Genomic DNA, 60948 nt, shown 5'->3' on the forward strand with positions numbered 1-60948 from the left:
GTCTTGATATATGTTAGGATGCTACATCCATTTAAGGCTACTTTCCTGCTCCTTCCCTTCACATGCATACCCCTGACCCTCCCCCACCACAGCCAGGCTGCATTTTGCACACACTGACCTCAGAGGGAGGCCAACGCAGCCTGGAACAAAGAAGCCGATTGAATCTCTGAAGGGAGTATTTTAGAGGCATGGTAGAGACAACAGCCTTGGACACTAGGCTTTCTATCACAAGGATCAGCCCTTGAGAGAGAAGAGGGTTTTTTTTGAAATGCCAAAACTTCTTTGTAAATACCGAGTCCAGGCACGGAGGACCAGGGCAGAGTTCGGCTCATAAGTGACAATGGTGGGGAAGATTCCAGAGGAGAGAGAGGTGGAGGAGGGTGACAAGATGGGGTGATGCGGGGGTCCCTGAAGGGGAGTTAGCACCCTCCCCCAGTCCTTACCCCCTCAGAGGGGGCCTGGTGCTCAGGTTTACAGGGAAGACAAGAAGAGTAGGGAGGCCTGTGCTTCTCGCAAGGAGTGACAGGTGAGGCTGCAAGCTCGGCTCAACTCGAGAGCAGTACAAACAGTTGGAGGAGGAGCTACAGCAATGGGTCTGAGGGCTGAAGAATATGCTGCCCTCTGCAGGGTCAGGGAAGGCCCTTGGAGTTCTTAAGTCCAAGGAGGCCCTGGGATTTGCAAAGATGGAGATTGGGATGAGGAACTCAAAGTGCAAATGCCCTTCTGGCCCAAAGGAGGTCACAGAAGGGCTGAGGACACGAGCCACAGATGCGTGCAGGAGGGCCTGGCCAGAGAGAGGTCCTCGTGGAGCCCAGGCATTCTCCATGTTCTCATCAGGCTTCCCAAGCATCCATCACCCCTCATGGGAAGGGGGAGAACCCCGAATTGACCCTGGTTCAATATGGACATAACTGAATGATTCTGAACTGGGAATACTAAATATTTCATCACTAATATACCTGGGCTCATGAGCTGAGTTCAATTCTGTAGAAATGGATAAAATTACAGATTGTACCCTTGTATGCTGTTGAGTATAGTCTTACACCTAAACATCCATGCATGCACACATACACACTCACAGTGAACAAATACTTGTGTGTATACAGGGACACATATATACGCAGGGTCTGCACACATGTGCCTGGCGTCGGGTACAGGTGACTGACCGATCCTGACTGGTAGGTGAAGGTGCGTCTGCGATGCAGGCAGCTTTTGCGGATGCACGCCAAGGTGAGGAGGGCAGCCAGGATGGTGAGGCAGGTGGCAGACACAGAGCCCACCACAGCCAGGACCAGCTGTTGATCCAGGCCCTCTTCAGCTGCATGGATCTCTTGGACTGGGCCCTCAATCTGCAGCCCTGGACACCAGAAGAGGGGCAGATCACAGAGATGCCTAGGTCAGGGAACCTGGAGGCCACCACGGGGTCACACAGAGGTGGAGGTCAGAGATCCCAGGACCAGGGAGGGAGCGGGGATGTCAGGCCTAGGACCAGCAGGTTGCTGGAATGTCATGAGTTTCCCAGCACTCGGACAATGGGTCATAAGAAGGGAAGGGTCGGACTCCCCTGGTGATCCAGTGGTTAAGAATCCGCCTGCCAATGCAGGAGACAGGGCTTCGATCCCTGATTCTGGAAGATTCCACATACCTCGGGGCAACTAAGCCTGTGTGCTACAACTACTGAGCCTGCACATCAGAGCCCTCGAACCACAACTACTAAAGCCTGTGCTCCGCAACAAGAGAGAAGCCACGGCAGTAAGAAGCCTGAGCACGGCAACTAGAGTCATCCCCCTCACCACAACTAGAGGAAGCCTGAACACAGCAAAGACGACCCAGTGCAGCCAAAATTAAACAAATTAATTAAAAAAAAAAGAAAGAAGAAGAGCCACATCAAAGAAAAAATGAAAGAAGGGAAGGGTCAGGGCCCTCACTGCCAGGTGTCATATCACTTGCTGGGAGGGGCCTAGGAGGCCCTGGATCCAAGGCAGAGTATCACGTGCCAGGGAGAGCACCTGAGACCAACCCCACCGCCCGGGCAGCCCCTCATCTCACCGTTGCCCAAGGTGGACTGTTCTACCACGTTGCTCCAGTCACCAGGGCCCTGGACACTGGCCCGCACGCGGAAGAGGTAGCGCGTGCTGGCGTTAAGGCCACGGACGATGGTGCTCGTCTCCTCAGGCTTGTCCACGTCCATCCACAGCGGGTCTCCGGAGCCCCCTGCCACCTGCACCTCCACGATGTACTTGGATATAGGCCCGGCTGGAGCCTCGGGGCTCTGCCACATCAGCTGGATCTCAGAGTCTGAAAGGGCCTGAGCATGGAGGTGTCGGGGGGCTGGGGGCCCTGGGGAGATTGGGGTGGGAAGGTGGGGCTCAGATGGGACCAGGCTGTGTGACCGTGGGGTCAGACAGATCTGCTCTAGCTGTGTCCCCAGCTCTACCGACCCCAAAGTGGGAGATCCGCTGCCGACTTCTGTTTCTTCCTGGGCTGTATATTCCTCTCACTGTGGCCTCCTTCACCAACAAGCTTCTGCTTCCCCTGACAACCCAAGTCTTCCTCGGAGTGTCCCCATGTCCCCCAGGCCCTATGTCCTCCTCACGCCCCACCCCCTCCCGTGACCTCCCTGGGCTCTCCTCTGTCCTAGTCACTCCTGGAGGCCCACATCCTCCTGGCATCCTGGATCCTCCCGTGTCCTGTCCTCCCTGCACTCCTGTCTACCTGACATCCAGATCGTCCCTGCGCCCATTTCCATGTCCTGTGGTCTCTGCCTGTCCATCCAGGCTCCTGTAACCTCCCATGTCCTTTTGGGCCCCGTGTGTTCCCTGCATGCTCTGCCCTCCCTCGTCACGAGCCCACCACCCCCTCCGGAGCGTACCACTGGGGGGCAGAAGCACACGCGCTGCAGGTGAGGCCGGGCCCAGGAGGGTGCAGTGGTAGAGCCGCACGTCCAGCTGGTAGTAGGTGCCAGGCGTGAGTCCCGTCAGGAGGGCGGTGCGGGCCTGGGGGGACGAGACGTTCTCCCGCCGCTCCTGTCCCCGGGCCCCGTCCCACAGGCGCAGCAGGAAGCCGTCGCCCACCAGCGGCCCCGGCACGGGGGGTAAGGACCAGCTCACTCGCAACCGGTCGGGGCCCTCCACATGCCAGCCCTCCAGCCACGGCTTCAACAAGGGCTCTGGGGCCAGAGGTAGAGGTCAGAACTGTCTGGTAGGTCCTGGGGACCGGACGGGATGGTGAACCCCCAGGGACAACCTCCAGTGGCAAAGGCAGGGACCCCCGGGGCCGACAAGCTGAGACAACCCCGGAGTGCACGGGACAGTGACCCCTGGGGAACAGAAAGGGGTGACTCTGGGCCTCTCACCAGGACAGTCTGTGGTCATGAGGGTGGGAGGCCCCCAGGCCCCCTCCCCCCCTTCCCCTGGCCGGCTCAGCTGCACACGGACACTGTATCCCGTCTTTGGCCTCAGGTTCATTAACGTCACGTTCTCACTGGGGTCCACTGGGGGCAGGGTGCACAGCACACAGCATTCAGTCCCAACTCCGTCCAAAAGCCTCCGCTCTCCCTCAACCCCTCTCTTCTCCGCACACTCCCCACTCCCTTCCATCCCTCCGACCCCCTCATTGTCTGGCACCCCATCCTGCCCCTAGCTCTTGCCCCCTCACCCACGATGGTAGACCAGGCCATGGTGCTGTCCTGGGGCCTGTAGTGCAGGCGAACGGAGGCGATGGGTCCGTCCCCAGAGAAGGAGACCAGCGGGGAGACCACAAGCTGGCGGCTCTGCTTGGCCAGAAGCCTCGGGGCGGTCAGGGGCACTGGCGGCACTGCCAGGAGACTCAGGGTAAGCGTGGCCCACACGGCCCACCCAGCCCTCGGACACAGAGGCAGACTCTGCGCTCTGGGCATTAAAGAAAACTCTGGGTCTCAGGTTGGACCTGGGGACCCCCCTGGGCTGGGGGGAGACCAGGTGCAACAGATGATCAAAGTGGTCAGGGCCTAGGGAGGACAACTCGGGGCATAGGGACTCGGAAACAAGGAGATGAGGGTGTCCCAGCAGATGTTAAGTGAGGAAGTGACATGGCCAGACAGGGGTTTGGGGGAGGGCACTCCGCCATACAATGTGGGGGAGGGCAAAGAAGGCTAAAGCCCAAGGCAGTGTCACCCCGCTCTCTGCCCCTCCCCCATCATTCATCACTCTCTTAATTAAAAAAAAGTAGCAGGTGATGAAGCACCTGCTCGACCCAGATACTTCATGTTCATGGCCTCTAATTCTGACAACTACCTTCAGGCAGGGCTCATCATCCCTATCTTAAGAATGAAGAAACTGAGGCTCAGAGACATGGAACGACCTGCTTAAGGACATGCAGCCAGGGTTTAAACAAAGTCTGTCTGACCAGGCCATCTAAAATCAGCCCATCTTATCCCAAACAGCTTTTGTGCTCCTGCTTAGCTTCCTCACCCCATGGTCACTGTCTTTCCTGCCTTAGCTCTTCTGTCCAGATTATTGCATTAATGTCTCAACTGGTTCCCTGGCCTCGTCCAAACATTTCCCAGATGCATTTTCTAAGGAAAATGGATATATGTATAGATGACTGCATGCACGGATAAATGGAGGGATGGGGGAAGGGAGGAGGGTCAAGGAGGATTCAGGGGTATGGTAGAAGGGGTGGGAAAGAACAATGTTGTCAGGCAGGAACACATATGTATGGAAGAAGTGCTGGCCTGGAGGGAGAGGAAGGTCCAGTTTGGATCCTATGGAGCCCCTGGGCCTGCGGCTCACGCAGAGGATTAGGTGACCTGGACTAGGGCCCCTGAGTCGTGCACCAGGTGACTTCCCCACTGACTTCAGAACCAGACCCCCATTACACAGAGGTCTGGAACCCAGGAGAGGGGTCCAGGCTGCAGATGGTTATCTGGGAGTTGCCAGGGAACGGTTGAAATCTTAGGAATAGGTGACATTATAACTACTAATAGCAATAAATGTCAACATACATTGACCACATACCCTGCGTCAGGCACTGTGCCAAATGCTTAAACGCATCATCTAATTTAATCTTCACAGCAATCCTATCAAGGGAGTGCTGAAATCCTCATTTTACAGAGAGAGAAACAAGCTATGAGGGGCAAGGTAACTCGCTTAGACGATGGAGCTAGAATTTGTAGTGAAGATTCAAAGCCAAGTGAAGAGTGAGAAGAGGAAGGCTGGAGGTGGGACCCTGGGGTGGTAGAGGGGGCGACAGAGAAGTAGAGAGAGAATGGGAAGCAGAGTCCGACAGTGAGAAAGAGGGAGAGGGACAAGAGGTCTGGGCTCATGTCAGGGGAGGTGGTGGCAGGGTCAGGAGCACAGGGAAAGAGGACCAGGGGGCGGGAGGGGGTGTGAACGTCTGATGCTTATGGTGCTGCAGAAGGTGGGGGACACCTAGACGGGGGTGGGGGTGCTCAGCTCTCAGCAGTCCTGGGCACTGGCAGCTGCCTCCTTATTCACCAGGAAGCACTTCTGGGAAATGAAACAGGTCCACAGCCCCAGGCACTCCCCTGTTGTAGCACTGGGTGCCTGGTGGTGTGACTTGGGGCTGGAGGGAAGACAGCATCGCAGAAGTGGAGAGAAAGGCACCGTGTATCTGCGGGGCAGGGGAGATAGAAAGGAAGCATTGCCCGGGGCAAGGCTGGAGAGTGCCCCATTTCTGGGACATGGGTTCCCTTTCCAGGGGGGACTGAGCTACGCTCCAGCCTGGAGAGTGCCCAGTCCAGGCCTCAGGCTGACCACAAGCCCTCTTCTCTGCCTGGTGCTGGGCTGTGACCTTACATGCTCTTGCCCTTCCTGCTCCTATCTGAGCAGCCTTGGCTAGCGCCCACTCTGTCTGCCATCTATCCTCCATGGACCTGGGACATCACTGACCTTTGACATTGATCCTGAAGCGTCGACTATCCTGGCCACCAGACGTGGACACGCGGCATTCCCAGAGTCCACTGTCCCCAAGAGCCAAGCGGGGCACCTCAAATTCGGCTGTGGTTCTATCTGGCTCCACAATGGCCTTGGTGGACTGAGAGAGGCAGGGGAGAGGGACAGGCCTCAGAGAAAGTGTACCATGCAGCAGAGGTTTGTGTGTTTGTCCAGGTTGACGAGGGGACAGAGACTGGGAAGTGGTCCCTCAACAATCAGCCTGACCCAATTTGAGCTGTGATCAGGCCAGTGGGCAGAGCCTGCAGAAAGCCCCGAGGGGTGGAGGAGCCTGAGGGTGGGCAGAGGCCCTGGACTGCCAGAGGCCCTGGGGTCATGGGGCTCACCAGGAGCACCGTGCCATCCGGCTTGCGGAGCTCCATGCTGCCCCGGACTGGGAAGGGGTTCCCTGCTGCGGCACAGTTGATCCGGGGCATTGTGTCTAAGTTGAACTCCAGTTCTGAGACCATGTCCAAGATCTGGGGGATCCGGTCTGGGGAGAGAGGGGACACTCATCCTGGAGGCCCTGTAAGGGCAGACACACGACTGCCACAGGGCCCCCTCCCTCCACCCCCCTGCCCCCCGAATCTTTCATCTTAGAGGAGGCACCACCAGCATCCCAGTCACGCAGGCCTGCAAGCCAGCAAAGTCCGGGCAACACCTCCAGGCCCTCATGCCCACCTCTACAGGCCCCCGAATCTGCCTCTTGTGCCCCCCGCCTCCTCAGACCCTCCCACACCAAGACCAGACCCCTCGCCGGCCTCACTGCCAGAAACCTGGTTCAGTCCTCTATCATTTCTGGGCCCCGTGACAGATCCTCTGGGCTCTCCTGCTCCCGCTCCCTCCCCAGCAGCTGGGGTCCTCTCTCAAACCCACACCTGAGAGCAGTTCTGATGGACCTCTTCAACCCTTCCCTGCGGGACTATCATATTCAGCGCAAACCCTACAGCCTGTCATTCAAACGCCCCGAGAGCTGACCTCTTCTGAACACTTCCAGAGCCTCTCCTCATGCCACTGTCCTGGTATTAAAGCTTGAGTCCTCAATTCCCCGGCCTTTGCCCTGCTCTCTCCCTAGCCATCTTTCTCCCATCCTTCATACCCCATCTGAGATCACACCTCTTTCCAGAAGCCCTTCCTGACTCTCTTGGCTTTGTCAGGGTCCCCTTGGGGCTCCCACCCACCATGGGCTGCTGCCCGTCCCCAGGGGGAGGAGGGGCTTTGAGCCAGGGGGATGCATCTGGTGAAGCTGACCTGTTCCTCAGAGCCACCCCCCGTGCTCATACCTGACTTCTCACAGTGCATCCCATGCCACCCGGAGGGGCAGACACAGCCGCTGAAGCGGTCACAAGTACCACCATTCTGACACTGGCACTGGAGGTGGCAGTCAGCTCCAAAACGACCTGGGGCGCAGGCTGGGCACAGAGGGGGTATAGTTAGAGGGGCACAGGTCGGGGGGCAACAAGGGCGCAGCTGGGGCCTGGGGAATGCCAGGCTTGGTGGAGAGGGCGCTGGTCAAGTGAGCAGGGGACGGTGGAGGGCTCGGTGTGTGAAGCAGGGCCAGAAGGAAGAGTTGGGGCCAGGCTTGCAGCCGGCTGTCTGGTCAGAGACTACAGAGGGTGGGTTAGTCCGTACCTTCCTGGCACTGGCTTCCTCTCCATCCAGATCCACAAGAACAGCCATAGGGGTCTGGGAGGCAGAAGGTGAGGCCCCGGCAGCCTGATGTGCCTGGGCACTGCTCCTGGCAGCTTTGCCCAAAACGGCCTTCTCTGCAGGCTAGAAAGAGGGCATATGGGTATAGAAGCCTCTGTTGGGTCTCAGCATTCAAGACCTACTGGAACGTCCTCACCCTCCAAGTCCATACTCGTGGTTTGCGAGTCTTCTCCCAGCCAGGCATCCTTCTCCTGCCCAGGTCCTGGTGCCCCCTCCTCCTTACCCTGCTCACAGCGGGTCCCAGTGAATCCAGGGGGGCACACACACTCGCCGTCCTGGTCATGGCAGACACCTCCATGCAGGCAGCCTGGGCATTCCTTGGTACAGTCTTGTCCCCAGCGCCCCGCCTCACAGCCTGCAGGAATGTACTCTCAGCAGCTGACCCTCACCCACTGGACCACTGCCTCTGAGGACTGGGGCGCCCCTGGGGGCTCAGGGGGATCCACAGGAAGTATGCACAGGGGTCCCAACCTCCCATATCACCCACCACCTCTGCCCTCTGCTCCTGACCCCGCACGATGAGTCGAAAGAAGGCACTGCCCAGTGGGCTGGCTTCCAGATATGTGGCACTGTAGATGCCGCTCGACGATGGCTGTACGTTTGGGAGCTGCAGCAAGAACTGCCCGTCCTGGGCCTCGTGCCGGTCCAGGGTGTAGAAATAGGATCCTGGGGGCATACACGGGATAGGGGCCTCAGCATCACACAAGAGCTGGGGTCCCCTCCCTCTGCCCACCTTATCCCGAGTCACATTAGTGTGGGTCAGGCAGAGTGAACAGACCAGGGGAAGGCACCAGCGAGTGTCTGGACCTGAACCAGGAATGTGGGAGGCAGCGTCTTTTCCATGCTCCACCAACCACTCAGTAAATCACCAAGCCCTGTTCAGTCCACGTCCTCCTTGTCTCCTAAAGCTGCCGGCTTCTCTCCACGCTCACTGCCACTACCCTGCTCCCAGCCTCCCACAGCCTCCCAAGCTGTCTCTCTGCCTCCAGTCCCCCTGCTTCCTGTCTGTCCTCCACTCAGGGTGATCAGTGAAATTTTCCTCAAATAGACCCCACCGTAGCTCCCCTGCTTAAGCTCTTTAATAGTTCTTTACTGCCCCAGGGACAGTATCGGACTCCTCAACACATCAGTTTCACCAGTTTGGCTACAGTGCAGCCCTTTAGCCCCACACCTCTCCACATCTTGACTTCTAGCATTCCTGAACTGCTCTATCTCTTCCAGAAACAATGTGGTATCTCACAGCTTTCTGCCTTTGCTCTTATCAATCCTCCTGGAATGCTTCTCCCTTCTTCTTTGTGCAGTTAATACCCAGGAGCCTCTCCCTCCAGGATCTGTGAACCCTAATATTAGGGTTCTCGTCCCTGCACCCCTCTCCACTTCCTCTTTGCTCAGGATGGAAGAGAGATTCTAGAGAACACAGGTCTACCTGACTCCACGTCTCTTATTAGTTCAGGGACCCTGGAGCTCAGGAGGCAAAACCTTTGGCTCAAGAGTCCAGGGACACAAGAGGCAGCCAAAGGGCTGCGGGTGTGAGAGCTGAGGCAGGAATCTTTGGGGCCATACAGAAAACTGGCTTCCTCCTCTGCAGTGGCCAGAGGAGCTGACAGGGCCAGGTGGGGGCAGGCCCGGACTGAGATCCCCAGGCCTGCCCTGGCCCCTGCTCCCGTCTGGACAGATCTCTGGAAGAGGCCAAATGTCCCTTGCCTGTGCTGGGGCTTTGTTACCCCTTCTTTTCAGCAGGGGGGTTTCTGCTCCCTGCCAGACCTGCTATGACAGTACTTGCTAACTTCTGGGAGCCCAACTGGGAGGGGTTAACACAGCTAACTGGGGGGTGACAGGGAAGGAGGCAGCTGCCCATGAGGCCGCTGGTGCTCCAGGCACAGTAGGAGGACATCTCACAGCCAGAGATGAGTTGGATGCAGGTGCGTCCCATGGATCTGGTGCAGGAGAAAGGATGCGCCCGGGGAGGCTGGCCAGAGCGGGCAACAGGTGTATGGAGTCACGGCTGTGTCAGGGGCCAGCACTAGGAGCTTCGAGGGCCATGGAAGTGCCGGGGTGTCAGAACTAAGGGTTTACCTGCCCACCCAGTTCAGACGCCTCCCCCCTTACCGTTGCTCTTCCAGATCACATCTGTCTGTTTCTCCTTGCGCACTCGCGCGGAAAGTACAGCCGTGTCGCCCTTGTTCACTGTGTGTGTGACCTTGTCCGGGAGCAGGTGGGCTGCGAGGCGAATGGAGGGCGGGGTCAGGGGTCAAGGGCAGCCCCTCCTCCCCTCCCCCACCCCCACCCTCACCGGCGGCCGGACTCACCCCCGGGGCTGTTGTGCACGTAGAGGACGCGCGTGCGCCGCGTCCCCGCGCCGCCCACGCAGGAGAAGACGCCCACCAGGTCGGAGGGCTGCGAGAAGCCGCGCACCGTCACTCTGCTCGAGCCGTTGCGGGCGATGTGCGGGGGCTGCCAGGGCCGCGGCGTGCGCACGATGCGGTCGTCCTTCTCCAGCAGCAGTGGGGGGCCCCAGGCGTCCGAGCCCCTGCCCGCCCCCGCCTCCCCGGACACGCAGGTCAGGAAGAAGCGCTGGGGCTCGGTCAGACGCAGGTCGGCCAGCAGCGTCAGGTCCACCGCCGCCCCTGGGCCGGGACACCGGGCTCCGATCTGGCAGGGTCCCGGCCCTCCCCCTGCCCCGCCCTCCACCTCTCGCCCCTCTCCTCGCAGCCTCTCCCCTCTCCTCCCCTCCCCCGCAGGCACTGCAGTTCATCAGGCACGTCCATCCGCCTCCCTTCCTGTCTCTATCCCCTTCCCGGTGCACCGGCCCCTTTCCCTCGAGTCTCTTCATCCTAACAGAACAAAAACAAAAACAAAGCCCCTTCCCTAGCTTCCCCATCCCCTCCTTTCTCCAGCCAGATGGCTTCCCTTTACAGCCCAGCCTTCGGAAAGAAAGAATGATCTATGCGCCCCATCACCGTTTCCTCACTCTATTCCTGGCAGTGCCCTTTCCTGACCTGTCTCTACAGCTGCTCCGCAAAGGGGAGCCGCTCTCCCTGCCCCCCTCCACTCTGTCCCCCGCAACACCAGATTGCCGGCTAGAAGAGCGCTAAAGATCAGAAGTGTCTTGGAGGGACCCCTCCGGTTTCTCTGGTCCCCAGGTCGCTCCGGAATCTGGACCGGTTTGCTGTGCTGGGATTGAAGGCGGGAGAGGCTGCATTCTGCAGCCAGGTGGTTATGGGGCAGAAGGGAAGAGAGCTCTGGTCCCAGCAAAAGGCCAGAAGCAGGGAGGGCAGGCCCTAGGGCCCACTTGGGGCTGAAACATGCACGGACACCAGGTGGGCCTTGACCTTTGCCTTTTACAGAGTTTCCTCTGGACATACCTATCAAATGCATGAAACTGTAGAGAGCACAGAGAAGGGACAGCTAACCCAGCAGGGGGTAGATAGGGGCTGGAGCGGTGCCTCCTGGAAGATACAGCTTGAGGGTCTTAAAGCTGAGCAGGATACAGGGTGGGGATTGAGGATGAGGACAGGGAGAGGTCATTGGTGGGAAGGACCTTCTAGGCAGAGGACACGCCTTGGTGCATGCTGTTGCTTCAGTCGTGTCCGACTCCTTTGAGACCCCATGGACTGTAGCCCGCCAGGCTCCTCTGTCCTTGGAGATTCTCCAGCAAGAACACTGTCCTTGCCAAGTGGTTAGTTGGTTTAGATGCTGCTTTGCTTGTCAATGGATATTCTTTGAAAGCTTGCCACAAGTAAACGGAGCTGACTGTCTGTCCTGTGCTGAGCACCTGTTTTCCTTTGGATCCTCACACTCTGCAGAAGTTGGTGTCTTTCCAGAGGAGGGTCATAAAAATTGTTCTCCAGGCTTCCTCTAGCAAGCTCATCCCCTCTCCAGGCTTTCACCATCACTTCTGAGTCAATAACCCTGGGCAGGCCTCTTGGCTCTCCCCAGACTTGCTCCTCTCTGGATTTCCTGCCTCAGCAGACTGCAAAACCCACCTGAGATACAAACTTCCGAGACATTTCATACTGCTGCTATCATAATGAATGTCTATCGGAGATCAGTTATATGCCACATCCTTTACTTACGTTCTCTTGTTTTATCATCCCAGCTCTCCTGGGAGGTGGGTATTATTACCCCAGTTTTATAGCTGGAAAATTAAGGCTCAGAGAAATAACTTACCCAAGGGCATACAATTAGTAACTGGCAGAGCCTGGTTGTCTGACTCTAAAGTCCACACTTTGAAGCACTATCCTGACTGCCCCAATTAGTCACAAAATAATTCTGTTTCCTCAGAACCTCTATAGACTTCATCCCCACCCTCAAGTCTGCCCTTGCTAACCCTCATCCTTGCTTCTGTGGACCATCCTGATAGCCACACTCTTCCCTCAGCTTGTCCTCCAAACTGACCCATCCAAGTCCTTGTGACTCTCTGGCCTACCACCTTCCATGGCTCCCTATTGCCCCTTCAGGATGCAGAGCTTGCTGTAGAGCTCCCTTGCTGTTCCCATTGCCCCTCCTGCTGTGCGTTCCCTCCCGAATCCCTCACTCCCCTGTACTTCCATGCCTCTGAGACTTGTGTCTATTGTTCTGATTGCCCTGGAATGAAGACTACTCCTCTGAGTGAAGTCTGTCCTGATCCCTTTTCATCTCCTACCCTGAAGTAGATTAGGCTGACTCTTCAGTGCTCCTCTGTGTCTGTTCCGTGCTCACTCAGTGTCCCGGGTCTCCCACTAGACTGCAAGCCTCTCAAGGTGGCCTTTGTGTTCTAATCCTCTTTGGGCAGCACGCTGAAGGAATTGGCTACCACATATTCAGAAGCTCTTAGCAAGACCTCTTTGTAAATTACCTCATTGAAACCCAGTTACAGCCATAGGAGGTCAGCATCATTCAATCTGTTGTACAGCTCTAGAAGCTCTCTGCCTCTTATAGCTCTTGGAATATTGTTGGTACTCGATAAATGTTTGTCGAATGAATAACTGAATTGAGTCCCACACACTGACTGTATGAGCACCCCTGAAAACTTCAGGGGGCCCAGAGACTCTGCTGCTCCCCACTGATGTTCAAATCCAACACAGTCTGTGGCTGCTTCCCTCCCCCAGTCCCTAGCTTCTGCCTGGGTTTTCCAGGCCCTGATCCCACTTTCTAGTGAATCAGGGTGTGGAGGAAAGAGATAGCAATGATGATAGGGTTTTCGGGGGCAGGGGTAGTCAAGACCCTGGGCAGGGAGGTTCAGGGGAGACTTACCAACATGAGAAGCCAGGAAGAAGATGGGGAGTAGCAAAGGGGGCTCCAGCCAGACCATACTCCGGAGGCTGACCGCGCCAGCCAGCACAAGCGGGGCCCAGGGCCACTCACTGGGTTGGTTGCTCAGCCTGTGCAGTCAGTGTGTTGGTGTTTGGGAGGAAGAGGAAATGAGTTAGCTTGGGTGGGAGGGGTGGCAGGGGAGAGGGGTGGGGAGGACTTATCCTGCTTATGGGCCTCTAGGCCCCCCTAGTCTGGCGATGGGTGTGGCCTGGAAGGTCCTGGAGTGGGGTCACTTAGGGTGGGGGAAGGGTTGTGGTAAGGACAGACCTGGGGACTGTTGGGCTGTTTCCCTTCCCCTCCTCTCCCCGTGGTCCTCAGTCCTGCCAGCAGGCAGGAGGCAGGAGACAGGAAAGGGAGGAAGTCAGTGGCTTCCTCCTATTGAGAAGGGATGGGGAGGATATTGTTCTGGGGTCTCTCCTCCCCCAGCACAAACACACGATTCCTTATGTTTGCACCCCAGGACACAGTTACATGGGTGTCCTAGAGAGCAGTTCATGTATGTAACACAAGGATCCGGAATGTATACAAAGGAACAAAACAACACCCTCAGGATAAAAGCCCTTTGATTCAATCTTGTGTTATTCTCTCAGTTTACATGTAGCAAAACTGAGGCCTGAGCTTGCAGGACCTGAGGGCTCTCTGAGGTTAGGGTGAGGCTGGGACCTGAGCTTCTGATTTAGCCATTCCTCAGGGCTCATGCTAAGCCAACCCACAGAGTGCACAGGGGGTGAATATCCTGCATTTGCAATCCTTGGCTTAAGCCACTAACAGAGGCTTCAGCACACAGTCTGACTGATGTCATTATCCTTGGACACTGGGGCAGCAGAAGCCCCGCCCAGAGAGTGCCTGTAGCCTGACAGCAGCCTGGAGGCAGTCCTAGCCCTTGACAAAGGCTCTGAAGTCCCATGGATCTGCTGTGCCCCTCATCTCTTCCTGCCCTGGTGCCAGCTCTCCACTGGCAGTTGCCAGAGCAGAACATCATCCACGGGCATAGAATGCCCGCCAGGCTGGGGGTGGGGTCTGTCCTTGCAGGGAACAGAGGGAAGTGTGTTGGAGCCATTGGATGGCTGGGCACGCTTGTGAAATCTGACTCCTCTGGCCTTGAATGGAGTGGTTGGGGTGGGATGAGACCTGGTGCTAGGTTAGGGGACTGATTTGGAAGTCCATACCCTCCCTCTGGGGCTGGGACATCAACCTTCCCTTTGGGGCTGGGACATCTTCCAGAATCTGTTGCCAGGTGAAAGCTGGACTCTCTTTTGTACTCATCAGGCTCTAATTCACTGTCTGGGGGAAGCTGGGCCTCTGCAGTCTAGCTGAGCTGGTTTAGGCATGGGACTCTTCTGAAAATCCCTGAAAACTTCCAGGAGAGACGTTGACTCCTGGTGTAGTGTGAAAAATGGATCAGGGAAGACCCCCCACCCCACCCCAACCATGTTGGCCCCCAGATTCCTCATTCCTAGATATGAGGCTGGGAAGAGCTTTTTGTGGATAAGACGCTAGTGGGAATGGGGGTGGTTGATGCTTTAGTCTTCAGCTTATCTTGGTGCCAAGACCTTTGACTCTGGCATAAGAAAGGAGATGGGAAATGCTGGGGCAGTTTGTCTGGCAGGGTTGTAGGCAGAACTTTTCCCTTGTTTCTGGGAAGGCCTAATATCGTTTTGTATGTATACAGAGAGCACTTGGGCAGCATCTGTTGTGGAAAATGACAGCTACTGGCACAGGTGTTTGCTCTGAATGAGGTTTAAGGCTCTGTGACTCTATAACATGGCAAAGACTACAGGTCCATCTGGCCGCCCCACTTTCAAATGAGAAACAGAACTCAGTAGTAATGATCTGTAGATGAACACAATGCACATCTTGCAGAGTTTGTATACAGGAATTTGTATTATAAAACAATGTCCTATAAGTGTAAAGTGTATTTTTACATGTGTTGAGATTACGTTGCAAGCAACTTAAATACCATCTGTTTACAAACAGAGTGTCACTAATGAACTATCTGTGCACCAACAAATTTTGAGTGGGTTGTGTGTACATCTGCTCTTGCAATAGGAATACTTAAACCATAATGCATGCCTTAAAGTCTCAGTCACTGGAAAGTCACTGAAAAGTTACAGACCAAGAATAATGTTAATGCAGATATGCAGTTCTACACATTGTGAGGTCAACCTTCCAATCCAGAACAAAGCTGATAGTAATAGAGCTAAAGATAACTTATTTTTTAAAAAAGCAAGAATAGCAGCATGACCAACTCCACACAAGGCTGATTCACTGCTACAAAAGCCACCTTCCTGCAAATAGTGGGAATGTCAGCTCTTGTCACATGGTCACATATAGGGGTTTTGCCAGGTCACCAGGTGTTAAGGGCAACCAGGCCTCCTGTGGAACTCTGAAGCAGAGATTTTTAGCAAACAATCCATGCCAATTTACTTTCCCAATGCCAGATTTTACTTACCTTCAGTTAGAATGTTGCTAGTAAGAAGCCTGCAGTTGGACCTGAAAAGGTAATGAAAGTAATTATCCTTTGCCCATAAGAACTGAAATAGACGTGAAACTGTGGAACTGTCCAAGGCCCATGGGGGCAGCCTCATGTTCCACTGTGGGGCTGTGGAGCTAGAGTTCTGCGTTTGCATGATTGTGTCAACTGTTGGTATCAACTGAGTGCTACTGAAAATGGTCGTGTATTTTTTCATAGCTAATCTGAGCTTTGGGGCTGCTACTTTTGGAGAAGTAGTCTGTTGTGGTCCCTTTGGGATGCCATAACAAAATACCATAGACTGGCTAGCTACTAAACAGTAAACATTTATTTCTCACAGTTCCAGAGGCTAGAAGTCCAAGATCAGGATGCCAGCATGGTCCGGTCCTTTCAGGTCACAGGTCCTCACAGGGTGAAAAGGCAAAGGAGCTCTCTCAGTTCTCTTTTATAAATGTATTACAGGCATCCCTAAGAGATAGTGTGAGCTCTATTCTAACGTCTCCAATAAAGCGAATAATATAATAAAGCAAGTCACATATTTTTGGGTTTCCCAGTGTATATAAAAGTTAGGCTTACTGTACTATATCCATTAAGTGTGCAATACCATCATGTCTAAAAAATATATGTACTTTAGTTAAAAAATACATGGGACTTCCCTGGTGGTCCAGTGACTAAGATTCTTCGCTCCCAGGGCAGGGGGCCCAGGTTCAATCCCTGGTCAGGGAACTAGACCCCACATCAACTAAGACCGGATGCAGCCAAGTAAATAAATATAAATATTACAAATATTTTATTGCTAAAAAGTGCTAACCATTATCTGAACCTTCGGCAAGTTGTAATTTTTTGCTGGTGGAGGGTCTTGCCTTGATGTTGATGGTTGCTACAGGAAGGGGTGGCTGTGGCCGTTTCTTAAAGTAAGACAACAGTTAAGTCCATATCAGTTAACTCTTTCTTTCCTTTGAACACTTAGAGGCCATTGTAGGGTTATTAACTGACCTAATTTCAATATTATTGTGTCTCAGAGAAACCCAAGGAGATGGGGAGTGACGGGGACTGACCAATGGGTGGAGCAGTCAGAACACACATTTATCATTTAATTTCGCTATCTTAGATGGACACCTGCCCCCAAACAATTACAATAACATCAAAGATCACTGATCACAGACCATCATAACAAATGTAATAAGAATAAAGAAGTTTGAAATATGAGAATTACCTAAATGCAACACAGAGGCAGGAAGTGAGAAAATGCTGTTGGAGAAATGGCACTGATAGCTTTGCTCGATGCAGAATTGCCACAGACCTTCAATCTGTGAAAAAAAGCATTGTCTGCAAAGCATAACGCAAACCACCATAAGATGAAGTATGCCCATAATTTCACCTTCATGATCTAATCACCCAAAGGCCTCCACCTCCTAAGACCATCACATTGGGCATTAAGATTTAAATGTATGGATTTTGGAGGGAGACAAACATTCAGACCATACTGTCCTACTTTGCCTAGGAGCAGATTAATGAGACTAAGGTTCTAGCCCTTGTCTCTGTAACAGTTGGCAGACTTCTGGGCCACTGGCCACATTTGAGTAGCATTAGTCTAATGGGTAACAGACAAAGAGGGTCGAGGGATAGATGGCTCAAGTCATAAATGTCTGAATTTGAGAGTTACAGGGATCCCCCACTTTTTCTCTTTAATGAGATACCTGCCTTAGTACCTGTTTTTGCTGACCAAAAGAGATCCGAGGAGCATTTTCAGTTTTATGAAAAAAGGTGAAAAGTGAAAATAGCATTCATCGTTTGTTTTGCAGGGAGTTGTTACAGAGGCAGCTTATACCCTGAGCTGCTAGAGAGGTAGACCGCCAAGCTCCTTCCCAGAAACTATACTCAACATCTCAGCATCAAGCCCCCAAAGCTTTGATCTGTGTCTGTGAGCATCTGTGCTTAATCTTGATTTATTTTGTGCAACCGTTAGTTAATGAGATGTGTCCTAAGGTAATTGCTTCTTTGCTTTATGCCATCTCAGCTTAAAGGTTTCATGGGAACACTCTGATGGTGGGGAGACCCGTAGAGCATTTCTGGCTTATGGTGGAGTCTGTGGTACTGTAGGAGTGGCAAGGAGGTGATGGCCACAGGAGACGAAGAAGTCCAAGCAGGGTTTGGAAAGGTCATCTATAAGGATATGGTCCTTTTCACCCTTGTCATTCAGACACACTGTATTTTTACATAGATGCAGGCACGTAAAAACCCTGCACTGAACATTTCCAGTACAGGCCTTCTTGATTTGTGTACCTTCTACACATTGTAATGCATCATTTCTGTTTTTCCTACAAGTGGTTCTAAACTCTGTGGGTGGAGATGGGAAGGACAGATCTCCTCTAAAACAATGGGACAGGACAGACCAGTCCCAAACTCTGAAATTGAAACCATGGTTAAAAACCTCCCAACAAGCAAAAGTTCAGATCTGACAGCTTCACAGGCGAATTTTATCAAACATTTAGAGAAGAGTTAACACCTGTCCTGAAACTGTTCCCAAAAATTTGCAGAGGAAAGAACATTTCCAAACATTTTATGGGGCTTCCCTGGTGGCTCGGACAGTAAAGAATCTGCCTGCAATGTGAGAGGCCCCAGGTTTGACTCCTGGGTTGGAAAGATACTCTAGAGAAGGGAATGGCAACCCACTCCAGTATTCTTGTCTAAAAAATTCCATGGATAGAGGAACCTGGCAGGCTACAGTCCATGGGGTGGCAAACAAATAAAAGTTCAGGACCCGATGGCTTCACAGGCTAATTTTATCAAATATTTAGAGAAGTTAACACCTATCCTGAAACTGTTCCAAAACATTGCAGAGGAAGGAAAACTTCCAACTGCACTTTATGAGGCAACCATCACCCTGATAACCAAACCAGACAAAGATAGCACAAAAAAAGAAAAATACAATATCAACTGATAAACATAGATGCAAAAATCTTCAAAATACTAGCAATTCATATCCAACAATACATTTAAAAGGTCATACACTGTGACCAAGTGGGATTCATCCCAGGGAAGCAAGGATTTTTCAACATCCACAAATCAATCAATGTGATATACCATATCAACAAGTTGAAGAATAAAATTATGGGACAGAATTAGGGTTGGAGAAGGAAATGGCAACCCAGTCCAGTATTCTTGCCTGGAGAATCCCACGGACTGTAGCCTGCCAGGCTCCTCTGTCCATGGGGTTGCAAGAGTTGGACGCGACTTAGCAACTAAACCACAGAATTAGGGTGGTGTGCTGGCCTCCTCTGACCATGGGTGTCCTACTTGATCCCAGGGTGTTCCGAGGAACCCAGACCGTGGAAGACCTGCTGTATTGCTTATTTGGGTCTGGGGACTGCTTTTCTCCATGTTGAACTATCCCCCATCTTCCATGAGTGAAGGCTCAGGAAGGGGAAGGGGGAGAACTGGGGGACTAGGGAGCAGCGGACCATGTGGGGTAGAGGGCTTGAGGCTAGGTGGGAACTTACTCTTAGGGATGAGCTCTGACTTGCCAAGGCCCCGTTTAGTCTGTGCTTTGGATGGAGGTGGTCTTGGGGGAAACATCCCTTTCTGTCATCTTAGAGACTGCCTGATTTTTCACTTTGAGTCTATAGAAAAGCCCGGAATGGGGCTGGAGGTGCCTGGCTGGCACCTCAGTCCCCGGGCATTGGTGGGGGAGGAGGAGAGGGAGGGAGTGAGCAATAGCTGGTACTGCTTACAGTTCCAGCTCATGGGGACCTGTGAATCTTTTCTCCTGAGCTGGAGCGGGAAAGTGTTTTTTGTTTTTGATTTTCATTTTGGGTTTTTTGTTTGTTTTATTTTTTGTGATTTTATTTCTTAGAACAATTTTAGATTTATAGGAAAATTGAGATTATAGTGCTCAGAGTTCCCATATACCCCATAGTCAGTTTCCCCTCTTATTAACATCTTACATGAATAGGGTATATTAGCTATCATTAATAAACCTTACTTAGTACATTATTATTAACTAAAGACTATGGTTTATTTAAAAATCTTCAGTTTTTACTTTTCTGCTCCAGCATCCCATCCATGATACCATATTACATTTAGTTTTGTGTCTCCTTAGGCTCTTGCCTGGAAAATCCCATGGACGGAGGAGCCTGGTAGGCTGCAGTCCATGGGGTCGCTAAGAGTCGGACACGACTGAGCGACTTCACTTTCACTTTTCACTTTCATGCATTGGAGGAGGAAATGGCAACCCACTCCAGTGTTCTTGCCTAGAGAATCCCAGGGATGGCGGGGCCTGGTGGGCTGCCGTCTATGGGGTCGCACAGAGTCGGACACGACTGAAGCGACTTAGCAGCAGCAGCAGCAGCAGGCTCTTCTTGGTATGATAATGTCTCAGACTTTTCTTCTTTTTGGTGACCTTGACAATTTTGAGGAGTCTACTGGTCAAGTATTTTGTGGGATGTCCCTCTATTGGAATTTGTCTGATGTTTTCTTACTATTAGACTGAGGTGCTAGGTGCTAGGGAGGAAGACCAAAGAGGTCTTAACAAGGATACACACCACCAATATGTTCCGTCACTGTTGACATTGAACTTGATCACCTACTGAGGTGGTATTTGTCACATTTTCCCACTGTAAAGTCACTATTTTTCCCCCTGTTTTATAGCCACACTGCATGGCATGTGGGATCTTAGTTCCTTGACCAGAGATTGAACCTGTGTCCCCTGAAGTGGAAGCATGATGTGTTAACCTCTGGACTGTCAGGGAAGTCCCAAAAGTTACTACTTTTTCCCACTCTTTCCAGACACTCCTCTTTGAAGTCACTATATATAGCTCCCACTTAAGGAGGACTCTTCCCCTCTGGGAGACTTTATTTACATAAATTAATTAGAATTCTTCTGAAATGGAGATATGTCCCTTTTCTCTTCTGCTTCTCTATCTAGTCAATTATTTGTTTACGACAACATGCCCTCATGGGTGTTTACTTCATATTTTGGTTATTATAACCCAATTCTGCTTTATTTATTTTGTTGCTCAGTTGTTCCAGCTTTGACTGTTGGCAGTGCTTCAGTTGGCTCCTATGTCCCTTTGATATATTCCCACCAATGTAAGGCTTTGTATGCTTTTGGTTGTTATTTGTTTGTTCTTTTCCACTTCCTTACTTCCTGGCTCTAACAAGATGCTTCAGGCTCATCTCATATATTTCCTGCTCCAGTTCTAGAATGAGTCCCCTCTCTGAGGAGCCCTGGGTCTTTTTAATTTTTTTAATATTTTATTTGAGAATGGCATTAGAAAACAAAATCTGGGTGCCAGGTGTGCTTATCACTCCTGGCATATCATTGCTTCTGGGCCCTCTCAGCTGGCAGAGCAAGGAAATATATGTGTTTATGCCAGTAAATGCATATATACATATCTACAAATATTTCTATATTTAGCAATTTATATTTATATTAAATTAAGCATCAGGAGAAGACTCTTGAGAGCCCCTTGGACTGCAAGGAGATCCAACTGCAAGGATCCAACTCCATCCTAAAGGAGACAAGTCCTGGGTGTTCATTGGAAGGACTGATGTTGAAGCTGAAACTCCTATACTTTGGCCACCTGATGCAAAGAGCTGACTCATGGGAAAAGACCCTGATGCTGGGAAAGATTGAGGGCAGGAGGAGAAGGGGACGACAGAGGATGAGATGGTTGGATGGCATCACCGACTCAATGGACATGAATTTGGGTAAACTCTGGAAGTTGGTGATGGACAGGGAGGCCTGGCATGCTGCAGTCCATGGGGCCGCAAAGAGTCGGACACGACTGAGCGACTGAACTGAAGCATCAGTTCATAAGGATGTCTCCAATTCTCCATTATTACATGAGTCAAGAGCAGTGCTTTTTATTTTAGACACACCCTCTCTCTGACCAAACACAATATTCACCTCTATTATTTAATTTTTAAAAGCGTATTTTCAGAGAACTTATTTATAGTTAGAACTAAATGTATATTATGAAAATGATAAAACATTAAGACATGATTATCAGTGTATTCACCTCAAGTATCAGATTTCTAAAAACACTCCTTAGGGACTTCCCTGGTGGTCCAGTGATTATGATTCCCACACTTCCATTGCAGAGGGCCAGGGTTTGATCCCTGGTCGAGAACTAGGATCCCACAAGTTGCATGGTGGCGCAGCCTGGTAAGAATAGCCAGAAAAACTCTGAAATAGAAGATTAATGAAGGGTATTCCAGTCTGATCAGAAAGCAAAATGGGGTAGATTGTATTTTCCCCAATTGACCACAGTATTTTCTCCCACTCCATCTGTTTTTCTTACAGTGTGACCTTGACATTTGTTCCATTGAGAAATGGGGTCATTTCACCTCTCTTTGGATTTGGATGAGATTGACCCACTTGTAATGAAAGGATTGCAGAGAATATGATGCTGCCTGGGTCAGAAAGATGAGGCAGCTTCTAGTTTGTTCTTCAAAGCACTTCACTATAATTCTAGTTGCCATGTAAACATCCTGTCTTTTCTTCTCTGAAGCCACCGTGCTGTGAGGAAGATTGAGCTACCTCTCACAGAGAGATCACATAAAGAAAGCTTGAATGAAAAAAAAAAAACACAGAAAATTTGAATGAATGGGTAAGTTCAGTTCAGTTCAGTCGCTCAGTCGTGTCCGACTCTTTGCAACCCCATGAACCGCAGCATGCCAGGCCTCCCTGTCCATCACCAACTCCTGGAGTCCACCCAAACCCATGTCCATTGAGTCAGTGATGCCATCCAACCATTTCATCCTCTGTTGTCCCCTTCTTAGCAGCAGCAACAGCAGTACTGATAAACCTATTTTCAGGGCAGCAATGGAGACACAGACATAGAGAACAAACTTGTGGAGGTGGGGGGGTTGGTAGGAAGGAGACAGTGGGATGAACAGAGAGAATAGCATGGGAGCATGTACACTGCTGCTGCTGCTAAGTCGCTTCAGTTGTGTCCGACTCTGTGCGACCCCATAGATGGCAGCCCACCAGGCTCCCCCGTCCCTGGGATTCTCCAGGCAAGAACACTGGACTGGGTTGCCATTTCCTTCTCCAATGCATGAAAGTGAAAAGTGAAAGTGAAGCCGCTCAGTCGTATCCAACCATCAGCGACCCCATGGACTGCAGCCCTCCAGGCTCCTCCGTCCATGGGATTTTCCAGGCAAGAGTACTGGAGTGGGTGCCATTGCCTTCTCCGGCATATACATTACCATGTGTAAAATAGATAACCAATGGAAATTTGCTGTTGGACTCAGGGAACTGCAACCGGGGCTTTATAACAACCTAGAGCGGTGGGAAGGGGTGGGATGTGGGAGGCAGGTTCAAGAGGGAGGGGACATGTATACCTATAACTGATTCATGTTGAGGTATGGCAGAAACCAATGCAATATTGTAAAGCAATTATCCTTCCATTAAAAATAAATATATATATATATTTTAATTAAATAAAAGAGAAAGCTTGAAGCTGCATGAGAAAAAGATGGCTGACCAGCTCCCAGTTGCTCCAGCTCCTCCCCTCCAACACTTCCAGTCCTGGCTACTTTCTGATAACTGAATGAGCCAGAACCACCCAGTCAACACTTTCCCCAGTTCCTAACTTATAGACTGTGAGATATAATAAAACAATTGTTTTAAATGACTAAGTTTAGGGATGATTTGTTTCACATCAATATTTTCTAATATTTTCTATTTATATGTAATATATAATATATTGTGTTGTCTGTTCAGTCGCTCAGGCATGATCAACTCTTTGCGACCCCATGAACTGCGGCATGCCAGGCCTCCCTGTCCATCACCAACTCCCAGAGTTTACCCAAACTCATGTCCATTGAGTCGGTGATGCCATCCAACCATCTCATCCTCTGTCATCCCCTTCTCCTCCTGCCTTCGATCTTTCCCAGCATCAGGGTCTTTTCCAATGAGTCGGCTCTTTGCCTCAGGTGGCCAAAGAACTGGAGTTTCAGCTTTAGCATCATTCCTTCCAAAGAACACCCAGGGCTGATCTCCTTTAGAATGGACTGGTTGGGTCTCCTTGCAGTCCAAGGGACTCTCAAGAGTCTTCTCCAACACCACAGTTCAAAGGCATCAATTCTTTGGTGCTCAGCTTTCTTCAAAGTCCAACTCTCACATCCATACATGACCACAGGAAAAACCATAGCCTTGACTAAACAGACCTTTGTTGGCAAAGTAATGTCTCTGCTTTTGAATATGCTATCTAGATTGGTCATAACTTTTCTTCCAAGGAGTAAGTGTCTTTTAATTTCATGGCTGCAGTCACCATTTGCAGTGATTTTGGAGCTCCCCAAAATGAAGTCAGCTACTGTTTCCACTATTTCCCCATCTATTTGCCATGAAGTGATGGGACCGGATGCCATGATCTTCGTTTTCTGAATGTTGAGCTTTAAGCCAACTTTTTCACTCTCCTCTTTCACTTTCATCAAGAGGCTCTTTCTTCTTCATTTTCTGCCATAAGGGTGGTGTCATCTGCATATCTGAGGTTATTGATATTTCTCCCAGCAATCTTGATTCTAGCTTGTGCTTCATTCAGCCTAGTGTTTCTCATGATGTACTCTGCATAGAAGTTAAATAAGCAGGGTGACAATATACAGCCTTGACGTACTCCTTTTCCTATTTGGAACCAGTCTGTTGTTCCATGTCCAGTTCTAACTGTTGCTTCCTGACCTGCATACAGATTTCTCAAGAGGCAGGTCAGGTGGTCTGGTATTCCCATCTCTTTCAGAATTTTCCACAGTTTATTGTGATCCACACAGTCAAAGGCTTTGGCATAGTCAATAAAGCAGAAATAGATGTTTTTCTGGAACTGTCTTGCTTTTTCGATGATCCCGTGGATGTTGGCAGTTTGATCTCTGGTTCCTCTGCCTTTTCTAAAACCAGCTTGAACATCTGGGAGTTCAGGATTCGTGTATTGTTGAAGCCTGGCTTGGAGAATTTTGAGCATTACTTTGCTAGTGTGAGATGAATACAATTGTATGGTAGTTTGAACATTCTTTGGCATTGCCTTTCTTTGGGATTGGACCGAAAACTGACCTTTTCCAGTCCTGTGGCCACTGCTGAGTTTTCCAAATTTGCTGGCATATTGAGCGCAGCACTTTCACAGCATCATCTTTTAGGATTTGAAATAGTTCAACTGGAATTCCATCACCTCCACTAGTTTTGTTTGTAGTGATGCTTCCTAAGGTCCACTTGACTTCACATTCCAGGATGTCTGGCTCGAGGTGAGTGATCACACCATCGTGATTATCTGGGTCGTGAAGATCTTTTTTGTACAGTTCTTCTGTGTATTCTTGCCACCTCTTCTTAATATCTTCTGCTTCTGTTAGGTCCATACCATTTCTGTCCTTTATTGAGCCCTTTATCTTTTCATGAAATATTCCCTTGGTGTCTCTAATTTTCTTGAAGAGATCTCTAGTCTTTCCCATTCTATTGTTTTCCTCTATTTCTTTGCACTGATAACTGAGGAAGGCGTTCTTATCTCTCCTTGCTATTCTTTGGAACTCTGCATTGAAATGGGTATACCTTTACTTTTCTCCTTTGCTTTTTGCTTCTCTTCCTTTCACAGCTATTTGTAAGGCCTCCTCAGACAGCCATTTTGCTTTTTTGCATTTCTTTTTCTTGGGGATGGTCTTGATCCCTGTTTCCTGTACAATGTCCATAGTTCATCAGGCACTCTGTCTATCAGATCTAATCCTTTGAATCTATTTGTCACTTCCACTGTATAATCATAAGGGATATGATTTAGGTCATACATGAATGGTCTAGTGGTTTTCCCTACTTTCTTCAATTTAAGTCTGAATTTGGCAATAAGGAGTTCATGATGCTTTTGAACTGTGGTGTTGGAGAAGACTCTTGAGAGTCCCTTGGACTGCAAGGAGACCCAATCAATCTATCCTAAAGAAGATCAGTCCTAAGTGTTCATTGGAAGGACTGATGTTGAAGCTGAAACTCCAGTACTTTGGCCACCTGATGCGAAGAGCTGATTCATTGGAAAAGAGCCTGATGCTGGGAAAGATAGAAGGCAGGAGGAGAAGGGGATGACAGAGGACGAGATGGTTGGATGGCATCACCGACTCAATGGACATGAGTTTGGGTAAACTCTGGGAGTTGGTGATGGACAGGGAGGCCTGGCATGCTGCAGTCCATGGGGTCACAAAGAGTTGGTCATTGCTGAGCTACTGAACTACTATTTTCACCCATTATTTGGCAAGAAATCCACAAATTTTACAACACACATTCTTGATGGAATTGTGGGGAAACAGGTATGCTCACATATAATGCATGTTAGTCTAATTCCCATGAAGGACAATTTGGGAATATTTTCAAATTCACAAATGCATTTATTCTTTGACTCACATTCTTGGGAATTTATCCTGTAGATATACCTGCACAGCATAAAATGTTTCATTGCAGCGCTATATCTTATGGTAGAAGATTGGAAATAACCCAAGTGTCAATCAACACAGGACTGGTTACATAAATTTTGATGTAACCACATAAGGGAATACTGTGCAGCCATAAAAATGATTGGAGAAAATCTCTAAGTCTATATATTGATTTTAAAAAGCTCTTTGCTGCTGCTAAGTCGCTTCAGTCGTGTCCGACTCTGTGCGACCCCATAGGTGGCAGCCGACCAGGCTCCCCTGTCCCTGGGATTCTCCAGGCAAGAACACTGGAGTGGGTTGCCATTTCCTTCAATGCATGAAAGTGAAAAGTGAAAGTGAAGTCATTCGGTCACGTCTGACTCTTTGCGACCCCATGGACTGCAGCCTACCAGGCCCCTCTATCCATGGGATTTTCCAGACAAGAGTACTGGAGTGGGGTGCCATTGCTTTCTCTGAAAAAGCTCTTTAAGACACACTAATAAGTGAAAGAAACATGATGCAGAACAGTACGTTGGCTTTTGCTTAAGAAAGGAGAAAATAAGAATATATATTGATAGCACTTGTATTTGTATAAGGAAAGTAAAAAGATACAACAGGAATTCGTATAAGTATGTTATTACTTGGGGTGAGAAGAATAAGGTAGATAGGAATGGGGCAGTGAGAGTGAGAACTTTCACTGTATATCTTTTTTCTGTTCTCTGACTCACACTATCTTTTTGAGAATAAAATAAAATAAGTTTGAAATAATGGTAATTCAGCTCTTCATATTTATTTCCTTGTTTAAAAAAGGCAAGTGAGGACTTCCCTGGTGGCCAGTGGATAAGAATCTACCTGCCAATGCAGGGGACAGGGGTTCAATCCCTGGTCCAGGAAGATTCCACAAGCCATGGAGCAACTAAGGCCGTGGGCCACGACTACTGAGCCAGCCCTCTAGGGCCCATGTGCTGCAACTACTCCGCAACGAGAGAGGCTACTGCAGTGAGAACCTGTGCACTGCAATGAAGCGTAGGACCCCACTTGCCACAACTAGAGAAAGCCCTCTCAAAGCAAGGAAGACCCAGTGCAGCCAAAAATAAAGAAATAACTTTTTTTTTTTTAAAGGCAAGGGACTTCCCAGTGGTTAAGAATCTGCCTTCCAATGCAGGGGACGCAGGTTTGTTCCCTGGTTGGGGAACTAAGACCCCACGTGCCACTGGGAGGTAAGGCCATGCGTAGCAATGCTGAGCCTGAGCAACACTGCGACAAGAGCAACACTCCCCGCCTTCCGCCCGCCCCTGCACTGCAACAGAGCCTCAGCACAGTCAAAAAGAAAAAAAGGCAAAAAACATTCTACTACCCTTGAGAGAGAGCTTCCCAGGTTGCTCAGTGGTAAAGAATTCACCTGCCAATAGATGCAAGAGACTTGGGTTCAATCCCTGAGTGAGGAAGATCCCTTGGAATAAGAAATGGCATCCCATCCCAGTACTCTTGACTGGAGAATTCCATGGACAGAGGAGCCAGGTGGGCTACAGTCCATGGGGTCACCAAAAGTCAGACATGACTGAGCATACACACACCCGTGAGAGAACTCAGGAGCATGAAATGTCTGGTTGTGGTATTAAGTACCACTTTGGAGGGAGTACTCAGCTGCAAATCAGCCAAAACACTGTTTTCTTGATTATTGTTTTGTTTTATGAAAGTAAAAATCCCATTGTCTGTGGTCACCCTACTGGGTCTGGGTTCACCTTTATCCAAGTGATCCTCACATTTAAGAGGAACAGAAAAACTAGACTGTTCAAGCTGCATCAGTCTTCCTTGACAAGTGGCTCAGATGGTGAACTGAGTTATACCCCTTCCATGGTCTTCCATGATCTTAGCTTGCAGGTAAATATTTGTGGAAACACTTGACAGGCTCTTTTGAAAATGCCCATGGATTTGATTTAATGTTTTATGTAGACAAGTTCCACTGTCTTCTTGCAGAAATGGTGGCAGAGTTGAGACCCATCTGGGTGAAATTGTTATGTAAATTATGTGCGCGCACACACACACACACACACACACACACACACACAATTGCTTGAGAAATTTAGGGATGGATCAACAGAGAGGGAAGAAAATGAATCTCTTCAGTTTGCCTCTCAAAATTGATTCTTTGCCATCTAAGCTACCAGGGAAACCCTTGTCAAAATTGATACCAAGGTCATCTAAATAAGGGTGCTAAATTGGTACTTTTCTAAGTAACAGAGACAGACTTCTCCCAAGGAAACCTGTCAGACAAGGGAGGATAACCTGAGTGTCCATGCAATTATTTTTCAAAATAAGCAGAGCGCTCCATCTTTGCTTCTTGGATTAAAGTCAAACCATTATATATAAACTGTGTCAAGTCAGTACGCGAGGCTGAATGCTGCTTTGTTTTCCTCATTGATTTGAAAGGAAACGGGTAGTTCCAATATGCGCCCCCCCCCCCAACATTCCTATGTTCTCTTAAAGCGTGTCCTTGTGTCTTGGCTTCTAGACTATTCTGAAAAATATTTCAGATATTTCTTTGTTGGGTGCAACCCCAAATGCTGGTGTCTATCTAATACATGAACGCTTTAACTTTCTCTACTATTCATCACAATTGCTCTTTGAAGGAGCAAGTAAACTGGTGCCCAACCAACATTATGAAATTTCCTTTTTTTTGAAATAACACATTAACCCAATTCCTAAGTCCTGTCTTTGCTTGAAAATGACTTACCAGTAAATCATTCTTCATGTTGATCAGTAAAGAAAAAAAAAAAGAAAGTAATTCTTGAAAGTTTTTTTTTTAGGTAAATAATTGGCAACAATGGTAATTTCACTTAGCTTCTGCAGCAACTAAAGCCATACTGTTAATTCAAAACCAGTTTTTGCTATTCTTCCAGGAAATAACTTTAGTGAGCAGAAGTTTGTCAGCAAATGCTTTGGGGACAGGCTGGGGCTAGGTTCCTGAAGTTAGCAAGTGAGGGAACTGCCTGTTTGCACTCTGGGCTGAAAAGATGTTCCAGGTGTCTGTGACAAGCTGTGATGAGGTCTGTAGATTACTTGGAATCCATTGTGTTCTTTTCCTTGTTAGAAAAAAGAAACCTTCTGAAAACAAGCCCTTATTTAAAGGAAGCCCCAGTTAATCCAACAAGGCTTGAATGAAGTCCCTTTTATACAAACTGCTTGACAAAGGCCATTTGGCCCTGAGGAACCCTGGGAGAACAGAAGCTGGAATCAACACCGCATACATGGTTCAGATAGTTCAAAGCTCAGGACCCTCTTAAAGCATATCTGACCTTGGTTAGAACAAAATTTATCTAGTACTGCAAGCAGAGGTCTTACGTAGAACAGCAACAAACCTCCATATTGAACATTTACGAGTGCCAGGAAAATACACTGACACCTCCCCATTAGCTCCTTATCTCTTGAATCAGGTTTAATTATAATTACCCCCATTTAACAGATGAAGAAACTGAGGTTTCCTAAGAGTGTCATGTGGTGGAGCTCAGCTCTGATCCCAGACAATTTGATCTAGAACCAGAGAGCTTAACTCTGGATCAGGTCTGCTAAATGGTCCCATCCAGATGGCAAGCAGGGTAAAAGTAAGTCTCTGCCAGCATTTACAGGGCGGTGGCTACCATCTGCACGCATCATCTCCAAAGTCTTAAAAATGATTTTAAAAAGTCAACCCTTGATGTATGGCAAAACCAATACAATATTGTAAAGTAATTAACCTCCAATTAAAATAAATAGATTTATGTTAAAAAAATAAAAATAAAACAGAAAAAAAAAAAGTCAACCCTTATGCACTCAGAAGGGCCTCCTAGGTGGCGCTAGTGGTAAAGAACCTGACTGCACCGCAGGAGACACAAGAGATGCAGGTTCGATCCTCGGTCAGGAAGATCCTCTGGAGGAAGGCATGGCAACCCACTCCAGTATTCTTGCCTGGAGAATCCCATGGACAGAGGAGCCTGGCAGGCTATAGTCCATAGGGTCGCAAAGAGTCGGACACAATTGAAACGACTTGGCACTCACACATGCATGTACTCAGAAAGCATTAGATTTTTTTTACTCCAGAAAAATAATTTGTCTTCTCTGTGCTGTGTCACGATTGAGTAGGGGCCCTTTAAAAGGCAAGCGTGACTGGTAGAGCTGGGCAGGCACGAATTTTCAGAGCATCTTACCTTTAAGGTACACCAGGTCCTTACTTCATCTCCACTCTGAAATCCTAGAACCACTGGCTCGGGACACAAATGACTCATTGTCCTTGGCCTCAAACAACAGCAAGGCTACTTAGAATACAAAGCACATTTCATGGGAGAAAGCTGCCACCACCGGCCACAGTCACACTTTCCTGCAAGATCCACAGCCTGGCTGAAGCATGGGGATAGCCTCCTGGCTGTTCAATCTCACTTCGAATGTTATTTGAGAATAAGGGGTAGTGACGACACAGCCCATTCATTCACTATGTCACAGGGACATCCCCTGCTTTTTTAAACCCTTTTCCCCTGAAGACATGTTGGTGCTCAATCCTTGCCCCCACCCTGAGGAAGGGACGTTTGTTCTGCTGTGAGTGAAACAGCAAGCAGGAGTGGGCTTCATGCCATCGTGGGAAGAGTTGCCTTTCCCCAGGCATGAGTGGTGTCGACTACCAGAGGATTTCCACTTGGGAATGACCCAACACTCCTGGGGGCTCGGATAGGACCAACTCTCCTCCTTTCCAGCCCCCAGGAGAAAGCGAGAATGTGGAAAAGATGACTATTCCTATTGCAAGGAGCCCACGGAGGTGGGGCTGGGAGGCGCAGCCTGTGGGGCCACTCTGTCCAGCTGTCCTGTCACCTCTGGCCACTTGCCTGGGTGTACCATCCCTCAGGAGAGGGAATGGTCATCCTCTGGCAGGTCTGCTGAGTTTTATTCTTCCCAATCCAGTTACTAGAGAGAGCTGATCACGGGGGACCCCAGACTGCTGCTTCATTGTTCTGGACACCTGTGATGTCTAATTATCAATCCAGCCTGGCAAGGTGGAGCTGGAAGCTTGGGAAGAAGCTGTCCTGTGAACCTGGATGTTGGCTGTGGCAACCATCCGAGGCAATTACACTGGAGTTTCATGGTGGTGTGGTTGGGATAGAGGAGGTTTAGTAAGCTCTTGCTCAGGGCTTTGCGGAACACCATGGCCCCAGACAGGCTGGTCCGCCTTGAGGAAGTGGGGAAAGCCAAGAAGCTGTGCTCTCGGAGTGTTGCTGGGATGCGCCACTGGGGACACATCCTTTGATCTTACTTCACCGATGACCAGGTCAGAGAGCTCAATCCCTGCTGGGACCACATCAGGGATGCTCTGAATGCTGGGGCATGTCCAGGAAGTCAGCCCTGGCTGAGCAGGAATAGGGAGGGGCCAGCCTCCAGGGAAGATGGGGGTTGAATGCAGGCGGAAGGGTGCAGGGTGGGGCCTCCACCCCCTCTGGGATGCTGGGTGTGACTGGGAGCAGGAAATGGGCAGTCACCCTCCAGAGGCTTACAAAGAAAAAGATGTCCTCTGCCTAGTCAAAGGCGGTACCTGTTGATAATAGAATAGAGGTTCCTGCACACTCTGTTAATTCCAGTCCTTCACCCCAAGAGAGCAAGTGAGCTCCCCGAATTCTGACCATTCAGTCATTTGACACTTTTATTGAGCAGCTCTTACCTGTCAGGCCTGTGAGCATATTTGTGACTGAGTGCACGTGCATTTTCTTGCTTTCATCATCCTCATCACCTTTTTATTTGTTAAAGAGACAGCTTCTAGTTTAAGGATTTTTATATTGAAGAATTCAAAAAGTGGTAGGTTTTTGGAACTTATTGATTTGTATTTAAAAGGAACTATTGGTTATTAATCGGCTATACCCCAATGCAAAATAAAAAGTTTAAAATTTGGAAAACAAATAAAAGGAACTGTTGACAAAGATTCACTGGAAAAGAATCTGAACAAGTGGGAAAATACAGTTAGTACTACTGAAACCTACTAAAATAATTCCAGGATGTATGGTTTATCTGACATAATGATACCTCTCAGAGCTGTCACTGGTCTGAAACTGACTGCTTCTTGCTTTTCTAAACACAGTGGTACGATGGACAATGTTCTATCACTTCTGTTCTTTCCCGAATGTGTAAAAGTTAAAATACCAATTCAAAAACTAATAAATTCTTTTCTTTAAATGTTTCTTACAGATACAACTTCAATATTTTCATTCAATAGTGGTACAGTTTAAGAGATTTTTTTTATTCATGAGTCAAACAACAATTTACCCAAAGGGAAATGAGTTTACAGGCTCATAGTGCAAATAAAGAGTTCAGGAATGCAGTAACTAATATTTCTAAAATACAAAATAGATACAATTCTTAGAAGATACATGCAATAATAAACTCTACTAAGGAGCTGGTCACAGAACTAGAACATTTGATAATTTTACTGGTGATATCAATGGGACATTAGCTGTTTCCAAATTCAACTGAACTCTCATCTTAGGCTTTGTATTTTGCTTTTCCAGTTTCACTAATGACACAAACATGATTCAAATCCCTGAAGTGTTCATTGTAGTCAAGGGCATATCCCACAACAAACTTGTCTGGAATTTCAAATCCAACAAAGTCCGGTCTATAGCCAACACTTCGAGGGGTCCTTTTCACAAGCAAGCTGGCAACCTTGACCATCTTTGGATTATGCCGCTTGACCAGGGAAAGCAAGGCTTGCATCGTTTTGCCGGTGTCAATGATATCTTCCACAATCAAGACATTCTTTCCAGTCAGAGTTGAGAGATCATCTCCACCAATCACTTTTATGTCGCCTGTTGACTGGTCATTACAGTAGCTCTTCAGTCGGATGAAATCTACAGTCATAGGAATGGACCTGTCACTATTTCTGTTCAGTACTTTGATGTAGTCCAGTAGGTCTGCAAAGAACTTATAGCCCCCCTTCAGCACACAGAGGGCCACGATGTGATGGCCTCCCATCACGTGCATCACGTCTCGAGCAAGCCGTTCGGTTCTGTCCATAATCAGTCCATGAGGGATAAACACCTTTTCCAAATCCTCTGCATAATGATTAGGTATACAGAATAAATCCAGGTCATAACCTGGTTCATCATCACTAATCACAATGCTGGAGCTGCAGGTCGCCATAATGGAGCTGGCTGGAAATGTGTTGGACCTAGAGGCAAAAGACCTAGGTTCAATCCTGCCTCTGCCATTTACTCATTGAACTGTAGCACATAATCATTTGACCTCTGTTTCAGGAGTTAATATGCCGCAGGCAATAGTAAAACCACTATCAGTCTGTAGATCCTACCTCAGGACCACTCCATGGTTCATGTCCTAGGACTTCCCTGTATCAAGAACGGCACCCCCTGGGTAACCTCCACTTCTATATGCTGTCATCTGCCCACTACTTCTATTTTTTCACCTTACTACTCTAGCCAGTAATCACTGCTAAAATCCATCAATTCTGCCACTTTTTGAGTCCCTCCCACCCCCTCAACTCTGTCCACACTTCCCTTTTTACCTGGCCCCATCTCAGGCCTTGTCTACAGTTCAGTCCCCTTTATCAGACTTGCCTGCTGTGTCTCCCAACCCTGATTAAGTTGCAGGCTCCATCTTCTTTCCACCTGCACTTGGAGGGGCTAGAAAACAAAACACTCAGCCATCCTTACTGACCTCACTATAAATTCATGCTGCTCACTTCAAGTGGGTCCTGATGCTGCCTGGCAAGCCTGCCACATGCAGTTCTCTCTCCAAAGCCCCAGGATGATAAAACTCACGTCTTCTCTCCTCAAACCTCAGCACCCCTTCCCCACTCTCAGCTGAGGACACTGCTTCTTATTTCTCTGGAAAAGCAGAAGCCATGGGAAGAAAACCCCCTGACTCCCATCACTCACCTGACACTCCGCCTTCCTTTGCTCCTGCCCAAGACCAGCCCTTCACCTGCCACTCAACTCCCACACCCCTTGATTCTAGAAGGATGCCCCCCCCCCCACCCCGCTCCCTCCACTGTCTCTTCTCTCTTCCTTCTGCATCATCACTTTCCTCCCTCTCCTGGATTATTCTGACTAGCATACGCACATGGTCTAAAAGCTCCTAGCCATGAAAAAAGTCTTGAAAAAATCCTTCCACACCTGCTCCCATGTCTGCCCCATTTCTCTGCTCCTTTTATAGAAAATTCCTTGAAGGAGTTTTCCCTACCTCCTCTGCTCCCATGCCCAGGCATGGATCCAGTTGGGCATTTGTCTCTGATTTAGCAGTGAAACTGTGCTTGTCAAGGTCACCAGTGCCTCCACATGGCCAAGTTCAATGTCAATTTTCAGTTCACATTCATCTTAGTGGACCTGTCCTCAGCATTTGATGTAGCTGGTCAAGCTCTTGCCTTTGAAACACTTTCTTCTCTGACCTCCAGGACACCTCTCTCCCATCATGCTGGTCACTCCCCAGTCCCTTTGCCTGCTTCTCCTCTGCTCCTTCACCTCTGCTCCCTGAGGGCTCCAGGGCTCAGCCCGCAGCCCTCTTTTCTCTCTGCACTTCTCTATGGGGTCTCATCTAGATGACCAGCTTTTTAAAAAAAGTCTGCCTTTTGCTGGTTCCCCAATTTATATTTCTAGCCCCTACCTTCTGCTGCCTTTACGCTAGTTTATCTACTGCCTACTTAGTATGTTACTTGGATGAATCATGGGCATCTCACAAGTCACATGTCGAAAACTGAGGTCCAGATTGCCCTCCCAAATCTGTCCCCTCCAGAGTCTCCCCACAGCTACATCCTTCTAGTTGCTCAGGTCAACGGTTTGGAGCTATCCTTGCTCCCTTTCTTTTTCTCAACTCCCATATCCAATCAGCAAATTGTGTTGGCTTCACCCTCAAATTACATCCAGAATGTAGCACTTTTCTCCATTTCTACCTAACTACCCTAATGCCACATCCCTTCTCCTGGGTGATAGCCACGGCTCTCTAACTGGCCTACCTACCTCTTCCTTGGCCTCCTCTCATCCATTCCTCACATAGAAGCTGAAGAAGGTCAGTCCCTGGGTGCCCAACTCTGATCACCAACGGCTCCCCATCTCACAGGAAGGACCTGGCACAGCATCGCCAGGTCTTCTCCCATCTCCCCTGACTTAATGGACTCCATTAGCCCGCCTTCCATCTGTTTCTTGAACAAGCCAGTCCTGCTTTTGCTTTATCCTGGGTGTTCCCTTTTTCTGGAATGTTATTCCCCCAGATATAGGCATGACTGCTGTCTCTCTCTTATACAGATCTCAGCTCAAACACCTCCCCTTCAGTCAACCTCCCTTTTCCGACCATCTCATATAAAATAGGAGCCCCTTCCACAGCTCCATCACTCAAAGCTATTTTACTTTCTTCATAGCACTAACCATTATCTGAAATGATCACATTCATGTCTTTACTTGTGTATTGTCTATCTTCACCACCAGAATGAAAGCTGTATGGCAGCAGGAACTCTCCGCAGTAGCTAGCACAGAGCTGACCACACGGCTGCCAGGGCTGCCACGGAAGGTTGGAAAGGTTGTTCCCTGCACCAAAGCTTCTGGCTGAGAGGCTGGTAGGTGCTAATATCCAGCCAGCTCTCTGCTCTCCGTGCTGTGGGGGCATTTAGCAGGTTGCCTTCTGCTGTTTTACAATGCTTGCCTATGGGCTGGCTGTGACTCTGTGGTGGGCATTTAGGAAATATTCATTGAATAAATGGCTGACTGATGGATGGGCAGACTTTTACTTGTTTTCTTCTGTGGGACTTCATGGAAATTACCTTCTTAAGGCCTCATTTTATTCATCTGTTAAGAGGGTAATTAACATCAATTTCATAGTACAGTTAGGAGGATTAAATAAAGCAGTTCATTAAAAAGCTGGCACAAATATGATTACACTTGTAGGACATATCCAGGATAGGCAGATCCATAGAGACAAGAGAAGATTAGAGGTTGCTGGAAGCTAGGGATCGGGAAACGAAGTGTGATTATTTAACAAGCAGGGGGAATTCTCTTGGTGTGATGAAAAGGTTTTAGAACTACACTGCGTGATGGTTGCCCAACATTCTGAATGTACTAAAAGCCACTGAATTGTGTGCTGAAATGGATGAATAGAGTGATATTTGTTGTAGATGTTATGTGAACTAAGTTACGCTATGTGAATACCTCGATGAAAACAACAACATCAAAACCATATGTACCATGTGCTGGCACAGTGTCCAGCATATGGTAGGTGTTCAATGAATATCTTTTGAATCCCATGAAATTTCCCTGCTTCAAAATCAACCAAAACTTCTAAACCTTCCTTGGATCTTCACTGCCTCATCCAGGATAATATTCACTTTCCTCTCATTTGTTTATTTCAGGGGTACGGATTGTTGTCATTCTAGATGTTAGGGATTTGAAGGGGAACAAGACAGACACAGACCCTATCCTCAGAGTTTATAGACTCATAGGGGACTCTGCCAAGTAAAGAGAAAATCACAATACTGTGTGGTCAGGGCCATGAGGGAGAAGGGCCAGGGTCTTCTAGGGGCACAGAGTGGGGAGGAGGGACCTAGGCTAGGGTACATCTAGATCAAGAGGACCTCACCTAGGACCTACATGATGGGAGGCCTGGGAGGAACAGTCAGCCAGGTGGGAGGTGGATATGTTGGCGGAGAGGATTAAGGTTGGAGGAAAGCAGGGGTCCCAGGAACAGCACATGCAAAGCCGGGGAGATAAGCACATGGTGAGTTCTAGGAATGGAAAATCATTTGACATGACTGCAGCAGAGAACATGAGGTATGGGTGGGAGAGTGAGGAATGGGCCACTGGCAGCAGGAGTTCAGGCTCCGTGCCAAGATCTTCAACGTCCTGCATGAACTGGTCATCCGCTTTCCACCCGCATTTCTAATCGTGCCCCATTCACAAGCCCAGGCCGCAGCCCTTGCTCCCTCTCTGCCCGTGGGTCCCTGTGAACTGCTATGCCTGCATGACTTAGCTCATGGAACCCTTCCTCCCTTAGTTATTTCCTGAGAGCCTGCCCTGTGTCAGGTGCTGGGAACCTAGAGACTGTCAAACTTGTTTCCACCCTGGGAGAGCTCCCCAACTAGTCTTGTTGGGGAGGGAGCTGAGGAAGAAATGATTACAAAATAATGACGGAAATGCTCTGATAGGCGGAGCTCTGGGCATAGAGGAGGCGGGGCTTTCCGGGTGGAGGCGGGGCCTGTCAAGGTAGGGGCGGGGCTTGCTAGGGTAGACTGGGGACTTGGGGAAGGTGACTCCCTGAGGGTCTGAAAGAACAAGGAGGTACCCTAAGCCTGGGGAGCCTAGCTTTGTGGGGGTCACAGAACCCTTGAGATCCAGATAGAGGCTTGTACCCTCTGTTCAGGTAAACACACAAACACAGGATTAACCCCCAGGGCACATCACTTTCCCAAAAGGCCTCTAAACTCACACTCTCCATCGACTTCCACATCCGCCTACACACACACACACACACACACACACGCACAAACGCTTACATCCACTTTTGCAGGCAGTTTTGATTGTGCTTGGTCCCTCTGGATTTGCCTGGAGAATGCCCACCCCTCTCCCCTTTGGTTCTGGCTCACCGCCTTCACAGGCCTGCAGAGCACCCTCTTCAACTCTGGACTTTGTACCTGTCACCGGAAATTCACTTGTTTATCAGGCCGCCAGCTTGAGCAGCCGCCCGCTGAAGACTGTCACGTCTCTGGATCCCAGCTGCACCAACCCCCCACCCGCTCAGCACTGGGGGTGGGGGTGAGACCTTGTGCCTGAAGGTTCTCCGCAAAAGCTTGGGAAGATGTAGAATTAGTCGTCCGTGTTGGCGGCGCTGCCCTCCTCTCACCCGCGCCTCCGGCCCCGCCTGCCCGCAGCGTCCCCAGGTGAGTCAGGCGACAGCTCGGGCCCGCCCACCTGGCCGGGTCCTGCCGGCTGTAACCGGAAGCTCCTCTGCGGACTGGGCACAGTTCCTACAGGTGGGGAGCTAATGGGAAGGCATTGGGGGGCCTGGGCGGGGAAGTCACAGATCCCTGAAGGTTCCTGGGAGCAGGAAAGGAGCTACAAATTGGGGTGGAGTGTGTGTTTGTCGGTGGAAGAAATGTAACCAGAAGGGGTGGGGTGATAGCCTGAGGGGGTTGTGTGTGTGTGTGTGTGTGTGTGTGTGTGTGTGTGTGTGTGTGTGTGTCCCTGGGGATAAGGCAGGAAGGAAAAGAATAGGAGTAAAATCTTAGAAACATCAGGTTGAATTGAACTCATTTCAGTTTTGTTTTTTTTTTTTTTAATTGCAGGCAAATTCCTTTACAATTTTGTGCTGGTTTCTGCCATAATCAACATGAATTAGCCATATGTGTGCATATGTTCCTTCCCTCTTGAACAACTCATTTCAACTGAACAAAACATGTTTTTTTGAGAACCCAAGGCTTAGTATGGGGCCCAGATAGGCACGCAGTGGACTTTTGCTGCTGAATGGATGAGTGAATGATTTACTTCTCCTTTCTAATGACTCCCCCATTCCACCCCCTATATCACTCATCTCACAAACATGCACTGAACCGCTGACTGCCAAGCTCTCTCTCTGCCTATGGCATTTGTCAGCCTAGTCCCTGCCTAGGGAGCTGCACATTTAGTAACTGGCGAATTCTGACTGGTGGCCGAGTGGGCAGGGCAGTGAAGGGGGTGATGAGGGGGGTCTTGGGACAGCCTCACAGGCAGGTATGGTCAGATTTGGCCTTGAGGGATGAGGGACTCGAAAAACTGAGGAGGGAGTGGCTGAGAAACAAGAGTGCAAAGCAGGACGTGTGTGTGTGTGTGTGTGTGTGTGTGTAGCATGGGGAGGGAATTGAGGGCCGTTTGCTGAATTGCAAAGCCTTGAAGCATCTGCACAAAGCTGTAGGGGCCTAGGGAGCTTGTGCAGGACTTTTAAGCTGGAGGGTAATGGGGTCAGATTTGGTCCATAGGCCCATCACTGACATGGATGAGAGGTAAGGAGAGATCTCAGGAGGTTATTGCGAGTTGAGGAACAAGATGAAGGTGGCTCGAACTGGGGCAGAGAAGGGGTGTCAGCATTCTAGGGCTACTGAGAGGAAGAACTCATGGAGCCTGGTGGCAGTGCGGTGGTGTTGAGGAGGGAAGGTGTCATTAAGGTATCGATACTAAAGACGATGGCCGAGTGCTCCCTAAACCAGGTGCTTCTCTCCTAGGTGCTTTTCTGCCTGGACACTCCTCCCAGGGCCTCTTCTGATTCAGATACCTCCAGCCCCAACTCCTAGTCCTCCAGGTACTTCTCTAACCCAGGTACTCTTCCCTTAGCTCCTCCCCTAGCTGCCCCCTGACCCCAGACATTCCTTTGGCCCAGATGCTCTCTCTACAGGTATCCTGAGCCTAGCTAATCTTGCTCCAGATAGTCCCTTACTTCAGATGCTCTTACTCCTCTAGACCCTTCCCAGCCCTAGGGTCTCAGCCAGGTAATTTCCTGATCCAGTTGATTTACATTTGGCTACTCCCCCAAAACAGCTCCCCGCCCCCTGGGGCAGAGGTGAATGAACAAGAAATGTGCCTGAAGGGCTGAGGGTAGAGGACACAGGGTGGGGACACAGGGCTCCTGACTCCAGAGCTGAGGGCCAGGGCTGTTCTGGCAGTATCTGGGGCCTCCGATCCTGGATGGGGACCAGCACCATCCTCCATCGTGGTCTCCACTTTGCCCATTAGCTTCAAGGAATTGCTGTTGTCCATCCTCTGGAAGGTGAGACTGCTTCTGCCCCACTTTCCACCCTCAGCTTATGGAGCAGGGGAGCAGCCTGGGCTCTGGGCCCTGGCATCTGAGACCTGGGTTCAAGTCCTGGGTCTTTGGCTGAGTTAGTTCACCTTTCTGGGCTGTAGTGTCCTCACCTGTAGAGTGGGGATAATGCTTATGCTCACATTATGGGTGAATCATAAGTTGTGCTCAGTAAATTCCATCACTGAGTTATGTTTCCAGCCACTTCCTGGTGTTCCCTTATAAACAGCCCATGTCCATGGCTCAGCTTGTTTTGCTCCTGTGGATAGCTAGTTATGGCCAGTTGTCCAGTCTCCAGAGTTTGCGCAGTGCCCTCCTGTGGCTGTAAGTGTGGCCCAGAACGAGTGTCTGTGGCTGTCCCTGACCCCCATCTGCGTGTGTATATTCCAGGACTCTGTCCCAGGGCTGCCTGGCATCCGGAGGTCTCCTTAGAACCAGGGCTCTTCTGGCAGAGGCTGAGGCTCACCAGTGTCTTCTGGCCCCTCCATGAGTGAGGCAAACCAAAGTGAGTGACAGTGGGAGGGAGACTGAGGAGGGGGTTGGGTTCCCCTTGGATTGTGGGGAGGACCTTGTGCTCATGTCTCTCAGTTTCCCCTGGGAGCCGATCCTGGGCCCCATCCATAACACTGTTTCTTTCTCTGCAGCCATCGTGGGGTCCTCCGAGGTCCCCACAACATCTACCGTATCCTCTGGATCAGGCAGCGGGATCCAGACATGGCTTGTGCTGGTAGGGGTCGTTCTGGGGGCTGTGGTCCTCTCTCTCCTCATCGCGGTTGCTGCCAAATGCCATCTCTGCCGCAAATACCGTGCCAGCTACCAGCACCACCCACTGCCTGAAACAGGGAAGGGAGGTCGTCCCGAGGTGGTTGAAGATGAGGATGATGATGGCTTCATTGAGGACAATTACATTCAGCCTGGGTTTGGTGGGCTGGAGACAGGGGCAAGCAGGGACCACTTCTCCCTTTGAGTCTTCATCTTTGGACTGCCCCACCCCCCATCCCTATGCTTGACAGCTTAAGGAGAGCAGATATTTCAAGGGAACCACAAGCCTCAGGGACTTGGTAGGGCTTAAGGGCTGACCAGGGGTGGAGCAATCCTCCCTTACTCGACTCTAGTCACCAAAGTGATCATGACCCTCTTTTACTCAATGACTCTCAATGGCTCCCTCCTGTTCTCAGAATAAAGCTTACCAAGGGCCTGACTTTGAAATCATGCCTCTGTTGGCCTTTGGTTTCCCTTCTTGACTGTCCCTTTTTTACTTCCTGCTTAGCTAATTCTTTGTTATTCCTCCCTCTCCTACCGTGCTGTTTCTCCCTGGACCTTTGCTCACACTCCTCTTTTGCCTAGATGCCTTTCTCTTCTCCCAAGTCCTGTCTGACAGTGATGAAAATCACCGGCCAGTAGACTCCAGGTGGTCTGCCTACCTGCCAGCATTTCAGATGTGACCTGATGATAACATTTTAGCAGGGGAAATGCAATGTGCCAAATTTCTTACTGAGATTTTTTTCCTGTCAATAAAGTGGAAATCTAAATAGTTCTAGTATGTTTTTCACAGATATTAATACATCTGTTTTCATTTTAATTAAAAATAAAGTCTCTTATTTTTTATTTTCCTGAACTGAGGCTTGTGCATAAAAATGACCCTTGTCACTGAACGCTATTACAGTGCTCAGATATCCCCTCCTTTGGACACCTGAGAGCTGCTGCCTCCCATAAGACCTGTGAGTTTCTCTAGTGGTCTCTTACCATGTTTGGTTTTCATCTTTGTTACAGTTTGAACGTACCCTTACTGGGCCAGACTGTATTCTCTGAGGCCACAGTCTGCACTTCGTTCTGTGTACTCAGAGTCTCGTACATAGCAGATGCTCAATAAATATTTATTGACTTCGTTGAATTATCATGGGCCTAGGGGTGAGTGGATGAGAGATGATGGAGTGGAGTTGACTATGGAACCTTGATGGAGAGGAAAAAGACAGGGTCATGATTGCTAGTGGGGAGTCTGGGGAAAGGGAGACAGTTTCAAGATAGCAGAGGCTTGAGTTAAGCTTCTTTTGGTTGCAAGCAATGGAAAGGAGTTTGGGGGGTGAATTAAAGGGGGATAGCTAACTCAGAAGGGCAGGAAGCAGGTGGTCCCAGCTGCCTGAGGTCGGGCATGGGACCTCTAGTGCTCTGTCATTTATGGGCACTTATGAGGTTCCATGCCTGGGACTCCCAAACTCTTGATTCTGGGTTTCAAGTACCCAGTTGATAGAATCTGATTGGCCCAGCTTGGGTCAAGTATCTACTACTGGTCTGATCAGCTCCGGCCAGTGGGGGCAGGCTCCTGTAGTCCTCTTGTGATTTGAGAAGCCCACCCATTTGCTCCAGTTCAGCCCCAGCCAAGCAGGGGGAAGTTGGGAACCAGGCAGCTGCCCAGATATATCCACCACATGCAGTGTTAGCCTTTGAGGAAAGAGCCAGGGGAGAAAGAAACAGAGGGCTGACTAATGTGTGGGGTGCTCGAAGAAAAGGCCAGAGGTCAAGGATGGCTGCGATGTAGGGTTGAGGGTGCCCATGCCAGGGATGAAGCTGAAGAGGGGATGCTGTGCAGCGATGGACGGAAGGGGAGAGACCAAGATATGACTAAAGTGTGGCACAGGGAACAGAGATCCCAGGGATGTGATAGAACGGGGGTGAGGTGGGGGGAATGGGGAGATGGTTGACAGGACTTTTGGCCACTGGACATGCGGAGTAGGGAGTCAGTGAAGCTGCCCTGGTTTCTGACTGACTGGCTGGGCACTTGAGGAAGAGCAGGTTTTCGGGGAGCAAGGATTCAATGCTGGACATGGGGTTTCCAGCGGGTAGATGCCTGGGGCAGCTGCATTCACAGAGTGAAGTCCGGTTGGTCTGTAGATGTGGCCTTGGGAGTCCTTGACAATAGGGTCTCTGAGCCCCTCGGGAGTGAATCAGCTCACCAGGGCCGGGGTGGCATAGAGGAGGCACTGAGGACAGAGCAGGGAAACACTGACCTCTAAGGGTTTGTCTGCAGAGGAGGAGGAGACAGGAGAGACTGGGGATGAGCCAGGGAGGAGGGGAGCCAACCCTATTCATTGTTCCTCAGCCCCCAGACCCTCGAAGGCTGGGAAGGTCCTGTGTGGGAGACAGCAACACTGGCTGCCCCAGCCTGAGACCCCGGAGAGGATGTTGAGTAGCAGAGCATGTCCTGGCCTCCGGGGGAGGAGCCTGTTGGTCTTTCCTCTGCCCCTCAAACATCCCCAGGGCTCACCCAGAGGGGCTGCCCTGGCTTGCACTTCTGGGCCAAGAAGCAGCTTAGCTTCTCAGGGCCTTGATTGAACCTCTGAGAAATGTGGGCAGAGGTGAGCACCCAACCTCAGATTAGAAGTTTGGAGAAGGAAATGGCAACCCATTCCAGTATTGTTGCCTGGAGAACCCCAAGGACAGAGGAACCTGGCTGCTATAGTCCATGGTGTCACAAAGAGCTGGACATGACTCAAGTGACCTAACACACACATTTCTGAGCCCAGCACCAAGAAGGGTTGGTAGGGGAGGCTTCCCCTCAGAACCTGCTGTTCAGTTCAGTTCAGTTCAGTCGCTCAGTCGTGTCCAACTCTTTGCGACCCCATGGACTGCAGCACAACAGGCTTCCCTGTCTATCACCAGCTCCCGGAATTTACTCAAATTCATGTCCATGGAGTCAGTGATGCCATCCAACCATCTCATCCTCTGTCGTTCCCTTCTCCTCCTGCCTTCAGTCTTTCCCAGCATCAGGGTCTTTTCAAATGAGTCAGCTCTTCACCTCAGGTGGCCAAAGTATTGGAGTTTCAGCTTCAGCATCAGTCCTTCCAATGAATACTCAGGACTGATTTCCTTTAGGATGGTCTGGTTGGATCTCCTTGCAGTCCAAGGGACTCTCAAGAGTCTTCTCCAACACCACAGTTCAAAAGCATCGATTCTTTGGTGCTCAGCTTTCTTTATAGTCCAGCTCTCACATCCATACATGACTACTGGGAAAACCATAAACTATCACACAATTGCACTCACCTCACACACTAGTAAAGTAATGCTCAAAACTCTCCAAGCCAGGCTTCAACAGCAGGTGAACCGTGAACTTCCAGATGTTCAAGCTGGATTTAGAAAAGGCAGAGGAACCAGAGATCAAATTGCCAACATCTGTTGGATCATCGAAAAAGCAAGAGAGTTCCAGAACCTGCTGTGGGTGGTGGGAAATCTGGACCTAGAGAGCGGCCCTGGTGGATTTCCCAGAGAGATGGTTCCCAGCAGGCTCGCATGCCTGGCCCCAGGCACGAAGAGGAAACACCATTTGGGTCCACAGGTTCAAGGGCATGGGGATGCGGGAACTGCTGGGAGGCCTGGGACTCAGCCAGGCTTCTCTCTGGTCTGCCCTCCTGTGGCTTCAGACCACGACCCCAGCCCACCTCTGCACCTCGCGTGCAACCTGTCCTCATCCCTCAGTAGCTGTCACTACCTTCTTTCCCCTGTGAGCGCCAACCCAGACTGCAAAGGATAGCCCAGTTTCTTGGCAGCCTCATCCTTCTGACCCCAGAGCAAGGCCACAATGCTTGTTCTTGTGTGGAGGCCAAAAACAGGGGTCACACAAGCCAGGGATGTGAAGTTGAAGAAAGCTGGCAGAGCAACAAACTGAGATGAGAGTACAGATGTGAAAGTGAAAGTGTGAACACTCAGTCGTGTCGGACTCTTTGCCACCCCAGGTTTGTAGCCCATCAGGCTTCTCTGTCCATGGAATTCTCCAGGCAAGAATACTGGAGTGGATTGCCATTCCCTTCTCCAGGGGATCTTCCTGACCCAGGGATTGAACCCTGGTCTCCTACATCGCAGGCAGATTCTTTGCCATCTGAGCCACCAGGAAAACCTGGATTCACATCCCAGCTCTGCCATTTATCTGCTGTGTGACCTTGGGGAAGTTACTTACCCCCTCAGTGCTCCAATTTCTTCTCAGTAGAATAACGATCATAGTAGCACTTGCCTCCCATGGTTTTAGAAGGCTTAAATGAGTGACATGTGTAAAATAGAATAGAGCAAGCATCTGCAAGTATTAGCCATATCTGTAGGGGCACCACCAGGGCAATCTCTCCCCACGACAGATCATCCTGAAGAAGGAGCTTGCCATGCCTCCTTCCTCCTCATTCTCTCTAGACTGGGATTTGAACATGTCTGTTTCCCAGGACTCAGGTCAGAAGATCTAGTTCAAAGCTGCAAAAGACTAGAATTAGATGTTCTGATGCTCTCTCTTGGTAAATGTCACATTGCACTTAAAAATACGTGGGTTGTTTTCAAATACCTTTTGCTATTGATTTCTAACATAATTCCACAGTGATAAAGAGAACTGACTCAGTACGATTTCACTACCTTTAGACCATGAAATATTTGTGACTTGTGGTAAAGCGTCTGCCTGCAATGCGGGAAACCTGGGTTTGATCCCTGGGTTGGGAAGATCCCCTGGAGAAGGAAAAGGCAACCCACTCTGGTACTCTTGCCTGGAAAATTCCATGGACAGAGAAGCCTGGTAGGCTACAGTCCATAGGGTCACAAAGAGTCAGACACGACTGAGTGACTTCACTTTCACTTTACATTCCTGGATATATTCCAATGTCTCTTGGTTTATAGTCTATGGAAACTTGAATAGAATCTGTATTCTGCTGTTTTAATTGTATTGAATTGGTTCACAGTGCTTTTCATGTCTACTATATCCTTCTTGGAGAAGGCAATGGCACCCCACTCCAGTACTCTTGCCTGGCAAATCGCATGGACAGAGGAGCCTGGTAGGCTGCAGTCCATGGGGTCACTAGGAGTCGAACACGACTGATCAGCTTCACTTTCACTTTTCACTTTCATGCATTGGAGAAGGAAATGGCAACCCACTCCAGTGTTCTTGCCTGGAGGATCCCAGGGACGGGGGAGCCTGGTGGGCTGCTGACCATGGGGTCGCTGGAGTCAGACACGACTGAAGCGACTTAGCAGCAGCAGCATATCCTTCTACTTTTCTGTCCATTCATTCTATTAATTTTTGAGAGTTTGATATTGAAACTGCAACTAAACATCTTAATTTATACACTTAAAAATAATTCTAATATATAGTAGAACTATATGTAATTTTGTTCTGTATTTTCTGTTTCCCATAAATGTGTTATCATACTGTCATAATTAAAGGAGAAGGCAATGGCAACCCACTCCAGTACTCTTGCCTGGAAAGTCCCATGGATGGAGGAGCCTGGTGGGCTGCCATCTATGGGGTTGCACAGAGTCGAACACAACTGAAGTGACTTAGCAGCAGCAGCATAATTAAAAGGAAAAAAAGGGGGTGAAAAGTTCTGATGCTGTAGGATATAATGATAGCAACAATAATAACACTGATGTGTAAGCCCTTCCTTACAACAGCCCTGCTGGACAGGCAAGTCCAGCTTGATAGACTGAGAAGTTGAGGCTCAAACAGGTTAACTACAACTTGCCTGCTTCACTCAGCAATAACACTATTATCTCACCTCTAAGTCATGATCAAACAGACCCAGAGAAAGAATCTCCTGGTAGTTGAATTGGCCCCCATCATTCCTGGGTTGGCACCCCTTGCCCGTGAATCAGGGCCAAGAAGTTCCAGGTTTGGGAGAGCAGGCTGGGAGGGTAGAAGTGGTGTGTCCCATCCCTGACTGGGGAGGGGACCAGAGCAGGCTGTTCTCTGCTGTGCCCAGGGCAGGTCCTGGGCAACAGTCCAGGAGGCAGACTGGTCAGTGTGCAAACACTGAGGCCCGACTGGTTCCCTGGTCCCTTGAGGAAGCTCAAGGGGAGCCTGGGGACTCCTGTGGGGTGTGACTGGATATGATGGAAGGACCACCTGAACTAGAACAGATTTGGAGGTTTCTGGAACATATTCTTCTAGGATCCAGGCATCCAAGAGACCCAGAAGGAACGTGGGGCAAGTCTCTCTCTCTCTTCATCTTGCCTGCTGCCAGTGGGAGCTTTTAGGAGGTCCTGACCACTCTCTGCTGTCTTTATCAGCTCCCCTTGTCCCTGACACTTGTTTAGATTACAGGACCTTTATGTTAACCTCTCTCTTGCCAATGCCTGCCCCATCATGTCACCATTGCACACTCCAGGTGACACTCCAACCTGAGGCCTGCATCTTAACCTCTGCATGCTGTTGCAGAACCCTGCTTCCCACCCCCTCACCGCTACCTGCATCGCCCAGTCCATGCTTCTGTTGCTGCCCATTCTCCAGCTTCCCATGGGCTCTCAAAGCCTCCATTTTCTAGCCTCCTTTGGGCTTTCAAAGTCTCCACTCTCCAACATTCTCCAGGCTTTCAAAACCTCTGGCAACCTTGCTGTTTCCTTGTTCATTGTCCCTAAAAGTTCTTTAAAATGGTCTCAATCTGCCTGCAATGCAGGAGACCTGGGTTTGATTCCTAGGTTGGGAAGATCCCCTGGAGAAGGAAATGGCAACCCACTCCAGTATTCTTACCTGGAGAATCCCATGGGCAGAGGAGCCTGGCAGTCTACAGTCCATGGGGTCATAAGAGTCGGACATGACTTAGTGACTAAACCACCATCACCGCTGCCTCACAGAAAGAATGGGTGTTGGCCAGTTTCCTGTTATAAAATTCACAAACTTACCTGTGTCCACATTCTTCCTTCTCTCCTATCAAAATAGCATCGGGAGCCCAATCACTCCACTGTGGGCTCCAGTCACTCCATTGTGGGCTCTGATCCACTCTCCCCACCTTCCTGCTCAGGGACTTAAAGACCTACTTCTTCTCTATCAATGTAGACCCATCACATCTGTCTGGTCCTAAAGAAGCTCCTCCAGGTAGATAGTCAAAAAGACCTGTGAGTCCTACCTTCTGAGCATCCATAGAACCTAACCTATAAGACTGTCCCAGCAGACACCTCCTTGTCCAAGCCCCATCATCTGGTTGCTGCTAAGTCGCTTCAGTCGTGTCCGACTCTGTGCGACCCCAGAGATGGAAGCCCACCAGGCTCCCCCGTCCCTGGAATTCTCCAGGCAAGAACACTGGAGTGGGTTGCCATTTCCTTCTCCAATGCATGAAAGTGAAAAGTGAAAGTGAAGTCGCTCAGTCGTGTCTGACTCCCAGCGACCGCATGGACTGCAGCCTACCAGGCTCCTCCGTCCATGGGATTTTCCAGGCAAGAGTACTGGAGTGGGGTGCCATTGCCTTCTCCACCGTCATCTGGAGATGGCATCTATCTACCACTGGAGTCTCCGCCTCCACCCAGCTGATACCATCCTTCCCATGTTATAGTCGGGTATATAGATAATGACTTCCGCTCCCTTTGGAACAAGTCCTCTGTGAGCAGAGGCAGAGGCTTTCCCTGCCTCCATTTTTGCCTCTTCCAATGAATTCTAAATTACAATTTCAGCCAGGCCATTGTTTTCCTTACAGTCCATCACTGGGTTCCTCTTGACCTCAAGAAACTGTGCTACCTGCTAAGGAGACTCTGAAGCCCGGGAGGGGCCCAGGGCTCCACTCAGGTATGGCCTTGCCTCTTGTCCGCTAATGCTCCATGTTTCCATCATGTACAATCTCTGTGGTTCCTCAAAGGGCCAGATCTCTCATCTCTGGGTACTTTTGCTCTTTCTTCTTTCTGGGATTCTCTTCCCAACCTCCCTAGCTTGGCCAACTGCTTCCCATCCCTCAGGACCTAGCTGAGATGGCACTTCTGGGGCTGTTCAGTCATTTTTTCTTACTCTTTTTCTCCTTAGACCAGTCTGGGCTTCAGAGGGCAGCCAGGTGAGTCCCCCGTCCCATTCTGGTCAGGGTACCACCCTAATTAAAACCTTCCCAGGTTTCTCAGTGTCCTGAGGACAAAAGCCAAATTCCTCAGCTTGGCTGACAAGACCATCTGACAGGCAGGAGTTAAGAAGGAGCAATTTCATGAGAGCAAGGTGGAGGTTTCCTGCCCCATGACTCTCATTTTCTCATAATGAGGGAGGCCAAGTTGTCTGCAGAGAGCAGTGTTGGGGGCTGCGAATGGAATGATGCTGGGGTGTGAAGGGAGTGGAGGGACCTTGAGGGCCATGTGGGAGCAGGAGCTGGCCTGGGAAACAGGGTAACTTGTGAGCTGAGTTTAAGACCAGGCTGGGATTAGTGATGGGGAATCATGGTGACACCAGGCTGCCTGGCTCTTCAGATTTCTCTAGTAGCCACTTGCTGTGAGTGTTCATTCACAGAGGGAATTTTTTCTGGGAGGGAGAGACCAAGGGTCAGGCAGCTAAGTTGTTGAGGAGTCTGTCAAGGAGTGAGTGAGAGGATGAGTCACAGAATCTTAACCAGATGGAATAAGACAGAATGGACTGCTTTAAGAGAGAGGGAGAGAGCAGAGGTGGTCAGTAGATAACTGGTGGTGATGGAGACCAAGATGGGGTTTAGTGAGATGCTTTGAGCACACGAGCTGGAAGTGGGAGGTTGTGGGGTCGCTTTAGTGAATAAGGAAGGATCAGCATTTTCACCGCGCCTGGGCCTCCGCCCAGCTTGTTACCGTCCTTCCCGTGTTATAGTTGGGTGTATAGATGATGACTTACACTGCCCTTTGAAATAGGTCCTCTGTGGGCAGGAACCATGCTCCTCGTGTAGCGTCCTTCCCAGGAGAGTCTGACACGGCCTGACCTACGGTAACTGCTCATCCAGACATTTTCATACGTAACTCTTCACCCTCCCAATTTTCTGTGTTTCTGTTTTCCTTTAGTTTCTTGAAAGAAATTTTGTGAAAGAATCTAATCTCGTCTCAGCTGAAAAAAACCCAGGATGTAACCCCTGTTTTACAGGATGGAGAGGCATTCAGTGGTTCTCTGATGAGCCAGGAATTGGGTGAGAGTGAGAGCTCCCTCTTGTGAGCCCTGGAAGAATGAGTTACTGGGGCAGATGGTGTGGGGCCTCAGGAGGGAAAGATTCAGGGCCAACAGCAGACAGTGGTATAACCTCCCACCCTTCCCAGTTCTAGGAGGTCTCAATGAGCTGAGTCTTTAGTCCACACATCCATACCCTACTATGTGCCGGGCCAGTGTGGGGGGCTAGGAACACATGGATGAGCAGGACACAGACCCTGCCAGAAGGAGATCACCATCTGGTTAAGGGAATAGATTCACAGAGAAAGAACTGCAGGCTGGTGTCTACAATGGAGGGTTTGGCCATAGCAAAGGGGTAATTTGCTAGTGTAGCGGGAGAGGGTCAGGAAAGACTCCCCAAGAACGTGGCTTCTTAGGGCCCAAGGTCTTGAAAAGTGCCACGGCAGGGGAAGGGAGCCATGAAGCCTGGGAGAAGGGAGAGAACATGTTGGAGTCAGGCTGATGCGGCACCATGGCTGGCTCATGGGTATGTTGAGGAGAGGGAGGCCAGTCCTGTCGGGGAGTCTGCATGTTAGCCTGCAAAAGCGGGGGGCACCTTGGCACCTGAGGTCTTTAACCTGGATGCTGGGTGAAGGGTGAGACCGGAAGCTAGTTCAAGGTAGAGAGGAGAGGGGCTCACATTTGAATATGTGGAGTCTGAGATGCCCATGGAATTCCTGGTGCTCCTCAACTTGCCTATTCTCTCTGCTCACGTTGCTCCCTGCCATGGCTGGCAACACCCTTCCCCTCATCCATCAGCTCAGCGTTTTCTCCAGGAAACTGCCTTGATCTTGGCAGCTGAAAGCGATTTTCCTGTCAGAGCCTCAGTAGCTCCACATTTAACACCTCTTAGGCAGCACGTCTGCCTGGCTTCCCCGCCACTCCTGGTTTCCTCAGTGGGGTATCCCACGGTCTTCACCTTGTGAAGCAGGAAGTGATGAAACAATAGCTCACGCAACGAGTGTCCCTGCACCTGCAGAGGGAGAGCCCTTTCAGGGCTGACCTTAAGCAGGAAGAGACTCTTATGCCCCAGCGGACATCCAACACTCCTCCCATGCCTGGGAACCCAGAGGCAGGCCAGCCGGTGCTGCGATTACACAGACCAGGATGTTCTGGTTTCAGAGGTGGGGTTGGGAGCTGCAGCCTCTGGAGAAACCAGCCAATAAAACCTAAATACTCAGGCTTCATGTGGAACCAGCACCTAAGCAGATGAGGACCCATCAGCCTCCCCACCCACGCCGCCTTCTCCCTGGGACCAGAGGCCCACCACCTTCCTGAGGGTGGGCAGCCCCTCACCCGTCCCCTCTCCAGCTTCCTAGTACTTATGAGGAGAAGCCACAGGCCCGGCTGAGGACACCTTCAAGGTACCTCTGTCGGCCTGAGAGAGGCACAAAGTGTCCCATTTGGGAGGGATGGCTGTGCGGGAAGGGGCAGGGCCAGGGGAAGGGATGGCCTCTAAGGGAGATGCTTAAAGACAATGTTAGTAATAGTGGCCACCACTTTTATTGCACACCTGCCGTGGGCCCAGCCCTTCCACACAGCATGTCGTTTGATCCTAGCAATCGATGACCATGACTGTTTCTCTTCAGAGACTGGGGCTCAGAGAGGTTAAGCCACTTGCCCAAGGCCCTCGGCTGGTGAGTGGTAGAGGGGTCACTGCCACCCCGGCCTGTCATGCCAGAACCCGTGTTCTGTCCACTTTGCCGCCACAGTCTCCTCGATGAAGAGGGCTCACTTTGCAGTCTCCGGGGGTGGGCAGCGTCCTCTCCTAGGCAAACAGGTGATGGGTGTTACAGGCGGAGCTGGCTCTCAGAGGTGTTAGGAACAGGGGTCAAGAATCTTCAGGGATCCCAGACCCTACTCTGCTGAGAGGCTTGGGACACCAACAGGCAGACCGTGACAGCTCCATGAGCTCCAAGGAGAAGCAGCCCTCTCCTTGGGATGTGACGTGTGGGTGCATGCCGGCTCCTCGTCACAGGTTATGCACACACACTCACTCACGCTCGGGCACAGTTCTCTGGAGGCTGAGGGCAGGTCGGGGGAAGGAGGGCCAGGGCTCAGTCAGATGAGGCTGGCGATGCTGGACGTGGTCTCGTGACGCTGACCGGCCGACAGCTGTCCTGAGATGCTGAAGACGCTGCCGTTGTCGCTGCGGTCACTGCGGGTGGCGGGGGCGGCCGTGCGGGTTGGGGGGCAGTGTCCACTCACAGCCACCTGATACAGCAGCAGGCCCAGCAGCAAGAGTGCCCCAGAGGCAGCCAGGGTGATGCCCACGGACAGCATGGCAGCCAGCGGCCGGGCCGGGGCAGGGGCGGCAGCCAGCCCGGCCAGCGTCAGGCCGGTGACCAGCAGCACCAGGCCGCTGAGCAGCACCACCAGGGCATCCGCACCTCCTCCGCTGCGCAACAGGGCCACGTGGTGAGGCTGGCGGATGCAGTTCATGTCCTGCACGGCCGAGCTCATCAGCTGCTTAACCAGGACCAGCAGGGCCAGCAGGCAGAGCACCGTGCCCACTGCCAGGCGCCACTCCCCCGAGCGGCTGCTGGTGGAGGACAGCAGGGCCACGCCACCCGCCCCACAGCCCGCCACGAGGCCCACGGCCACGGCGAAGCAGAGCCCTGAGCGCCGCGGCTGCTGGGACCACCACAGCTCCACCTGCTCCGCCAGCACATCAGGGGGCAGCCCCCGGCCCCGCGGGGCCTGAGCCTCTCCTTCAGACATGGCTGATCTGGCACGAGTGAGGGCAGAGGGCAGCGTCAGGGGGCAGAGGTGCAGGTCATGGCCTGGAGCCCCCACCACCTGCGTGGCAGCTAGAGGCCCAGAGTCTCATTCCTCGCAGGGTCCAGGGTCTGGTCACCATCACCTGCCAGGGAAGAATCACACTTGCTATCTCCCCAGCCCACCTTCCCCTCATGGTCTCTCCTGGGAGCCTTGGGGATGCTCCCGTGTCCCCTGGGAATCCTCCCGTGTGTGTCCCCTGCAATCCTCCCGGGCACCCAAGTTCCTCCCTAGCACTTTCCCTTGGGAATGCCTCTCCAGAGACCCTAGAAGAGCTCCTCCACCCAAAACACCCCCAGCCCTCTAGGGAACCCCCTGTCCAACCCCTGACCTCTCTGGCTCTCGCTGTCTCAGTTGCCTGTCCCATTCCGGCTGGCCGATGGAGCCGGTGTCACGGTGGATGATGGGACTGGAGGAAGACTCGCAGATAAAGCCTCATTCAGGATCTGACTCACATGGCCTCAGCTGTCACCGCTGGCTCCTGGGGGGAGGGTTATGGGGAGGGAGGGGGCTTATGATTTAACCCTTCTGGAACCAGCAGCCTGACCCTGCATCTTCTCTCTTGGGGCTGCGGCTCCTTCTCTGTGAGTTAGGATCTGACCCCGTAATACCCTCCTTCCCCTTGAGGTCCCATCCAATCTCATAGCCACAGCTACTGGCTCCCGAATCCCACTCTCTGCCAAACCCAGAGCTCCCTCCCAAGCTCCAGACCTGTAAGATGGTCGTCACTTTGACGTCCCATAGGCACCTCTGACACAACAGGTCCCAACCCAAGCTTGTCATCTTACCCGAACCTGCTCCTCCTTTGTGCTCCTCCCGTGGGCACGTCCTGGGGACGCCACCTCTGAACATTTTTCCATCTCAGCCCTGCCCTCATCCCCCTGCTCCTGCACTTCAGCTTCTGTCCCCGCACAACTCCATCACTGCTCTTCCTGCCTCCCCCACGCTTCTCCTCTCACCGCCCCCCCACGCCACAATTTCTCTAACGTGGTACAAAGGGAAGGAGGGCTCTGGACTGGTCCCCCGACTGCATCCCTCCACCGTGGGTGTGTGGGCGAGGGATCTTGCAGTGGTTCCTCATCGAACACGTCCTCCAGAGGCCAGTCAGAGTGACTCCCACAGGGCAAAGTACAGCATTCCAGGCCCTGCCACAAGGAGCCCCAGTTTCCAGCATGGGTGCTGCTGTGATGAGTGCTGGGCTGCGGGTTAGTCAGAGAGGGAGGTCTGACCCCCCCTGCAGGAGGTCAGAAAAGCCCCCATGAGTTCACCTCTTGGACCTCAGGCTCCTAATCTGAAAAGTGAGGCCAATAACCTTTATCTGGGGGGAGGGGGCATTAAAAATCTCCAGGTCAGAATTTCAGTGGGAATTCTAGGGCCTGCAAAGATGCCCAGAGTGTGCTTTCTGAATAAAAGAACCCAGCATTCTTTCATCCAATTCAGGACGAAGACTACTGCTTTATATGGAGGACGCAGGCCCTAGGTCATTCTGGGAACATGACTTCATGACTGTACATGCGTTACACCCCTGATGAGGTATCTGTTGTCCCAATCCCTCAGCAGGGGCTGCCTGGCACATGAGGTAGGAGGGGGAGCTGCAGGTGGGGGAGGGGCCGAGGAGGGGCCCTGGAATCAGTCCCAGCTTCCCCAGGACTGTGACTTCTCTGGTCTGAAAGTGCTGCACAGTTGTGCTGGGACCGCAGACGCGAGGTTGGGGGTTCTCAAGGGAAGAGCCAGTGGGAGAAGGTGGGCTGGCAGGGGTAGGGGATCATGGGGCACTCACAAGAAGCCTGGAGTTGTTGGATCCGATCCCGAGCAGTCAGGGCGGGCAGGTGGGGCATTCCAGCTCTGTTTCCGGGGAGGTGCTTCACCTGCCTAACCTGCGTCTAGGTGAGCTAAGGTGGGGGAGGGGGAGGAGGATCAACAGGTGTTTCCAAGGCAGAGCCTGAGCCGATTGGCTGACGTGGCACTGCTCCTTCTGCAGGGCTGAGGCATTCCAGGGAAGGGAGGGGCTTCTGTTTGCTGCTGTTAGGGCTCGAACACAATTCCTAGACCTGGACAGCAGGAGGAATGCTGTCCATCTGCCCCAGAGCCTGGGCCTGAGCCCATCCCCCAGCTCCAACCTCTGTTTGGCTTTAACTCCAGCCTGTAACCCAACCCCAAAACCCAGCTGCAGTTTTAAACCCTACCTAGAACTCCTGGATCTAACTGAGGCCCCTACCTCACATCTCAGCCCCAACTCTGAATCTCAAATCCCAATCCTAACCCCAGCCTCATTTCCAAATCCAATTCCAGTCCCAGCCCCAGATTCCAACCCCAAATCTGGCTTGAAACCTCAGTCCCAAATTCTGGAATTAGGTCTTGGACTGCAACCTCATCCTTGGCCCCAAACTTGACCCGTTTCTGAATGTAGCCCCCAAATTCTAACTCCAAACTCAAATTCTGCCTCTGCCCCAAATTCCAAAACCAGCTGTCCCACAAACCCAGCCCCACCACTTCCTTGTCACTTTCCCCTAGGCAGGAGCCCCCCCAAGACCCTTGCCCACTTTCCTTCTAAGCCTCAAGGGCCTGACCAAGATAGCTTTGCCCCAAGTCTTGGTCCCGCTGAGGAGGCAGGGTTTGAGTGGACAGGGAGAAGTGGGTAATGGCTCTTCAGGTAGAAAGCAAGGGTTTCCTTGCTTAAAACACTTGCAGAATAAACACTTGGGGATAAATGCCTTTCTCCTTCACAGGCTCACAAAACCCATCAGCACCGGCCAGTCATTTTCCTCTGGCCCCTGCCTTGCAGCCAGAATGCCTTTCTTTCAGTTATGCATGCTCTGCATTGCTCTGCCCTTTTGCTTGGTTTTTGAACTCAGAGTTCCTTCTCCCTGGGATATTTACAACACCCTCGACTTCAGTCTGACCAACTAGAATTCTTCAGCTGAGATGTCACCTCCTCCAGGAAGCTCTCCTTGACCTCCAGGCTGGTTCAGGTGCCTCCCTGGGGTGCCCATGGTCCTGGGGCTTCCCCTGCCACTGCTCTCACTGCATGTACTAAGAGTGCCCTTATTTACTAACCTGTCACCCCTCACTAGAAAAGACCCTGATGCTGGGAAAGACGGAAGGCAGGAGGAGAAGGGGATGACAGAGGGCGAGATGGTTGGATGGCATCACCGACGCAATGGACATGAGTTTGAGCAAGCCCTGAGAAATGGTGAAGGACAGGGAAGCCTGGCGTGCTGCAGTTCATGGGGTCACAAGGAGTCAGACACGACTGAGTGACTGAACAACGGCAATACCCCTCAATACACGTTCCCAGTGCGTACAGGTTTAGTGCCTGTTTTGCTAACCGTGGTGACCTCAGCAGCCAGCACTGTGCCTGGCACCTGGGAAGTAATCGGTAAACACTTGCTGAATGAATGAATGTGCGAACTGCCCGATGTGGGGTTTTTACACAGGGAGCTTGTAAGATGAAGCTGGAAAGACAAGTTTGGCTCAGGGGCACAAAGCCTTGAATGCCCTGGGGAGGCATTTGGACTTACTTGAGGTACTCACAGAGGGTTCTGAAGTATAACAAGAACTTTGGCAGGGCTCTGCTTCTGATGGGCGAATCTGGCACCACACACCACATAATGGGTGAGGGGGGCTGGTTGGAAGTGGCTCTAGACTGGATTGAACCCCCTGTAATACCTCCTGCTCTCTCTTCCTTCTGGTGTGTATGAAACACACAAGAAAGACAAAATCAACATTTTCTTTCCATCATCAGCTCACAAAGTCATTATGCTGGACCCGTCCATTGCTTTGTCTGTAGAAATCATTGGGGCCTGGTCATAACTATACAGCAGCATCGTCCAGTAGAAATATAACACAAGCCACATATGTAATTTAAAATTATCTAGTAACCACGTGAAAAAATTAAAAAGAAACAGGTGAAATGAACACATTAAAATTTTTATTGAAGCCCCAGATATTTTCATTTTACTACACAAGTGATTGAGCTATTTTAATCTTTTGTCTGTGTATTTTATACTTACAGTGCACCTCAGCTCAGACTAGCCATCTGTCTAAAGCTTTCCAGGTATGGCTTGCAGATATTTTACTGGATGACTTCCCTTCAAGGTAAAAGGGGAAGAGGCAGGCTGGACCTTGGGACAAATATGTGGTTTTACTACTTCGCAAAATGTTACCGAGTTTCCTGCCCTGGGGCGGGCATGCAGCAAGGGCCCGGCAGGGCTCAGTGGCTGTGTATTCCTCTTGTTCCTCTGACATTCCTTTTCTTCCTGGCTCCAGGGAGGGGCCAGTTCCAGCCAGACCCATGGTCCAGCTGTCCTGAATAGAGCTAGACAGGATAAGTCATGAGATTCGCCCCCTGCCCAACACCCTCCCCCCAGCCCCTGCCCCGCTGCCTCTGGGGATTTGAAGGGAATTTTTCTGAGCGGAGGGAGCAAAGCCTAAAAGCTTCTTCAGTTTAAAACATTGGTCAGGTGACACTCTGTTCTCATTATGGGTCTATCGAATAACTTGGAGTTAAGGTGGATAGGCAGGCTCCTCGCAGGGCTGTTGAACTCTGTCCCCAAAGCAGAGGCCGCTGGGACAGCTCAGATGGGTGGTAACTGAAGGCAGGGGGAGGAGGCGACAGTGGGCAGAGAGTGCAGGTGTAGATCCTAACTGATCCCTTAGCCAGTGGGAGGACCCAGAAGAAGGCAGAGGCCCTGCAGCTGGGCCTCCCTGCTTGGGCCAAGTTCCCACCTCAGACTATTCTTCAACCAGTAAGCTGCAGTGATACTGTTATGGTTCGAGCAGATCATGTCACTGGTCTGCCTCCAATGTCACCCCTCCAATGGCCTATCTTACCCAGAGAAATAGCCAGAGTCCTTCCACCATCTCTAACAGCTTCTCTGACTTCATCCCCTGCTGTCTCTCTTCTGCCTGTGCTTGCTCAGAGCCTTTGCACTGACTGTTCCCTCTGACTGGAACACTTTCCTCCTTTGGGCTCCCTCCCTCACCTTTCTTCAGGAAGGTGCTCAAATGCTCCTTCTCAGGGAGCTTTCCCCCCCTGCTATCCTGTCTAACAGCACAGCCTTCCCACCTGGGGACTGTTGTACTGAGGGAAGTAAGACAGAGAAGGAGAAATATTGTATGACACCCCTTAAATGGGGAATCTAAAAAGTGATACAAATAACTTATTTACAAAACAGATAGACTCACAGACTTAGAGGAGGAACTTAGGGTTGCCAGGGGAAAAAGATGGAGGGAAGGGATAGTGAGGGAGTTATGAACCTTATGAACAGTTATATTTAAAGTGGATGATCAACAAGGACCTACTATATAGCACAGGGACCTCTGTTCAATGTCAGGTGGCAGCCAGGATGGGAGGGGAGTTTGGGGGAGAATGGACACATGTACATGTTTGGTTGAGTCCCTTTGCTGTCCACTTGAAACGATCACAATATTGTTAATTGGCTATATTCCAATACAAAATTAAAAAGTAAAAAAAAAAGAAATCACAGCCTTTCACATACTTCCTACCTCCCTGCCCTTAGTTCTCTGATTTCCTTTATTCTCTCATGTTTCTCCTTAGCTTTTTGCTGTCTAATATGCCATATATTCTTCTTATCTGTCTGGAATATTGTCTGTCTACCCCACTAGAAGATAAGTTTCATGAAGAGAGAGATTTGTGTAGAGAGATCCTAGCCCCTAGAACAGGCCTGGCAAATATAGGTGTTTAGAAAACACATGGACAGTAGAGAAAATTCTGGTTTCAAAATTAGATTGACCTTGAAGGTCCCAGTCCCAGCTCTAGTTGTGCAACCTTAGAAAAATGGCTTAACCTCCGTGTGTCCCAATCTTTTCATTTGCAAGACTGCAAAAGCGGACACTAGTACTTAGTCTAAATAGCTGCGGGTGAGAATGAAGAATATAATTCATCCAGCAAACATTTACTGTTCCCTTCTCTGTATCAGGGATTGTAGGTGCTGGAGCCAGCAGTGAGCAAAAGCAGTCCCGTCCCTGTTACCCTGAAAGGCGGTGGGAGGATGAGGGGCTCAAAGCACAGGTCCAACAGTAGGTCTTTGATGGCTCCATCCCCTCTGCCCTTACTCCAGATGCCATGACTGACAGTTGCCCCAGATAGACATTTTTTGGAGTATCTACCCTGCTCACAATGACCAACTTCACTCTGGGAATGAACCCCAGTAACCAGGATTCCATTCTGTGACCCAGCACTACGGGTACAGTTGATTGGATAGAAGTGAACTCCAGACTCAAGCTGTGTGTGTATGCTAAGTCGCTTCAGTTGGGTCCAATTCTTTGCGACCCTATGGACATTTGCAACCCCATGGACTGTATCCTGCCAGGCTCCTCTGTCCATGGGATTCTCCAGGCAAGAATACTGGAGTAGGTTGCCAGTCCTCCTCCAGGGGATCTTCGCAGCCCAGGGATCAAACACTAGTCTCCTGCGTCTCCTGCACTGGCAGGTGGGCTCTTTACCACTACTGCCACCTGGGAAGCCAAACAGTCTCCTTTGGCAATTTGAAGTCAGACTAGAGACTCCATGTCAGCTTTATGGCATGTACTCACAGGATGCTAAGGGTTCCTTTCTGCCAGCTGAACTGGCAGTAGGAGGCTGGTCTGCAGAGAGCCGAGAATAAGAGAGGGGGTGATTTTAGCTACGTCCCAGGTCTTAGTTCAGGTCCTTCTCAAGACCTGATTGTATTTCAGCCCTGAGATTCCATGACACACCCCCAGGGCTAGACAATAAACTCTCCTTTTTGCTTAAACTGGGTAGAGTTGGTTTCTGTTTTTTGTGAACAAAGAAGTGCACCCATAAGTTCTCTGTTCATAACTATAATCTCATGGTCCCAATTTCACTACGTTTAATACATTAGGGCATACATTTTAATACATTAGCAATACTAGTCTGCACATGCTGCCCCTGCCAAATCCCACCATGTGACGTATACTAGATGAGCAATAAATACAGATTCTTTTACGTGACTGGTCATCATAGGTGATCAACGATGCTAGCCCTTCCTGCTGCCTGGCACACAGCACATTTCCTTCCTTGAGAATCTGCTCCCCAGTTTTGCTCAGCTGTGGGGAGTCTGATGGCATCTCAGACATGCCCTGAGCATAAGCAGGCCCCAGAACCTCCAAGGCCTAAGGAAGCTCACCCCAACAGAGCTCAGGGAGAATGAGCCCCAGAACCCTTGGGGTTCATTCATGTTCAACCCTGAAATGCCTCCTCTCTCATCTCTCACTCCAGATCCTGAACAGTGAATGTTGGGGGTCCAAGCTGAACATGCAGATATTCCCAGGCTCCCCAATCCCCCTTCCACACTTGTTTGGACCTGCTGGTTGGTAACGGCTTGTTACACTTTGTAAGAAGCAGTGGAGAGTCTGTGCCTCCTCTCTTTGGATCTGAGTGGGTCTTTGGCCACTTTGACCACTTTGATCAACAACATGGAAGAAGTTATAATATTGCCAGTTTCCAAGCCCAGGACTAAAAAGAAATAAAATGTACATTTCTTAGGTGTTGAAACCAGCCTCCATTATGAGAAGGTCCACACATTTCAGCGTAGAGGTCCTTGAGTTTCCCAAATGAGCTTGGGGCTGACAGACAACATAGTTAGTCCTCTACATGCCAAAGTCAAGCTGCAAACTTTCAAAGATGCAAATGCGCATTTGGTTTCAGCAAGGAACCAACCTGTGCCATCAACGTCACACGTGAGTGAAAGTGCAGTTTGTCCTCTGTCTCCTATTGCTGACCATCCTTCAGCTTTATTATCACCCACCGCCTCTCCCTCCTCCAGTCAGTAACTCTTCTTGCCTATTGACTCAATGCCAGCCTCTGTATGCCAGCTGTTATACTGTACTATTGTACTTTTCAAGGTATTGTAGATTCAATTCAGTTCAGTCGCTCAGTCGTGTCTGACTCTTTGCAACCCCATGGACTGCAGCACGCCAGGCCTCCCTGTCCATCACCCTCCCAGAGTTTACCCAAACTCATGTCCACTGAGTCAGTGATGCCATCCAACCATCTCATCCTCTGTCATCCCCTTCTCCTCCCACCTCCAATCTTTCCCAGCATCAGGGGTCTTTTCAAATAAGTCAGCTCTTCACATCAGGTGGCCAAAGTATTGGAGTTTCAGCTTCAACATCAATTCTTCCAATGAACACTCAGGACTGATGTCCTTTAGGATGGACTGGTTGGATCTCCTTGCAGTCCAAGGGACTCTAAAGAGTCTTCTCCAACACCACAGTTCAAAAGCATCAATTCTTTGGCACTCAGCTTTCTTCACAGTCCAACTCTCACATCCATACATGACTACTAGAAAAGCCATAGCCTTGACTAGATGGACCTTTGTTGGCAAAGTAATGTCTCTGCTTTTCAATATGCTATCTAGGTAGGTCATAGCTTTTCTTCCAAGGACCAAGTTTCTTTTAATTTCATGGCTGCAGTCACCATTTGCAGTGATTTTGGAGCTCCCCAAAATGAAGTCAGCTACTGTTTCCACTATTTCCCCATCTATTTGCCATGAAGTGATGGGACCGGATGCCATAATCTTTGTTTTCTGAATGTTGAGCTTTAAGCCAACTTTTTCACTCTCCTCTTTCACTTTCATCAAGAGGCTCTTTCTTCTTCATTTTCTGCCATAAGTGTGGTGTCATCTGCATATCTGAGGTTATTGATATTTCTCCCAGCAATCTTGATTCTAGCTTGTGCTTCATTCAGCCTAGTG

General features: G+C 50.3%; 4 protein-coding genes across 13 annotated transcripts in view; 1 reads left to right on the plus strand and 3 right to left on the minus strand.

The window, feature by feature from the left end:
* Positions 1–13224, minus strand: part of TIE1 (tyrosine kinase with immunoglobulin like and EGF like domains 1) — a 19918-nt gene extending 6694 nt beyond the window's left edge. Inside the window, exons 1-15 of one of the 2 annotated variants that reach the window (XM_025288939.3) lie at positions 13206–13224; positions 12879–13006; positions 9953–10270; positions 9753–9863; positions 8154–8309; positions 7867–7998; positions 7566–7706; positions 7217–7345; positions 6281–6426; positions 5892–6036; positions 3658–3816; positions 3356–3493; positions 2873–3169; positions 2050–2340; positions 1167–1357 (exon numbers count right to left, since the gene is read on the minus strand). In XM_025288939.3, the coding sequence (XP_025144724.3) occupies positions 1167–1357; positions 2050–2340; positions 2873–3169; positions 3356–3493; positions 3658–3816; positions 5892–6036; positions 6281–6426; positions 7217–7345; positions 7566–7706; positions 7867–7998; positions 8154–8309; positions 9753–9863; positions 9953–10270; positions 12879–12936 (2412 nt within the window). In that variant the 5' untranslated portion in view covers positions 12937–13006; positions 13206–13224. Of the gene's footprint in view, positions 1–1166; positions 1358–2049; positions 2341–2872; positions 3170–3355; positions 3494–3657; positions 3817–5891; positions 6037–6280; positions 6427–7216; positions 7346–7565; positions 7707–7866; positions 7999–8153; positions 8310–9752; positions 9864–9952; positions 10271–12878; positions 13047–13205 lie in introns of those variants that run through there. The other variant, XR_006641226.1, reaches the window with a different exon arrangement.
* Positions 13225–32029: 18805 nt separating this feature from the next.
* Positions 32030–37702, minus strand: LOC123465910 (hypoxanthine-guanine phosphoribosyltransferase-like). 4 transcript variants are annotated; one of them, XM_045166170.1, is made up of 2 exons: positions 37567–37702; positions 32030–32977 (listed from the first exon to the last, which is right to left on the minus strand). In XM_045166170.1, the coding sequence occupies exon 2, from the start codon at positions 32947–32949 to the stop codon at positions 32293–32295; it is 657 nt and encodes a 218-aa protein (XP_045022105.1). In that variant the 5' UTR covers positions 32950–32977; positions 37567–37702; the 3' UTR covers positions 32030–32292. The 4 variants fall into 4 exon arrangements, with proteins under 4 accessions (XP_045022105.1, XP_045022104.1, XP_045022106.1 ...); XM_045166169.1 differs by having other exon boundaries at positions 37439–37575; XM_045166171.1 differs by lacking the exon at positions 37567–37702 and adding an exon at positions 37391–37524.
* C6H1orf210 (chromosome 6 C1orf210 homolog) lies at positions 37549–41194 on the plus strand. Of its 6 annotated transcripts, none has more exons than XM_045166173.1 (4): positions 37549–37684; positions 39002–39095; positions 39967–40081; positions 40221–41194. In XM_045166173.1, exons 3-4 carry the CDS (start codon positions 40063–40065, stop codon positions 40541–40543), a joined length of 342 nt encoding a protein of 113 aa, XP_045022108.1. In that variant the 5' UTR covers positions 37549–37684; positions 39002–39095; positions 39967–40062; the 3' UTR covers positions 40544–41194. The 6 variants fall into 6 exon arrangements, with proteins under 6 accessions (XP_045022108.1, XP_006068350.1, XP_045022109.1 ...); XM_006068288.4 differs by having other exon boundaries at positions 39002–39078; XM_045166174.1 differs by having other exon boundaries at positions 37648–37777.
* Positions 41195–50930: 9736 nt separating this feature from the next.
* Positions 50931–54145, minus strand: TMEM125 (transmembrane protein 125). The gene is made up of 3 exons (XM_006068296.3): positions 54009–54145; positions 52560–52709; positions 50931–52313 (listed from the first exon to the last, which is right to left on the minus strand). Exon 3 carries the CDS (start codon positions 52169–52171, stop codon positions 51512–51514), a length of 660 nt encoding a protein of 219 aa, XP_006068358.1. The 5' UTR covers positions 52172–52313; positions 52560–52709; positions 54009–54145; the 3' UTR covers positions 50931–51511.
* Positions 54146–60948: the final 6803 nt, after the last annotated feature.

This window comes from Bubalus bubalis, chromosome 6 (assembly GCF_019923935.1).
Source record: "Bubalus bubalis isolate 160015118507 breed Murrah chromosome 6, NDDB_SH_1, whole genome shotgun sequence".
NCBI classification, from domain to species: Eukaryota; Metazoa; Chordata; class Mammalia; order Artiodactyla; family Bovidae; genus Bubalus; species Bubalus bubalis.

Coding starts and splice junctions, on each gene's coding strand:
- TMEM125 (XM_006068296.3), bottom strand. CDS start 52,171: ATGTCTGAAGGAGAGGCTCAGGCCCCGCGGGGCCGGGGGCTGCCCCCT.